General features: G+C 32.8%; 2 protein-coding genes, 1 long non-coding RNA gene and 1 pseudogene across 4 annotated transcripts; 3 read left to right on the top strand and 1 right to left on the bottom strand.

Annotated features, from left to right (window-relative positions):
- The first annotated feature begins 19,225 nt into the window (after positions 1 to 19,225).
- On the top strand, positions 19,226 to 19,543 carry LOC146915514 (uncharacterized). The gene has a single exon (XM_085721365.1). The coding sequence runs from the start codon at positions 19,226 to 19,228 to the stop codon at positions 19,541 to 19,543; it is 318 nt and encodes a 105-aa protein (XP_085577491.1).
- A 3,268-nt stretch (positions 19,544 to 22,811) lies between these two features.
- LOC146915513 (uncharacterized) lies at positions 22,812 to 24,491 on the top strand. Its single transcript, XM_085721364.1, is given in 6 exon segments — positions 22,812 to 23,062; positions 23,168 to 23,441; positions 23,548 to 23,672; positions 23,762 to 23,895; positions 23,938 to 24,053; positions 24,144 to 24,491. Coding segments are annotated over 6 exon segments (1,245 nt in total). The 3' UTR covers positions 24,489 to 24,491.
- A 4,869-nt stretch (positions 24,492 to 29,360) lies between these two features.
- Positions 29,361 to 55,873, top strand: LOC146915511 (vacuolar protein sorting-associated protein 54, chloroplastic-like; annotated as a pseudogene). The gene is made up of 16 exons (XR_015016609.1): positions 29,361 to 30,091; positions 42,495 to 42,557; positions 43,272 to 43,388; positions 43,944 to 44,007; positions 44,598 to 44,729; positions 44,952 to 45,157; positions 47,883 to 48,039; positions 48,324 to 48,412; positions 51,810 to 52,066; positions 52,746 to 52,893; positions 52,981 to 53,064; positions 53,158 to 53,526; positions 54,127 to 54,280; positions 55,375 to 55,456; positions 55,568 to 55,647; positions 55,788 to 55,873. The product of XR_015016609.1 is annotated as a vacuolar protein sorting-associated protein 54, chloroplastic-like (transcript).
- On the bottom strand, positions 40,513 to 41,994 carry LOC146915512 (uncharacterized). The gene is made up of 3 exons (XR_015014634.1): positions 41,549 to 41,994; positions 41,433 to 41,456; positions 40,513 to 41,196 (listed from the first exon to the last, which is right to left on the bottom strand). It is a non-coding gene; the product is annotated as an uncharacterized LOC146915512 (long non-coding RNA).
- Positions 55,874 to 72,089: the final 16,216 nt, after the last annotated feature.

Raw genomic sequence — 72,089 nt, 5'->3', positions numbered from 1 at the left:
AATTTATTAACTTTATTTTGCAGTTTGCAGGCAATTTATCCACACAAACAAAACATGTTACACTCTCTCATATATTTAATTTTTTTAAGTTAAAATAAGTAGTTTTTATTATACCCCGTCTCACTATATGTTAAAATGTCTCACATCGGTTGAGAGATGATATGGATAAGTATTTAAAAGTGTGGGCGATATTCACATCACATCCGTTTTTGTGAGAATTTATTTCTAAACCCACCTATGATCATCTCTTTCTCTATTTCTCAATGAGAAAAATGAAAACTCTTCCTCCTTGTTTCATGGAACCGTAAAATCAACCACACCAACTTTTCCTCCCAACAAATTTCATGTAATGGTGCCCCCACTATTCAAAAGTTATGGCTCCGATACTGTTTCAAACATTAATTTTAAATGAAACATGAATTAAATTTGTATGAATAAAAGCTCTCGCCAATTTGAAATTTTGAATGAGTCGCTTATACACATTAATCATTTATCTTTTAATAATAATACTCAATAAGAACGTAATTTCTTCAACAAATGAGTTCCACAAATAACTATATTTTTATATTCCAACAACACTTATTTATTTTAAAATAATTTATTTATTTAGATATGTATAAAAGTGAAGAGAGTCGTTTCATAAACATTATTCTCTATTAGGCCAACCACTGTTTATTATGGTGTTAACCCTATGGCTTTGAAGGTAAAGGGGTCCTAGTAATCTTAAGTTATGTCGGGAGGTTAATAAAGTTTGACCATTAACTGTTCCACCTAGAATCAAACTCATGTTCTCCATAATAATTCGTCGTTGATGGAGCTAATTAACCACATGAACAAAATTTATTGTTTTATTTATTTAATTTTTTAATTTAACTTCGTGGTGATTTTGTTTGAATCTACAACAATTACTAATCAACATTTATTTTTCCTCTAAAAAAATTAACATTTATTTATTCAATATTGGTATTAGCATTTTCTTTCTATTTTCATAAACTCCTAAAACATACAACACTCATGACATTCATATTTAAAAATGGTTTTTATAATATATTGTTTCCATTTTTTTTGGAGAGAATATCCTTTCCATTTATATAAATTAGAGCAATTAGAAAAATATACGCATGAGCTATTTTGTACTTTTTCTCTCAAGTACTCTAGCGGTTAAATTCACACAATGAGGGGTATAAGTTTGAACATTGACACATGCATATCAATATCAATGGAGCTTCCAACCGAGTTGCAATTATAGGATTGTAAAATTTATTTGAGCATTAATATGAATTATGAAATTAGAATTATTAGAAATATTTTTACTAAAAAAGCATTGATTGTAATGTGATCGAACTCAAGTGGTTAGTGAGTTCCAAATTAATCAGGAAACCTGAGTTTGATTTTTCAGTAGAACAATCTTTCGATCAAACTCCGGCATACAAAGAGTCTTTTACAACGAAAATATTTTTTCACAAAGAAAAAAATTTCTATTTTGAGAGGTAAAAAATTAATTACTTCACAATTGTTTATAATTTAAATTTAATTTCAATTGAATACCGGTATTAATCTTATTTATGTGGTTAAAGGTCTGCATGAAATATATTAACAATATAATTATAAATTCCATATTAATAAAAAATGGGAATACAATCTTGGTTTAATTTAAAAGTAACTTTTTAAAAATTAGCAACAAATTTGCTTAATTTTTTTTTGTACCAATTCTCATGGTCCAAGACAAAAAATTGTAAATTATAATTAGTAATGATGGTGCTATGAATAAGAAATTTCCATAATAAGTTGAAAAAATTTAATGTATATAATATAATATTTAAGGCTTTAGTAAAAAAAATTAAGGCATTTTTTTTACAAAAGTTTAAGGCATTGTTGTATACTTAGAAATATTTTATCACAAATTAATTTTAGCATATGCGGTCATATCAATGAACAAAGTTCATTTGATTAAATGTCTTAATATTTTTAAATGAAATTCAAGATGATAAAAACAACAATTGGGACAAAGACTATCACTGAAATGAATAGAAAAGACAGTGCTGGCTCTTTTTTTGGATTCGATTTATGTCCCTAATTTTTTATCGGGTTAGATTTACGTCCCCTACTTATTTTTTCTCCATAAATTTTATTTTTATCTTAAAAAAACTTGTTAGTGTAGATCCTTAAAATGTCAATTATTTTCTATTTTTAATTTCCAAAATGTCTTTTTTTGAGAGAATTAGCAAAATGTCTTGAATACTATTTAAAATGAAAGACGTAAGATTTTATTGATTATCATAGTTTAAAAGTTATATATTTAATTAAGAAAAAAGATATCCTATAAAACAAATGTTTTTTTGATGTTAATTGTTAGTAATTAGTTGTTAGATTTTTTTCTTTCCCGAAACAAAATTAATTGTTTTCTTCTTCATCCAATTTTGTACCAAAAACCTATAACATCATGGAAAAACACATTCAAACGAAACCAATAAATACATTGAATTAGACAATTGATATAACATGAGTTTAATTAGAATACTCTGACAGTGTAAAACCACTTTACACTATCAACCAATTAAAATTACTCAATGAGACACATCGACATTTGTGTTAGAATCAGAAAAAATAAAATAAAATCTTCTCTATTAACTGCCTCCCATATTTCCTATTATAAGTATATGTTTTTTCGATGCATTATACTTGTGATTGTAAGATGGAACTTTTCCTGATTTAATGATTTTTCTCTGTAATCAAGAGTTACTTGTGAAGAAAATAAAAAAAAAATTGTGACGAAAACAACACCTGAAAGATTATAAGGGCATTAGACTGCATGTTTTTTTTTAGCATAATTTTGGTCATAGTTATAAGTGACCACATATTTTTTTATGACTATGAACACCTGAGAATTATTTGTCAGTAGATTATGCAATGGCTCCAATTTTTTATGTGAATTTTTCCTTTTTTTGTGTTACTTTTTATATGGCTCCAATTCATGCAATGGCGGCTATGAACATCATGAGAATTGTTTTCTTTATTAAAAAAAAAGAGAATTGTTTGTCAAATAATGTGCCTTAATTTTGTATGTGCTTGAAACATTTCTAAATAAATAACAATTGTGGCCTGGATTTTAACAAACAATGGTATAAGGTAAATGAAATCAATTTGGACAAGTAAGTATTACATCTCAAATAATGTGCCTTAATTTTGTATGTGCTTGAAACATTTCTAAATAAATAACAATTGTGGCATGGATTTTAACAAACAATGGTATAAGGTAAATGAAATCAATTTGGACAAGTATTACATCTTTTTGACTTTATTTGTGCAATATTCTTTGTTTCTTTCTCTACCAGTGCAACCCCAGTTTTACTATGCATGCTAAATAGTGTTAGTATTTAATCAAGAAAAGAGCAACAAATTGAAAAGAAGAGTTGTATATATATCTGGGTTCATAGCTAGTGAAAAGAGGAAGGGGTGAAGAAGCATGAGGACAAGAGTTAAAACAAAAGAGGAAGTAGGAGAGAAGAAAAAAGCATTAAGTAAATAGATAACAAATCAGAAACATGGAAATAAGGCATTTATTAAAAAAGATTTGATTTGATTTTCTCTATTTTTGACACATATGCTGATGTGTCTAATTGAATGATTTTAATTGGTTGAAGGTGTAAAATTATTTTACACCGTCAGAGTATTCCAATCAAAACACCTATTAATACATTTAAAAGTTTCACACTGTAGAAACAAAATCAAGTACCATGGAATAAAGTTGATTATAATAATTGGAAAAGTTTTTAGTAGGGAGTGGCCCACTTAATCATCCTAATAGAGTCTATCTAAAGTGTATTATGATGTTGATTTTTTAATGGTTTAATAAGTAGGCTATACTGCTATAGTGGTAGCATAGTATCTATTGTCAAGAGAAGAAATGATGAACACTATTTTGTGAACATTGTTCATATTTGACTTTTAGCTATAAATTGATAAAAGTTGCTTGTTGAAAGATTAAATATAGACAAAGAAACACAAGAAATAGACTGAAAATATTGTGAATGAAAAGATGTGCAAAAGGAATACGAAAATTATGTAATTGGGGTTAATTTTGACAAGTGTTTGAATTGAAAACGTGAATTTTGGGTTTCAATTGGTGTTTAGGCAGATTTGTGGATTCAAACAAGAAATGGAATGGAGAGTTTAGGGACGCCACACTTTCTAATCCTAGAAAATGATAAGTCTATGGAAATGATAATCACCACAAGAAAGGATTCTTGATATGATCAATACAAGGTCCAATCCAGAACCTAAAGAGCAATTACTCACTTTTTTTAACAAAATTCAACTTGCTTTTTATTCAATTTTCGTGTCCTATATATAGGTAGGAGGGACACTTGCTGAATTACAAAGAAAAAGGCAAATAACTCTTAAGATTCCTTCAGCCAAATTAATCTATCATTATTTCCTATGGCTGAAGTAAATTAACATGAATACAAGAAATGGTTACAAAACAAATCAATGAATGAGGGTGGCTGGACGTGATTTTGATGATGATGATGGTTTCCTATGCTGAAATGAAGTGCCTTCATTGTCTCATTGATATCTTGTCTGGTTCCTTTTCAATTCTTGCACCATTCCTCCTTCAGATTAAATGATCTTTAATGCCTTGTCTTTCTTTTGTCTTCAGCACTTCTTTGCATAAAATAAACACACAAAACGTTCCATTTAAAGCTTTGGAAGCTTTAAAATGGATTAAACACACAAAATAAGCAACTTAGTGTTTTTGGGTCAAAATTGATCCCTTACACCTTTTTATTACAACATAATAAAAACAACTAAATAAAATGGGCAGCAAGAGATGCGCCCCACCCCTCCTCCAATGGTTTGATGCACATGACCATTCTACCCTCCATGCTTCCTAGTGTAGGTTTGAACTCCAAGACTTTTGCCACCAATTGATTTAGCGCCTCCTTAGCTTTCTTGGCCCTTGCCCTTGTCATTGGTCCTCCTAGCCCTTGAATTGAAGCACTTGTGTCATGGACAATTATGCCCTCATCATCCCCTCCCTCTTGAAAAGAATTCGTCCACGAATTGAAATCACCATCACCTACATCAAAAGGAGCTAAGTCAGCAACATTAAAAGTAGCACTTATATCATACTCACTGGGTAACTCAAGCTTGTAAGCATTGTCATTGATCCTTTCTAGCACTTGAAATGGTCCATCACCCCTTGGCTGAAGTTTTGACTTCCTTTGGTTAGGAAACCTTTCTTTCCTCATATGCACCCAAACCCAATCACCGGGTTCAAAAATCACCTTCTTCCTTCCTTTGTTTGCATGTTTAGCATACCCTTCATTTTTCTTTTCAATTTGCAACTTCACCTGCTCATGCATTTTCTTCACAAACTCAGCTTTGTCTTTTCCATCCTTATGTTTCAAAAGAGAATTGTTAGGCATAGGTAACAAATCAAGTGGAGTTAGTGGATTAAAACCATAAACAACTTCAAAAGGTGACATTTTTGTAGTACTATGCACCACACGATTGTAAGCAAATTCCACGTGGGGTAAACATTCTTCCCACATTCTCAAATTTCTTGTAAGAACACTTCTAAGAAGAGTAGAGAGAGTTCTATTTACTACCTCAGTTTGACCATCTGTTTGAGGGTGACAAGTTGTTGAGAAAAGTAACTTTGTTCCAATCTTACCCCACAAGGTCCTCCAAAAGTGACTTAAAAATTTTGTGTCACGATCTGAAACTATGCTTCTTGGAACTCCATGAATGCGCACAATCTCCTTGAAAAACAAATCAGCTACATGGCTTGCATCATCCACCTTTTTGCATGCAATGAAATGGGCCATCTTGGAAAACCTGTCAACAACAACAAAAATAGAATCTTTCCCATTCTTTGTTCTAGGTAAACCTAAAACAAAATCCATGGAAATGTCAACCCAAGGAAATTCAGGAGCTGGTAATGGTGTATAAAGACCATGAGGCAAAACTTTTGATTTGGCCTTTTTACACACTATGCATCTTTCACACAACTTTTGGACATCAATTTTCATATGGGGCCAATAAAAATGTTCTTGCAGCAACTCTAAAGTTTTAACAACCCCAAAGTGTCCCATTAATCCCCCCTCATGCGCCTCTTTTAAAAGCAAAGTTCTTATGGAACATTTTGGCACACACAATCTTTTTTCTTTAAACAAATAGCCATTGTGCCTAAAATATCCATTAATGGCAGCATGTTCACAAGCAAAAAACTTTGATGAAAAATCAGTGTCACTCTCATATAAACTCTTAATATGCTCAAGTCCAAAAACTTTAGTTTCAAGAGTGGAGAGTAAGGCATACCTTCTTGAAAGTGCATCTGCAACCACATTAGCTTTACCTTTTTTATGTTTAATCACATATGGAAATTGTTCAAGAAATTCAACCCATTTGGCATGTCTCTTGTTCAACTTACCTTGCCCTTTTAAATGTTTCAAAGATTCATGGTCACTATGAATGACAAATTCTTTGGGCAGTAGGTAATGTTGCCAAGTTTGCAATGCTCTAAACAAAGCATACAATTCCTTATCATAAGTGGAGTAATTAAGAGAAGCACCCTTTAACTTCTCACTAAAATAAGCAATTGGATGTCCTTCTTGCATCAAAACAGCCCCAATTCCAACATTAGAAGCATCACATTCAATTTCAAAAGATTTGGAAAAATTTGGCAATGCTAAAATTGGTGCTTTGGTGAGTTTTTCTTTAAGTGCAGCAAAAGCTTGCTCTTGTTTCTCACCCCATTTAAAAACAACATTTTTCTTAACAATCTCATTAAGAGGTGCAGCAATGGTGCTAAAATCTTTCACAAACCTCCTATAGAAACTTGCTAAACCATGGAAACTTCTTACCTCACTTACATTTTTGGGTTGTGGCCAATCCTTGATTGCTCTTACCTTCTCTTCATCCATATGGATTCCCTTGGAGCTTACAACAAAACCTAAGAAAATTACATGATCTGTGCAAAAAACACATTTTTCCAGATTTGCAAACAAATGTTCTTTCTTCAAAACTTCTAAAACAGCCCTTAAATGACCACAATGTTCCTCTAAATTTTTGCTATATATCAAGATATCATCAAAATACACAACAACAAATTTTCCCAAAAATTCCCTCAAAACATGGTTCATGAGTCTCATAAAAGTACTTGGTGCATTAGTTAAACCAAACGGCATAACCATCCACTCATACAAACCATATTTTGTTTTAAAAGCAGTTTTCCATTCATCCCCCTCCCTAATTCTTATTTGGTGATAGCCACTTTTCAAATCAATTTTAGAAAATAAACATGCACCAAACAATTCATCAAGTAAATCATCTAACCTAGGAATTGGATGTCTATACTTAATGGTGATATTGTTAACAGCCCTACAATCAGTGCACATTCTCCAACTACCATCTTTTTTTGGAACTAGAATAACAGGGACAGCACAAGGACTTAAACTTTCTCTTACCCATCCTTTACTTACCAATTCAGCAACTTGATTTTGAATTTCTTGAGTTTGTTGGGGATTGCTTCGGTAGGCTGGACGGTTTGGTAAAGATGCCCCTGGAATGAGGTCAATGTGATGTTCAATACCTCTTATAGGTGGTAGCCCATTTGGTATCTCTTTAGGGAACAAAGCATCAAACTCCTGCAAAAGAAATTCAACACAACTTGGAAATTTTTGAGTGTTAGGAGTGTTAGAAAACAAAGCCACCTCTTTGCAAAATAGCAAATATAGGGGCTGTTTGGTAACAATGGCATTCTTTATTTCTTCTTTTTTTGCCATGAAACTTTCTTTCTTTTCTTTTTCTTTCTCTTTTCTTTCTTTTTCTTTTTCTTTTCTTTCTTTTTCTTTTTCTTTTTCTTTTCTTTCTTTTTCTTGCGCATATTTTTCTTTTTCTTGCGCATATTTTTCTTTCATTTTCTTTTGATCTTCTCTTACATCATTAGGACTCAATGGTGCAAGAGTAATTTTTTTACCAAAGTGCAAAAAGGAATACTTATTACTTCGGCCATCATGTTGCGCTCCTCTATCAAATTGCCATGGCCTTCCTAACAACAAATGACAAGCCTCCATTGGTACTACATCACACACAACAACATCTTCATACTTCCCAATTTTAAAACAAACCTCTACTTGTTTGTCAACAAGCATTTCTACACTTTCACTAAGCCATTGAAGTTTGTAAGGCCTAGGGTGAGGTCTTGTTTCTAATTCTAATTTACCCACCATGTGTGCACTAGCAACATTAGTACAACTACCTCCATCAATAATTAGAGAACATACCTTTCCTTGCACTAAGCATCTTGTATGGAAAAGGTTTTCCCTTTGATTTGATTCTTCCTCCTTGGCTTGGTTTCCCAACATCCTCCTAATCATGAGAAATTCACCATTTTCACCATCCTCCTCTTCTTCTCCTCCTTCATCATTCACGACACCCTCCTCCTCCTCAAGGTCATCATTTTCTTCAATTAACATAGTTCTCTTTGTTGGACATTGAGAGGCTATGTGTCCTTGACCTTGGCACTTGAAACACTTAACAACTTTGTTAGTAGAAACATTTTGGGATGAAGTAATGTTTTTACCTTTAGGATCACTCATGGCCTCCTTAGGTGAAGAGGTACCATCCTTCTTTTGCTTGTCCTTCAAACTTGAAGAATTGAAAGAAGAAGTTGAGCTTCTTCTCAATTGACCCTTCCTTTTGAGTTGTTGTTCAACCTTGATGGCTTGATGGACTAATTCCTCCAAAGACATGTAATGATGCAGCTCCACAATGTCACTAATGTCACGGTTAAGTCCATGAATGAACCTAGCCATGGTTGCTTCGTGATCTTCCACCACATTGGCTCTAATCTTTGCCACCTCCATCTCCTTGGAATATTCTTCAACACTTTTAGAACCTTGAGTGAGTCTTTGTAATTTGTTGTGCAAATCCCTATGGTAATAGGATGGCACAAATCTCCTCCTCATGATTCTCTTCATCTCCTCCCAAGTTGCAATGGGTGGTTCATTATACCTCACCTTCTCTTTGATCATTTGATCCCACCATATTAGAGCATACTCCTTAAATTCAATGGCTGCCACCTGCACTTTTTCAACATCAGAATAATCATGACAATTAAAAATTTGTTCTATTTTGGTCTCCCACTCTAGATATGCCTCCGGATCATTCGCTCCCACAAAGGATGGAACTTTGATCTTAATACTCCTCAACCTATCCTCCCTTGGCCTCTCATCCCTCCTTCTAGGCCTACTTCCATCATCCTCCCCACCACTTCCATCAGTAGTTAAACTAGCTTTTAACTCATCAATTTGTTCTTGAAATTGTTCAGCTTGCACCTGCAACATGGCTTGAAACCTTGTTGTGAGTGCATCTAATAATAACTTATTTGGACCTTCCTCAGTCATGATTCCCTAAAACTAATCCTCACAAGTGTTTACACTCACTCAAATTGGCTTTTTTTTTTTTAATGTATCACTCTTGCCTTTTTCCACTCAATTGCTCTTTTGAGTTCTTTAGAGAAACCAAGTAAATCAAGGTAAGAAAACTTTCAAAATGGTGAAAATCAAAACACAAACTTAACACAATTCAAGGAATGAAAAAAAAACAAAGGTTTGGAAATGATGTGAACAAGGAAACTAATTCAAATTCTGAAATGACAAGATAAATGGAAAACAAGGAAAGTGTGGCAATTAAAACACAAAAACGAAATTGATGAACACAAGCAACAATTCTGATTTTTTTTTTTAATATATATATTTTTTTTTCGAATTTTTTTTTTTGTAAGATGAAAATCAGAATGATGAACAAGAAGAATTTGATACCTTTGAACTTTTGGCCCTTTTAAAAGGAACCTTGCTCTGATTACCACTTGATGAACACTATTTTGTGAACATTGTTCATATTTGACTTTTAGCTATAAATTGATAAAAGTTGCTTGTTGAAAGATTAAATATAGACAAAGAAACACAAGAAATAGACTGAAAATATTGTGAATGAAAAGATGTGCAAAAGGAATACGAAAATTATGTAATTGGGGTTAATTTTGACAAGTGTTTGAATTGAAAACGTGAATTTTGGGTTTCAATTGGTGTTTAGGCAGATTTGTGGATTCAAACAAGAAATGGAATGGAGAGTTTAGGGACGCCACACTTTCTAATCCTAGAAAATGATAAGTCTATGGAAATGATAATCACCACAAGAAAGGATTCTTGATATGATCAATACAAGGTCCAATCCAGAACCTAAAGAGCAATTACTCACTTTTTTTAACAAAATTCAACTTGCTTTTTATTCAATTTTCGTGTCCTATATATAGGTAGGAGGGACACTTGCTGAATTACAAAGAAAAAGGCAAATAACTCTTAAGATTCCTTCAGCCAAATTAATCTATCATTATTTCCTATGGCTGAAGTAAATTAACATGAATACAAGAAATGGTTACAAAACAAATCAATGAATGAGGGTGGCTGGACGTGATTTTGATGATGATGATGGTTTCCTATGCTGAAATGAAGTGCCTTCATTGTCTCATTGATATCTTGTCTGGTTCCTTTTCAATTCTTGCACCATTCCTCCTTCAGATTAAATGATCTTTAATGCCTTGTCTTTCTTTTGTCTTCAGCACTTCTTTGCATAAAATAAACACACAAAACGTTCCATTTAAAGCTTTGGAAGCTTTAAAATGGATTAAACACACAAAATAAGCAACTTAGTGTTTTTGGGTCAAAATTGATCCCTTACACCTTTTTATTACAACATAATAAAAACAACTAAATAAAATGGGCAGCAAGAGATGCGCCCCACCCCTCCTCCAATGGTTTGATGCACATGACCATTCTACCCTCCATGCTTCCTAGTGTAGGTTTGAACTCCAAGACTTTTGCCACCAATTGATTTAGCGCCTCCTTAGCTTTCTTGGCCCTTGCCCTTGTCATTGGTCCTCCTAGCCCTTGAATTGAAGCACTTGTGTCATGGACAATTATGCCCTCATCAAGAAAGGTGGAGAGAGATGAGAAAAGAACTATGCAGAATGGATAAAAGAAGTCATCTTTTACAATGACAAAAATAATAAAATGTCATTCAAGAACATAGAGAATTGTTCAAAAAATTAGAATATAATAGAAGAAAAGGAAGGAAATGAGTATAAAAGAAAAGGGAATAGTTTAAATCTTAACATAGAAAATCAACAAAAAATATGTTGGTTAATTTTCCAACGCGGCTGGGTTGACCTCCGGCGTGGTGGTCCTCGATGAACATACTTTAATTAATATTTTTATTACAGAGTTTTGTTGAGAGCATCAAACTGTTATACTTCAGAACTTAGTTTTATCATGTAAGCTTGTGGTGGTCGAAAAATGAAGAAATTGACAGTCTTAAAAATGAACTTTGTAGAACTGAGAAATAAAGCTAACAATTTTATAGATGACAAAAGGTAGATCAAGATGATGGTTTTATTTTAGCATGAGGCGGTCGGAGTTGATGGAAAAAGAAGAGAGAATGTAGAGATAACAGTGGTAGAGAGGGTGCAGAAATCACATGTGTCCACGAAGCAAAAAATAATATGCCTTCTCTTTTCTTTTTATTTTTAATCTTGAAATATCCCTTTTATTTTCATTTCTTATTTGTTATGTTTATTTATTTATTTTTTAGGAATTTTTGTTATATTTATTTTGAGATATATTTTTTTTTACGATTGAGATATATTTTTTTAATAGATTTTGAGATATAATATTATACTTACTAAATCATTTTTTTATCATGATAATGATACAAAGTTTTCACCGTCAATTAACAATGATTAATCTTTGTCGAAGAAACTCTGGAGCACACAAACTAGGTTGTCATCTCTTATTCAGATTTTTTTTCATATGCATAAGACAAAAATTAAACTTCTAACCACATACTTTAAGTGGTTCAAGTGATTTACCAATTGAACTAATCTATTGTTGGTTATTTACTAAATTATTAACGAAATTAAAGTATTGTTGGTTATTTACTAAATTATTAACGAAATTAAAGTAATAGTAAAAGGATCTCCATAAACTTAAGTCAAATGGTATAAATATTATAATATGGAGAGTGGTTTGATCATCTTAAAACAGGGTTGGCTGGCCCTGTGCAAGTGCATCAAGGCCCTTGGCACAGAGCCTCAAACTTGAAGGGGCCTCAAAATTTGAAAAAAAGGAAAAGAATTGTGAACCTACGAACAAAATCCGTCATTAAATGTCATTTTTACGTAGGTAAAAGTCCAGAATCCAACTATTTTACTGTCAATTATACATTGTCCGCGAGTAAATATCTATTTGTCTGTGGGTAAAAGTTATGTTTAAATCATTGCTCATATATTTAAACAGAACGTAGATGTTTTTCACTTTAAGGGGTGTTAAAATTATCAAGATTACAACGGGGCCTCTGTATTGTCGGAGACGACCCTATCTTAAAAGATAAAATTTTGTCCACTAGACCAAAAGAAACAAAATAGTAAATGGTTAAATATATGAATTAAACTGAGTCAATTGTTAAAATATAAATTTTGGATACTTTTTTGAAATATTCATATTTTTATATTTTATTTAAAAATGCACTATAAAGTGATAAACTAATTTTATGATTTAATTTAACTTTTTTATATTCTTTTATGAATTACCTGTCATAACTCAATCATTATCCAATATGAACTAAATTTATGATCAGGTTGATTGGTTCTAATTGAAATAAGAAATTGAGTATTTTTTTGTAAAAAAAAAAAAAAATTTGAGTATTTTAATAAAGGCAAATTAATAAATTTTGATTGAATTAGGTAACGAGCTTTGTCAAAACTTACCCAACTAAGCACTAAAAATTAGTTTGAAATCAAAGAAACAATTGTATCCTCAATATTAAACCGACCTTATATTATTGATTTTATATACCACACCAAAAATTGTGATGACGTGCTGAGATCCTTACATATTATTGCTTAAGGAGTAGCCAATATCAAGTGTCATTTTTTGGAAGTGATTGGATGGAGTTGTATTGTGAGATTGACTTTCAAGATCCTAATGTGTAGAGTTTCAATTCAATTTTTTTTTTTTGACGTTCAATTCAAAAGTTCATTTGTTGTGAACATTGACATTGTTATTATTGTCACTAAACATTGAAAAAATAGTAACAAAAATTAATTGTAGGTATGTGTGGAGATACTAAATTTATTTTTGTATTGTTGGTTGTTTGTTAAATTTCTATATGTTGTTGCATTATATATAGTTTCCATACTCAATCAATTGTTCAGTTTACACAAATGATTGAAATACTTTTTAACAAATTCATCAAACAAACCAAAAAAAAAAAAAATACTCATTTGCTCATCCAAAAAACTTTTTGACAAAACAATAGATTGATGTACAATTTGGTATAGCAGAGTTGAAAAGTATCGATTACTATAAGGTTCAAGTACTTATTAGATTGCATATTTTATTTAATGTATATATCAATTTTTAATTTTATTTATGTTATTATGTAAGAATTATATAAAAAACCTAACATAATTTTTTAATTGTAGTAATCGGTTCAAATGTGGTTCAACCACAGTTAAACTCTTGAACCTTATAATGGTGCCTTTACCAGTTCAATGATTGGTTGGGTTTTCTAAATATTGGTTAATCATGTTACATGTTCATCACTTAATTTATTACTTTTTCTATGCAAGAGTAAAATTATATTAAATAAAAAGTAAATGATACAATGATTGGGGGTATTATACTTGACACATGTATAACTTGAACGGGAAAGCATCATGATAAAACATACTAAGTGGACCAACTTTAATCTATCATAACAAAAATTCACTCATCACAGGTGCAACCCAGCAAACCTGCGTACGGCCGCGAAACGAGATTGTAAGAAATATGAAGAGTGAACATTTGGAAAGAACAATTAGAGTTAAAAAAATGGTGAATGGATCGACCGCCAACACAAGCAAATTTCAAGTGCCAACAACTTCCTGAACAAAGCAACAAGCATAAAAGCTCTTTCAAACATTAACAATCAATGAATAGTCACATGGACTTCACAGATAACCAGTCGATACCAGAGTGAAGGCGAACATGATGCCTTGAAACCTGAAGATTTAAACAAATTTGGAACAACCAATAATCGAAGAGGTCAGACCACCAAACACAACATGTTTTAGTCGACGCATAAAAACATAGATCGAGCAAAGAGTCCAATATGTTAGTAATTAGACTCTTTCGAATTATTAGAACCAGAACTTTCTGGGTTTTTTAAACTAAACCACATCAAAAAGAGGCCATAAATCTTCTATCACTCAATCTCTGGTCCAAAATAGAAGCATAAAAACACATACCAAATAGTAGTAGACCCACGAAAACAAAAAAACACACCAACCACACACGAACACCACCAATGACCCATCTAGAACGAAACAAAACGCACCAAACCAACATTGGTGACAATACTGCCACCAACCTCGCTTAAGCAACGACTCTATCCACTAACAACCATCAACCTTCCGACACGTAGACCAACCTCAATCGAAACTAACCTTGTGAATGACGGATAATATCAAACTAAGGCACGGTGGATGCCAGTATGAAGTAGGAGACAAACTCCAAAACACACGTCGCAAAACCATAGGAACCAAATAAACTCATATCGTAGCACCAAAGGACTAGAAAAGGGTGGTGCAGAGAAGGAAATCTCTCATCGCACCACCGTTAGAAACTATTAAATCTTGGTGGGTGAGATTTAGATCCAAAGGGTAAGGCGGTGGAGGGGTTAGCTTAGAGAGAAGGAAGAGAAAGAAATGTCAAAGAGAAAGAGGAAGAAAAATGAAAAAATCATCACTTAATTTATTACTATTAGTATATCAATAAAAAAAATTATTATTGTTATTAACTACTTTTTACGTCCCTATAAAAAAAGATCTCACACCTACAAAAAAATTCAAGTAGTTAATATTCAATTAATATTAAGTAAAGAAAATCTAAATTTTTATGGAGGAAATTATTATAATGTTCTAAACATATATGTGAAAAAAACAATTCAAAATTTGAAACATAATTAAACATGTTTTGTTCCAATTGAGATTAAACCTACATGCAAGATGATTTTCTTAAGGTTTAAAAAATATGATTTTTTTTAAGATAAAACATGAACTTGATAATTTTACAGAGACAAATGATAAAGTAGGTTTGTTATCATTACTACTACTTTTTTGAGAAAAAAAATATTAATATAGATATTCCTATGGCTTCCTTTTAATATATACAACTTTTTTTATTGAGACAATTATAAGATTGTGTCATGCATTTTAATTTTTTTTCAAGAGCAATTCAACCAGTGATTCGATCAACGACTCAACACTTTACCGAGTCAACGATCGAGATGATTTATAAAACATTAGACAAATATTTGTCACAGATAAATTAATAAAAAAACTCAAGTTAGGTATTTATCATTGATAAATATAATAAAAAAGGGGAAAATGTTTGCATTGATAAATATAAAGAAACATGGGATAAGTTTATGTGAATAGTAAATCCAAAAAAAAAATACGGGGCAAACATTTGTTATTAATAAACTATTTGTGAGTGTCTTGAATTTCTATTAAATATGAAAATTATGTCCATGATATTACATATATTAGTAGATTAATCTAACATTGTTGAATGTATTATAAATTTTTTTCTTATTGATTTTGGCATTACCAGGTCATTTTGTTGCGGGAACACTTTGTTCAACATCCAATACTTTGCACTGATAATATGAGCAAATTTTTTTTTTTAATTCTATATAAGAAAAGTATGACATTTGAAATAGGTCTTTCGTAGGAAGATTTTTGTGCTTCAAATGATTTAAAAGCTCAGAACATTATTCGTTTTAAATTCACAATAAAAAATCCTCATTTGAGATGTAATGTTTTTAAAATCCCCAATTGCTTTGTATTTTCATCGACATCGTGTTTTTTTTTTCCAAATTGATTTTAGTCCCTGCACGACTGGTGTTCAATTTCCTTGAACTTTTTATAAACCTGATGATAATTTTGCTCTTTATGAAAAACAAGAAAGACGAAAAGAAACAGAAACGTGACTCACGTGCCTTTCTTACGGGAAATTTATGAACCGTTGGATCAATTTCATTTAATGGTTAAGCTTTGGTATAAGTCTTTTTTCCTTACACCTTGTGTGGATCCTGACTCTTTAATTATAGCTATTTATATTATCATATTTTTATTATATGCTCTAATACGCCAAAAGTTATGTTGAATTGAGATGTGGCTTGATACTTAACCTCTCAACTATTATTTAACGTGGTCTTTTTTTGTGTGTTAACCATTTGGTTTTTAGGAGAATGGATCGTGGTAATTAGGCATGGCACCAAAACTCATATCTGTGGGTACCCGCCTAAACGCACCCCGATTGGACGGGGTTTCCCGCTTTGATTGGATTTAGATATGCGTTAGGCTTTTCCTCGATTTCAAAACATAGATACGAGACATGTTACATGGATATATATATATACCCACTCGGAACCCATACCCAGACTCGTCATTCGGATGTTACAAATTACTATATTACTCTTTTATATAAATAAAATTTCAAATCCTAAACCATTTCACTCAATCAGTAAGAATGTCAGTGTGTCTGGACTCACTCGAGTTCTCTCTCTTCTTTTTCCACATCTCACACCCTCAGTCTCTCATTTCTACAATACAACATTGCTCTAGGGCTAGAGAAAGCTTCTTTTTATATTAAAAGAAATGATTTGCTTTGGGTGCAGGGATGAGATACCCGATCCCGTCGTAGACAAGGATGATATTCAATTTCTCTTCCATGTTGGACCTAAACGACATTATTTTTTACACTAAAAAAGTGATTTTTTATTTTTAGTTGTGTTAAAACATGTAATGTTTTTAGTTAAATGTTTATTCTATGTTGAACGTAGGTTTTGGATGTCATTTTTTTTTAGTATGATGTTTGTAATTTGTATTTCTATTCCAAAATTTCCGTTATTTCATTTGTTTTTGTTTTTATGTCTAACATATAATTTATCTTTCTTTTTATATATGAACTATTTTCTCTTTTTACATTTTTTTTGTGCAAATCAATATTCTATTTTTACATCTGTTTGGGCAAATCAATATTTATCACGGTATGCAGGTTGAAGGAAACCAAATGAGATCCGATTGAAGACAAATGAACAAATAAAATTTAACCGTGCGACGCACGGGTTAGATCACTAGTTAAACTCATAACATTAAATGCTTACATGATTTTGCATCTTTTGTAGAAAAATAAAAGAAAAAAAATGTCAACATGCTATGTTATGGTTGAAAGTTGAGTGGAAAAACATACATTTTGCTTGTTATAAGAATTATATTTGTTGGAAAAAATATTATATTTAGCTTATTGTTAAAAAATACGTGTATGATTGAAACCTTTCATGATTTTGTTAAATCTAAATGGTCAAAAATTAAGACAAAGGGTGCATGAATCCATTTGATTGGTTGAAAAATCAAACAATGATAATAATTTGATGGTTGTCATTGAAACAAATTTTTTTTTTGAGGGGGCATAATGCCATTGAAAAATATTAATAGAAATAAAAAATTCATTTAGTTTTGTTATTATAAGACTTTTACAACTTTCCACTTATAAATAAGGTAATTAATAAAAATATTAATGCAGTTTTAAAGCATATGTGATTATTAATTTTAATAATAGAATGAATGATGGATACAAAAATATGACGTTGAATAAAACATTAATTTTTTTCACTTAAAAAACATAATAATTTAATAATCTTTAATTAGGATATTAATTTTAAAAATAGTATAAACTCATTTAAATATTTAATTAGGATGAAGGAAATAAAATATAAATGACTGTAAGGTTTACTATTTTTTTTTGAAAATTCACTTAAAATTTTCTAAACTCATTTAAATATTTAATTAGGATGAAGGAAATAAAATATAAATGATTGTAAGGTTTACTATTTTTTTGAAAATGCACTTAAAATTTTAGGGTAGCACCTTGCTCCCTTTTAGTTAAAGAAAAAGGAAAGTTTTGACTCAAAAAACAAAAATCAAAGGTGCCATAAAATCGATTTTCTATTATGTATTTCTTATCTTTTTCACTCCAAAGTTATCGATTCAATCCATTTTTTGAAAATAGGATGCATTTCTTCTTGTCTATCGACTGGTTTCCATCTCAAGCATAAAGTAGCAAAAAAAAAACACCAAAATAACATATAAAAGAGCAAGATATTAAAAGTAAAATAACAACATAAAAAACATAAGAAAAATTAAACAAAAAAGAATAGATAGATAGAAAAAGTTGTGAGTATTGAGGGATTAAAATAAAACAAAAGGGGGATGAAAGTGATTATATTTGAATGTGGTAATAGAAATCCTTCGTATATATTCTAATTTATATGTGATACATTTCTTCTTTTCTCTTGATTGACTTCGATGTCCAAAATAAAGATCCAAACAAAAACAAAGAACATATAAACACCAAAACAAAATTGAAAAGAGAATATGAATAAGAAACATCAACCTAAGAAATCACATAAAAAGGAACATAACAATAAGAAATGTTAAAACAAAATAAAGTACAATTGCGGTAATTTGCGATTTGCGGTAATTTGCGATCATCGGTACACAAACAAAATCACAAGAGTGCGATTGCGATTAAACTAATGGTGTGATTGCGATTGCGGTAATTTGCAAAAGATCAATTATTCTCATAGATCAATTAAGGGTGGCTTCTTGATTGGTGAAGCATCTGGTGGACATAGGACATAACACAGTACAAGGTAATCTCTATTCTACCAAATTAATTACTCCTATAGTAGCACGTTAACATGGTTATCAAAATATGCAATTGCGATTATTGATTATTAGTAATTAGCGGTGGGAACTACTACAATTGTTAGCAACTTGCGATTGTGAATCTGAACTTGCGGCGACTGCGATACTGAAGATTTACGATACGATAATTTGCAAAAGCGATACGGTGACTTGTGATTGCTAGTGATTGATTACAAAATTGTGATTCCTATATGTGATTCCATCTATTTGCGTTTCCGGGTTTCTAAATTGCTCGGCTAGGGTTTTCGATTGCTGAAGGTTTTCTCTCCATATCGTTGTGAGAGCTTTTGTGTTTCTCTTCTTGTAAGAGTTTGTGGTGCTTGTATTATTTCATGTGTGGGCATGATGACAGAGGTGAATTTCGAGGACTTATCACTAAGTGACGATGAGGGACTGAGTTTCGACATTGAGGAAGAAGAGAGTTCTGAGCATGATCCTCGCCTATGTTTGGTCGGACGTTTTCTTGTCAACCGTCCTGTTCGGTTAAAGGAGATGAAGATACGGATGTCTGAGGTGTGGCGACCAGTGAAGGGGGTGGCGGTGAAGGAAGCACAATCAGGGTTATTCTTATTTCAATTCTTTCACAAATTGGATATGGAGGAAGTACTGAAGGGCGGTCCGTGGACATATGACAATCATTCTTTGGTTTTGGAAAAGCTGTGAATTGGGGTACCGTTGAAGGATATCCAGTTGAACTATATGAATCTCTGGATTAGAGTTTACAATTTGCCAACTGGTATGATGAAGGAGAAAGTCGGAATGGGGTTAGGGAACTATATTGGAGAATTTTTGGAGTATGATGGAAATAACAATTCTAGTTTCTGGCATGAATATATGAGGTTGAAGGTGAGGTTCGATATCAGGAAACCATTGAAGTTAGGGAAGAAGATCAAGGCGAATGGGGGAGAATGGTGTGTGGTGAATTTTAAGTATGAGAAGTTAGGAACCTTTTGTTTTGTGTGTGGGGTCCTAGGGCATAGCGAGAACAAGTGTGAGGTTAGGTTCTCTCAGCCAGATGTTGCGATTCCAAAACGGTGGTCAAACACTATTAGGGCAGATCTGTGGAAGTCAGGGAGAAGGACGTCATCACAGTGGTTGCGGGAGGATTGGGGATCTAAGGCTAGTGTGGAGAAGGAGGGAGGGAGGGGAGCCGAAACAGATGGACATTCTGAGTATAGTAGACATCATACATCTCTGACTCCTGTGGAGAGGGTGACCACGTGTCAGGTACTTGAGGGCAAGCAAATTGGTTCTACGCTTGTGTCAAGTGGGATCATCACTGGTGTGAATGATTTAAGGCATGCAAATGCTCCTTTACTGACTTTTACTAAAGATATAAGGTCGGGTACATCATGTTCAGCCATTCCCTCGACTATTGATAACCAAAACCAGGTGCACAGTACTAGTGAGAAGGATAATAAAGCAGAGATGGAATATCAATTTCAGAGAAAGCGTATGCGAGAGGACAAACAATCTGTAGAGGAATCCACAAATCAGACTAACCAGCATTTTTTATCGGCAAGTCCTGGCAGCCAGGACTGCCGGGACCAATTATTATCTTGAGTTGGAACTGCCGGGGATTGGGCAGACCGAGTGCAGTTCCAAATCTTCAAAACCTGGCCCGGGGACACAAACCAGACATTCTTTTGCTATCTGAAACGTTGGCTAATAAACGAAGCATGGAAAATATTCGTGTCATGTTGGGATATGATTCATGTCTAGCAGTTGATGTGGATGGCAGGAGCGGTGGGCTGGCAGTGTTTTGGAAAGATGTTTCTAATTGTCGTGTGTTAAATTACTCTCGAAATTTCATGAATATGATTGTGGAGGATAGAGAAGCTGGTGATTGGAGATTAACTTGTTATTATGGCTATCCTGAACGTGCTCGTCGTCGTGATGCTTGGGATTTACTTCGAGAATTGCGGGATATGTCATCCCTTCCGTGGTGTATCATTTGGGACTTTAATGATTTGTTGTCTCAACAAGACAAAGTTGGTATTCACCCTCATCCTAATTGGTTGTGTATGGGCTTTCGTGAAGCGGTTGATGATTGTGCCTTATCCGATATTAAATTGCATGGTCACCCATTTACGTGGATCAAGAGCCCGGGTACCAATCGAGTGCTGGAAGAAAGATTGGATATGGCTATGGGAAGCTCTGAATGGCTGCAACGTTTTCCAGAAGTCAAACTTACAAACTTGCTTACTTCACACTCAGATCACACTCCAATACTGCTTGATATTATACCTACGATTCGTCAAAGGTATAATTATTCTTTTAATTTTGAAAATAGTTGGCTTTTAGAGGATGATATTGAGGAGGTGGTGGTGGATGGTTGGCGTGGTGCAATGGGGTTGGAGCTTGGTGATAGGGTTGTGAATTGTTCTACGAAGTTGCAAAGTTGGGGTGGGAGGAAGAGAGTTCGGTTTAAGGAAGATATTGACCAATGTGTCCGTATTTTAGAGGAATTACGTGCCCAACCAAATGGAATGATGCGTCCGCAATATGTCGCATCCCGAGAGAAGCATGCTCGACTTCTTGTACAAGAGGAGGCCTTTTGGAAGCAGAGAGCGAAAATGCACTGGTTGAAGGAAGGGTTTATGAATACAAAGTTCTTTCATACATCTGCGGTAGCCCGCGACAAAGTGAAGAAGGTTAGTAAGCTCCGCACGGATGATGGGAGGACTGCTACATCGCAAGAGGATTTGTGTGCGGTGGCACAAGGTTATTTTGAGCAACTATTTGCTGCGAATGCGGGTGTTCATGAACCGGTATTGGATTTGATGAGCCAATGTGTTTCGATGGATGACAATATAATGCTTACGACACCTATTACAAAAGAAGAATTGCGTCAAGCCCTTTTTCAAATGCAACCGGACAAGTCCCCAGGTCCAGATGGTTTTAATCCGGCATTTTATTAGAGATTCTGGCATGTGTGTGGTGATGATATTTTTCAGGCAGTTGCTTCTTGGTTGGATCGCGGTTATTTCCCTTCAAACCTTACAGAAACAAATATTTGTTTGATCCCGAAGTGCGAGGAACCAGATAATATGAAGGATCTTAGGCCTATATCTCTTTGTAATGTGTTGTATAAGATGGTGTCGAAGTTGCTCGCTAATCGACTGAAACGGTGTTTGGATAAATACGTGTCAGAGGAGCAGTCAGCGTTTGTCGAGGGTCGCTCTATACTGGACAACACGTTAATAGCTACCGAGATAATCCACTCGATGAAGAGGAAGACGAAGGGATGGAGAGGGGAATTGGCTCTCAAGATTGATATTCGCAAGGCTTATGACAGAGTGGATTGGGGGTTTCTTCGTGGTGTGCTTATGCGAATGGGATTCAATGAAAAATGGATCCAATGAATGATGATGTGTGTTAGTTCTGTTACTTATTCGGTGCTTATGAACTTTGACAGGGTGGGGCCTATTGTACCCGGCCGAGGGTTGCGCCAGGGTGACCCGTTATCACCGTATTTATTCATATTGGTGGCTGAAGGCCTCTCGACTCTAATACATAAGGCAATGAATAGAGGTGATATTCATGGGATACAAGTATGTCGTGGCGCACTAGTGGTTTCCCATTTGTTGTTTGCAGACGATTGTTTCTTGTTCTGCAGGGCCAATGTGGTGGAAGCACAACGTCTACTCACTATTCTTAAAACTTATGAGGCAGCATCTGGATAAGAAATTAACTTATCAAAGTCTGAGGTGTTTTTCAGTCGCAATATGAGTGGGGCAGCGCAGGAGGGGACGAATAATTGGTAGAGATAAGAGATAAGAGATAAGAGATAAGAGATAAGAGATCGGTTTTTTCGTTTATCAAGGATCGTATCTGGAAACGAATAAATGCGTGGAGGGGACGAGCATTATCGAAGGCGGGTAAGGAAGTTATGATCAAGTCTGTGTTACAATCTATTCCTTTATACATAATGAGTATTTATCTTCTGCCGAATTTAGTTATAGATGATATTGAGAAGATGATCAATGAGTTTTGGTGGGGAGGTAGGAGTAACAATCGTGGGATTAAATGGATGGCATGGGAACGTGTGGCATGCCCCAAAGAATTTGGTGGTATGGGGTTTAGGAATTTCAAAGCTTTTAATCTCGCCATGGTAGCTAAACAAGGATGGAGTTTTCTGTCTAAACCTGAATCTCTGGTTGCTAGAGTTTTTAAATCGAGGTATTTTCCCCGTTCATCATTTTTAGGTGCTAAACTCGGTTATAATCCGAGCTTTGCTTGGCGGAGTATTTGGAATTCGCGTCAGTTACTTTTATATGGATGTAGATGGACAATAGGAAATGGGCAGCAGGTTAGCGTGATGAATGATCCATGGGTTCGAGGTGCCCACGGAAGCTGGATTCAATCCCCACAAAGCCAAAGTGTTCATAGTTTGAGTGTGTCTGATTTGATAGCTACCGAGGAACGGGTTTCGGATATTAATAAGATTGAATCTTTGTTTCCAGATGATATGGTGCAGGCTATTCTCGACACACCACTATTTGAGGAAGTTCAAAATGATAGAATAGCGTGGATGATGGAACGACACGGGAGGTATACTGTTAAGACTGGTTATAAACTAGCTATGATGGAGTTGTTACATACTGATCGATTCCATGTTAAAGGAGAATGGCATAGAATCTGGAAAGTGAATTCCCTTCATAAAGCTCGTAATTTGTTATGGAGGATTTGTCGAGAGTGTGTTCCAACGCGCCTTCGATTACAATCACGACATGTAAAATGTGAGATGATATGTCCCTGGTGTGAAACGGCTGTTGAGGATGATTGGCATGCTTTTGTAGGTTGTACGGTGGTGCGTGAGAGTTGGTATTGGGCAGGGCTTGCGACTGTAATGCAACCGCGAGTTGGAACTGTGAGCAGTTTGGCAGACTTTATTTTTGATATATGTTGTTCAGAAAGTCGAGACATTGCTGGTCGGGTGGCTTTACTTCTTTGGCAAATTTGGGCTGCACGTAATGATGTCATTTGGAATGACGCTCATCATACATCAACGAGCATTGGGAGGACAGCACTAGATGCATGGCAGCAATGGCAAGATGTTCATAAACAGCCTTCACCACTGGTTGTACAACACGAGCAGAGTAGAGTGCAAGGTAACAATTCAGTTTGGGAGAAACCGAGCGAGACATGGTTGAAGTTCAATGTAGATGCCGCGTTCCATGATCGTAGCCATATTACATCTTTTGCGTGTTGTGTTAGAGACTCCCGCGGGCAATTTATTCGGGCTAAAACAAAATGGAAGCGGGCAAATATGACAGTTTTGGAGGGGGAGGCATTAGCCTTACTCGAGGCCCTTCACTTTGCTGATGCGAACAGATGGGACCGGGTTGTGTTCGAGTCTGACTCATCTACTCTAGTGCAAGCTTTATCTTCTCCGGGCCATGGTGATTCGGAATTCTATGATATTGTTTCTAGTATTATTTATCAGTTATCTTTACATTCCAACTTCGAGGTGAAGTTTGTTAGGAGACAAGCGAACATGGTTGCTCATAGCTTAGCTAGGGCGGCCTGTTCTTGGGCTAGTCACCGTATTTTTTATTCTTATCCTTCTTGTATTGAACATTGGTTGATTAATGATAATAGTTAACTTTGTTTCTGTCAAAAAAAAAACAATAAGAAATGTTAAATAAACAATAAAACAATAAAAAATAAAAAAATAAAACAAAAAGATAATGAGGTTGAAAGCAATGATTTTTTATGGGAGGAAAGGTAGATGAAAATAATAAAAAATCAAATTGTCTATATATAGGGAAAAAAAATCATATCATGATCAATTTTGATTAGTTGGTGAAAAATAAGTGAGTCATGATTCAATTTTGATTGGCTAATAGAAAATGAATGAGTCAAATCCATTTTGATTGGTTGATGAAAAAACATTAAATGAAATGGGGAGTATGAAGATGCCATGTGTACTATTGTTTTTAGATGTAAGCTTTTGTATTATATAAAGATAAAGATAAAGATAAAAATGTATCATATTTTCGTGACTAAAAATATGATTGTGATTGAAAATATGTATGGAAAAGAAGAAGGATAAAAAATATGTTCCGTTTTTCAAGTTTAACCATGAAACAAATTAAAAAAAAACAATGAAAGTTAATAGCATTTACACGGCATTAAACTATTCATTTTTTAGTCACCATTTACGTTTCAATCACTAAAACAAAAGGAATATGCTTTGATGAGAGAAAAATGTTGTCATAAAATAATTAAATAAGTAATTGCATTTTTAAGTGGCATGTCTACTTTTGCTTCTATGCAAGCCACATCTATCTATATTATAAAGATAAATATTTAAGGTTGACCATTAAATGAGAGAAGCAATGAGAGGCCAAAGATTTGACCTTTACTAAATATTTGAAATAGATACAATGTGTAAGTGTGAAATAGGAGAGGAGCGGAAAAATAATCATGAGAAAAAGAAGTAATATATATTTTTTCTTAAACAATACTTTTCGATACACAAATTTCATTTCAATTGAAAAGTGAACACTAAACTTAGTCAAATATAAATAACATACATATTCATGTAAGAAAAAATTGTGGGTCGTCATATAGGTGTTCGTGGTGTTGTTTTGATAAGTTGAGGTAAGAACTAATCAAATAATCAAATAATCAAATGATCTGATCCGAGAAGGTTCCACAAAAGGACATTCAAACATATCCAATAATATTATATTGTGTGATTTTCAATTTTTTGTATCAATTAATGGTTTTGTTTTGAATCTTTTTAGACTTGAACACTCATATCTCGTTATTAAATTTGTTTCCATGATAAAAGTTAAGGGAAATGTTAACTTGTGCCCTCAAGGCACAAGTTAATGATTCAAATATAGAAAAAATTTATTGGAATGTGTGCATTGCATTTAATATTTAACTTTTTTATCATTTAAATGCACAAAATTTTAGAGAAAATTTCTTCTTTTAGGCTTCTTAACATGTGCCCTAAGAGCACAAGTTAACACTACCCAAAAGTTAAACATAATTTCACTAACAGTATGCAACTAATGCAAAAATCATATATTGTTCTGGACCGGCCAAAAGGATTCTTTGCCCATCCACTTAGGCCCAATATCACTCAAAGCCCAAACTCCACGTTTAGCATTATTGCTCGCAACTTACCCCCTCCCTGAGGGGGGTGCACAAAGCAAACGAGACTGGTTCAAACAAACCCCAACGTCTCTCTTGCACATTCTGCACGTTCCCGCAATAAACTCTCTGGCGGTTACACTTCCCACAATTTCGTAACCGCCAGAGCCAGGTGTGCCTCCTCAACGGCTCTGCAGCTCTCCACCTCTATAAATAGGGGACTCACTGCAGTCCCCAAGGTAGAACTTTTTTCTTCCTCTCAAACCCTCACTCTCTGATCTCTACGGACTTGAGCGTCGGAGTGCCTGCAGGTACACACCACCCATCCGCTCCAAGAAGCAGTATGACGTATTCCACCACCGTCACAACCACCGCATTCAAAGCACCGGCAGTCACCTTCTGATCAGGTACGATCATATACTAATATAACTTTTTTTTTTTACAGAAAATGTAAATAATAGTTTTTTAAAGGATATCCTTAAATCATGCAATTGTCTCTAGCAATACGAGAAGCATTTCATAGTCTTCGTGAACTAAACTCAGTTGGTAGGGACAATACATAATATATGCAAGGTTCGAGGTTTGAATCTCGGCCACCACCAAAAAAAGAAGCATTTCACAAAAAATGTATAATAATAGTTGAAAAAAATATTAGTTACGTAAATTTGAAAATTTGAATTTTCTATTATGTATTTTTTTCGTAAATTAAATTCAAAACATATTATAATTTATTTTCAGTTAAATGATTTTTAATATGAATATTTTAAATACCCGTGCAAATATTAGCTATATGATTTTTTTCAAATACCTGTGATATGTTTGAATTTTAGCTATGTTTATTTTGTAATGAATAAGGTAAAATTAAAAACAACAATTAAGGAAGCAAATCAATAGAGATTTTCTTGCAACATATGGACATGATTACATTTTGGTGTGTATGTGAAAGAAAACATTAAATACACATTTCAATATAAGGTTGCCAAGTTTGCCACACGTACTATCAAAATAAAATAGGGGGTCCTCGTGAGCTTAGCTCAGTTGGTATGGACAATGCATAAAATATGTAAGGTCCGAGTTTCAAACCCCGGCCACCACCAAAAATAAAATGAAATAGGGGAAATGTTTATAATAAAGATGAGACAAAACAATTAAAGATTTTTAATTAATTTTGGTTGAGTTGAGATTTTAGGATGTGCTACAACTATTTGATTATCCTTCTATGCTAATTTCGATAGACTAGTTTGCCTTCTTACAAAGATATATTAATTAATTGTTTTTTAGGTATAAAGAATATTAATTAATTAATTAACTGGATATTAGAGAATTGTTTTTTTTTTGAGTGAGGGATTTGTTGTTTTTATAGGCAATTAATTGGGATATTTTATTCATAAAAAAGAATGGGTCTTGCTAACAAGTGCTCTAAGGACATTGTTTAAGGAACCCACAAAAAGAAACTATGTCTTGAAAATACAAGTCCAACACATATTAAAGTCATAATTGTACAATTTCCAATGCAAAAGTTGCTACTTTTAGATGCTTAAACAATGCCCTTAGGGCACTTGTTAGCATTTTCCAAAAAGAATTAATGCAAGAGATTTGAAGCCACACTGGCACACACTACGGTTAAACCATACCGGTTTAAACTCCCAATCCCAAACCCGGTTCAACCACCGGTTTTTTTCCATACAAAGATCTTCTTCCTCCACTTCCACTACTCCATTTTCATTTCATTCCTCACTGCAAAACCAACCTCAACTCTCTCCTCTCTTCTTCCTCCAGATCCCAACCTTTTTCATTCACATTTCCCTTTCCTCTTACACCCCCCATCTCCCCTTAGGGTCCGTTTGGTTCGAGAGTTTTGGAGGGGAGGGGAGGGGAGGGAAGGGGATATTTTTAATTTGAAGTGTTTGGTTCAATTTTTAGAAGGGGAGGGGAGGGGAGGGGAGCAAATTTTATTGCACTGCCAAAATTATCCTTATATTAATTTAAAATCTCAATATTATCCGTATAACATTTATTATTATTAGGTTATATTATCCATGAAACAACTTTTATTATTATTAGGTTAGGTTATATTATCTTGTAACAACTTTTATTCCATATTATTAACAATTTTTTCTTGTAACAACTTTTATTCTATATTATTAACAACTTTTCCTTGTAACAACTTTTATTACTACTTGTAACAACCCTATTACTAATCCATTATTCCATCGTCTACATCGTGTTGTTATCGATTACATTGTTATTGTTTCGTTACTTTATTATCGTTATTTAATTAAGTTTATGGGTAAAACAGTAAAATAATTTTAAAATCCCTCCCCTTCCCTTGCGAACCAAACACACTTTTAATTAAAATATCTCCCCTCCCCACCCCTCCGTTAAAATTCTTCCCCTCCCCTCCCCTCCCCTCCTAATTCTCGAACCAAACGGACCCTTACACCCCCTCACACTAACTAAAATCCTCACTATAAAACCAATGTCCTCTAACTAACTCCCCCTCTATAATCCAAATGGATTCCCCACCTTCTCAACAACCGTCGTGGGGAAGATCACCGACCTTCTCCACCACCAGCGGCGAAGCTAGCAAAAAGTTTACGCAGGGGCCAGCTATAAAGAAAAAAATTTAAAACCAACATATTAAATTTAAAGATAAAATATGTTTTTAGTCTCATAGATTATAATTTTTAAGGTTTAGTCCTTACAGACATTTTATGCAATTTTTTTCTCGATTTTTTTAAATTTCACAAAAAAAATGTTTTTAGTCTTGTATTTAATTTCTATAACAAAAAATTAAGGACTAAAATTAAACAAAATTTTATGAACTTAACTTAAAAATTCAAGTATTGTAGAGACCAAAAAGAAATTTAATCTGTAAATTAACCAATACAAGACAAAAATCACAATAATTTTTACTTATACGAAATGTAAATTAAAGCAACAACAAAGGATAAAAATTGACGATAGCTATTAGAAAATTTGGACAAAATGCATTTCAAGAAACCAATTTTATCCATAATTGAGTGTTTACTAAATAGATTAATAATGTATTTTTCAATGTAAACTAATAGGTTATTTGCAAGAAACTTATTGTCTATTTAATTTGTTTATGACTATTGTCTTGATAATTTTTATTGTTGAAAAAGTTTTCTCTATAATTGTTAGAGACTGAAAGTATCAAACCAATATAAATAAATATTTCAATCATGTAGTAATATTTTTACTTTCTTAATTATCCTAATTTTCGACAACTGAACTTGATTGGGGTAGCTCAATGTTTATTATTTGAGGTAGCCGGATAAAATTACATACCCACCAATTGAAGAATATTTTTTCTTTTGGGGTAGCCAAGGCTACCCCTCCAACATGAAAGGAACCGCCCCTGTCCACCACCCATCTCACCCGCACAACCTCCACATCTTCCTCAACCTCTTCCCCATCTTTCTCCAAAGACTCTTCAACAATCCAATCTCTCTCCTCAATCCTCAACAACCCTCTCTCTTCCACCACAATCTCCTCTCCCGAATTCACCCCTATCTCCTCCACCAAATCCACCTCCACTCTCACCCGATCCGATTTCCTTCCTTATCTCTCTTCCCTCTCCGATCCCTTCCATCGCTTCGACGAAATCCGCAAACACGCTAACAGCGAGATCTCAACTATCTCCGACGACGGCGGTGCCGGAGAAGCACTCGTCGCGTGTCTCCGTGAAGTTCCGTCTCTTTACTTCAAACAAGACTTTCATCTCGAAGAAGGCGCTACGTTCCGCGCGGCGTGTCCGTTCTCGACTTTTGCTGAGAACGCGGTTTTGCAGGAGAAGCTTTCGCAGTATCTTGATGTGGTTGAGCTTCATCTTGTGAAGGAGATCTCGTTGAGATCGTCGTCGTTCTTTGAAGCGCAGGTGAGTTGCAGGATCTTAATGGGAAGATCGTGGAAGGATGTGCAAGGATTCGTGAATTGAAGGATACGGTTAGGCTTATTGATTCCGATTTGGTTGAGTCTGCGAGGCAGCTTAATGGTACAAGGACGAATTTGTTGGCGCTTCAGCAGAAACTTAGGCTCATACTATATGTTAATCAAGCACTCTCTGCTCTCAAATTGGTTCGTTTTTTGAATTTTTGTGGCAAGATTCTATGTTAGTGTGTGTTAGATTTCGCTTTACAATCCTCATTTTTAGATTTTGAGTTTTTTGATTCAATTCATTGATTTTAGAGTGAAGTGTTTAGGATTTAGTGTTGTGAATGTTAGAAATTTTACTGAATAATGTTATTGAGAACTAGTGCTGTACCCGTGCATACGCACGGGTTGCGCCGTTGGCGCATTTTTTTTTGCCAATGTTTATAATTTAATTTAGGACAATAATATTAAAAGTAGTTTTATTTGTAGATGGGCAAAAAAATTTCAAAAAATCACCATTTCAGGAGAATTATAAATATATACTTGTATAATTCGCACGCTTAAGTGGTTATTAAGTTTTATATAATTAATTATGATATAACTGACCCCACTTATTAAGTTTTCTGGATCCGTCACTGCATAGATCTGCTTTACTACAGACCAAACCACATGCAAGCTCAGTTTATCTGTCATATCTTAGTGAATGTATATAAAATATTTTGACAGGGAGTTAATAAACATATTAATCATTACACACACATAATCAATATTATATTATATCATAACTTAAAGCATTTCATACAAAGTTTTAAACTAAATTTATACATAAAGTCATTTGTATGCTTCAATGAGAAACGACTTAGTATCTAAACACTGAAATATTGTAAATATCATGGCTGGATATAAAGTCCAGCCATGATATATGTAATTGATTAAATAGAGTAAGAAAAAAAAAATTCAATTCAAGACGACTAATAATAGACAAAGGGACAAAAAAAAATTGAAGGTGGACATTGCATTAACATAACAATCAAAAGACATCTCCAATAAAATAGTTAAGCAGGACATATAATTATTGGAGTTGTGACAACGATTGATGGGAACAACGTTAATTGTTTGAAGATGATACTGATATTTGGTAAACATGACACGAAGTGAGACTGCAGTCCTTTGTGAATTTGAATCTAATGATTCCTGGGTAAAAAGCATTTGCTTTGCATAAGCTGTTCCAATCCATTCCTAATTGCACTGTGGAATGTTCATTTTTTAGAAGGAGGACATTAAGAATATAGCAATGTCCATTACCAGTGCAACATTTTAATTCATCATATGAAAACTGTACGACGAAGCGTCCAAACTTGGTAGGGAGAACCTATTAAAAATGTAACGATGAGTTATTTGTCGATAGACTTAAATAGAAGGCAGATAAATTAATATTCAAGAACAGATTGAATGAACAGAGAATAAAACTATGATTAAAGCAAATAGGAAATGTTATAATAACCATTATAGGTTGGTGTAAGTTGGAGTGATGGATATCAACATCAAAGTAGAATGTTTCAGCTGGATCCATACTTCTACTATGATATTTTGGGTAAGTTTTAGGATCTAGAAGTAGTTTGTAGATTGATACTACAAATATGCTTTTCCCATAATATGAGAAAATAATCTCAGCATTTGCAGGTAAATGGTTTCTTTCAATGGATTCTTTCCAACCTTTTGTAAATGTTGGGAAAATTAAAGAATTGTTGAACTTGAGTTCATTTACTTCAGCACCCTTGTTTATGACATGCCATGTTGTGGTTAATTGGTCATAGTATTTGCCAATGTTTATAATATAATTGTTGAGTGTATAAGCAATGCAAAATTGTTAAAATAATTTTATTTGACAGTAAATTTTATTTTTTTGGAAAAAGCAAGATTAGGACAAACTAAACTTATCAAAATTGAATTTCATTGGTAGCTTGGCAAATAAGTAATTGGCAGATTTGTACCCATAATAAGTAAATAATTGGATTGGAAATGATGGAAAGTATTATAAATATTTTTTTCGGTCAACATGAGGGTTAATATTAAGCAAAATTGTTTATATAATTAGGTGAATTTCTGGGAACACAGAGGAAAAGGCAACTTTATTAATCAACATATGTAAATGTGGAGTACACCACTTGATTCGATAGAAATAAAGCTGAGTGAAAACTTGTTTAGAGTATTTGCTCGTAAAAAAAAAATTCTAATCTTATGAAATTTTATTTTATTAGTGCCAACTTGTCACTTTTTCATGCATTTTATTTAAAGATAGTCTAATATCGTTGTATTATAAAAGTTTATCAGAGTTAATTTCATTTGTGACAACTTATCCCGTAGATTTGAGTTATTTCTAAGATTTTATAAGTGACAACTTGAGTACAAATATCAACGTTAATTTCATTTGTGACAACTTATCCCGCAAATTTAAGTTATTTCTAAGATTATATAAGTGACAACTCGTTAAACGTATTTGCTCCTAAAAAAACACTTATGTCATATGAAGTTTAACTTTATTAGTGACAACTTATCATTTTTTTCATGCATTTTAATTAAAGAGAGTTTAATATCGTTATATAATAAAAGTTTATCAGAGTTAATTTTATTTGTGATAACTTATCCAGTACATTTGAGCTATTTTTAGGAACTTGTCTTTTTATCAGAGTTAATTCCTTTTGTGACAACTGATCCCGTACATTTGAGCTATTTATAAGATTTTATAAGTGACTTCTCGTTTAGCGTGTTTGCTCATTAAAAAAACTTGTCTGCTATATGTAATTTAACTTTATCAGTGACAACTTATCACTTTTTCAAGCATTTTAGTTAAAGAGAGCTTAATATCGTTGTATAATAAAAGTTTATCCCGTACATTTGAGTTATTTCTAAGATTTTATAAGTGACAACTTGTCTTTTTTATCTGAGTTAATTCTATTTGTGACAACTGATCCCGTACGTTATAGTTATTCCTAAGATTTTATAAGCGACAACTGGTTTAGCATATTAACTCCTAAAAAAAACGTGTATGTCGTATGAAGTTTAACTTTATTAGTGACAACTTATCACTTTTTTCATGCATTTTAGGTAAAGAGAGCCTAATATCGTTGTATAATAAAAGTTTATCAGAGTTAATTTCATTTGTGAAAACTTATCCCGTACAGTTGAGTTATTTTAAAGATTTTATAAGTGACAACTTGTCTTTTTATCAGAGTTAATTCCTTTTGTTACAACTAATCCCGTACATTTGAGCTATTTCTAAGATTTTATAAGTGACAACTCGTTTAGCGTGTTTCCTCCTAAAAAAAACATGTCTGGTGTATGAAATTTAACTTTATTAGTGACAACTTATCACTTTTTTCATGTATTTTAGTTAAAGAGAGCTTAATATCGTTGTATAATAATAGTTTATTAGTGTTAATATGATTTGTGAAAACTCATCCCGTACATTTGAGTTATTTCTAAGACTTTATAAGTGATAACTTGTCTTTTTTATCTGAGTTAATTCCTTTTGTGACAACTGATCCCGTACATTTAAGCTATTTCTAAGATTTTATAAGTGACAACTTGTTTAGCGTGTTTGCACCTAAAAAAAACTTGTTTGTTGTATGAAATTTAATTTTATTAGTGACTACTTATCATTTTTTTCATGCATTATAGTTAAAGAGAGCTTAATATCGTTGTACAATTTATAGTTAAAGAGAGCTTAATATCGTTGTATAATAAAAGTTTATCAAAGTTAATTTCATTTGTGAAAACTTATCCCATACATTTGAGTAATTTCTAAGATTTTATAAGTGACAACTTGTCTTTTAATCTGATTTAATTCCATTTGTGACAAGTGATCCCGTACATTATAGTTATTTCTAAGATTTTATAAGTGACAAATGGTTTAGCGTACTAACTCCTAAAAAAATCGTCTATGTCGTATGAAGTTTAACTTTATTAATGACAACTTATCACTTTTTTCATGCATTTTATTTAAAGAGACCTTAATATCGTTGTATAATAAAAGTTTATCAGAATTAATTTCATTTGTGAAAACTTATCCCGTACATTTAAGTTATTTTAAAGATTTTATAAGTGACAACTTGTTTTTTTATCAGAGTTAACTCCTTTTGTGACAACTGATCCCGTACATTTGAGCTATTTCTAAGATTTTATAAGTGACTTCTCGTTTAGCGTGTTTGCTCATTAAAAAAACTTGTCTGCTATATGTAATTTAACTTTATCAGTGACAACTTATCACTTTTTTCATGCATTTTAGTTAAAGAGAGCTTAATATCGTTGTATAATAAAAGTTTATCAGAGTTAATTTTATTTGTGAAAACTTATCCCGTACATTTGAGTTATTTCTAAGATTTTATAAGTGGCAACTTGTCTTTTTTATCTGAGTTAATTCCATTTGTGACAACTGATCTCGTACATTATAGTTATTTCTAAGATTTTATAAGTGACAACTGGTTTAGCATATGAAGTCCAAAAAAAAAAAACGTGTATGTCGTATGAAGTTGAACTTTATTAGTGACAACTTATCACTTTTTTCATGCATTTTAGTTAAAGAGAGCTTAATATCGTTGTATAATAAAAGTTTATCAGAGTTAATTTCATTTGTGAAAACTTATCCCGTACATTTGAGTTATTTTAAATATTTTATAAGTGACAACTTCTCTTTTTATCAGAGTTAATTCCTTTTGTGACAACTGATCCCGTACATTTGAGATATTTCTAAGATTTTATAAGTGACAGCTCGTTTAGCGTGTTTGCTCCTAAAAAAATTTGTATGTTGTATGAAATTTAACTTTATTAGTGACAACTTATCACTTTTTTCATGCATTGTAGTTAAAGAGAGCTTAATATCGTTGTATAATAAAAGTTTATCAAAGTTAATTTCATTTGTGAAAACTTATCCCATACATTTGAGTAATTTCTAAGATTTTATAAGCGACAACTTGTTTTTTTATCTGATTTAATTCCATTTGTGACAACTGATCCCGTACATTATAGTTATTTCTAAGATTTTATAAGTGCATGAAAAAAGCGATAAGTTGCCACTAATATCTTAAGCGCATTAACTCCTAAAAAAAACGTCTATGTCGTATGAAGTTTAACTTTATCAGTGACAACTTATCACTTTTTTCATGCATTTTATTTAAAGAGAGTTTAATATCGTTGTATAATAAAAGTTTATCAGAGTTAATTTCATTTGTGAAAACTTATCCCGTACATTTAAGTTATTTTAAAGATTTTATAAGTGACAACTTGTTTTTTTATCAGAGTTAACTCCTTTTGTGACAACTGATCCCGTACATTTGAGCTATTTCTAAGATTTTATAAGTGACTTCTCGTTTAGCGTGTTTGCTCATTAAAAAAACTTGTCTGCTATATGTAATTTAACTTTATCAGTGACAACTTATCACTTTTTCATGCATTTTAGTTAAGGAGAGCTTAATATCGTTGTATAATAAAAGTTTATCAGAGTTAATTTTATTTGTGAAAACTTATCCCGTACATTTGAGTTATTTCTAAGATTTTATAGGTGGCAACTTGTCTTTTTTATCTGAGTTAATTCAATTTGTGACAACTGATCCCGTACATTATAGTTATTTCTAAGATTTTATAAATGACAACTGGGTTAGCATATTAACTCCTAAAAAAACGTGTATGTCGTATGAAGTTTTACTTTATTAGTGACAACTTATCACTTTTTTCATGCATTTTAGTTAAAGAGAGCTTAATATCGTTGTATAATAAAAGTTTATCAGAGTTAATTTCATTTGTGAAAACTTATCCCGTACATTTGAGTTATTTTAAAGATTTTATAAGTGACAACTTGTCTTTTTATCAGAGTTAATTCCTTTTGTGACAACTGATCGCGTACATTTGACATATTTCTAAGATTTTATAATGGACAGCTCGTTTAGCATGTTTGCTCCTAAAAAACTTGTCTGCTGTATGAAATTTAACTTTATTAGTGACAACTTATCACTTTTTTCATCCATTGTAGTTAAAGAGAGCTTAATATCGTTGTATAATAAAAGTTTATCAGAGTTAATTTCATTTGTGTAAACTTATCCCGTACATTTGAGTTATTTTAAAGATTTTATAAGTGACAACTTGTCTTTTTATCAGAGTTAATTCCTTTTGTGACAACTGATCCCGTACATTATAGTTATTTCTAAGATTTTTTAAGTGACAGCTGGTTTAGCATATTAACTCCTAAAAAAAGCGTGTATGTCGTATGAAGTTTAATTTTGTTAGTGATAACTTATCACTTTTTTCATGCATTTTAGTTAAAGATAGCTTAATATCGTTGTATAATAAAAGTTTATCAGAGTTAATTTCATTTGTGAAAACTTATCCCGTACATTTGAGTTATTTCTAAGATTTTATAAGTGACAACTTGTCTTTTTTATCTAAGTTAATTCCATTTGCGAGAACTGATCCCGTACATTATAGTTATTTCTTAGATTTTTTAAGTGACAACTGGTTTAGCCTATTAATTTCTAAAAAAGACGTCTATGTCGTATGAAGTTTAACTTTATTAGTGACAACTTATCACTTTTTTCATGCATTTTAGTTAAAGATAGCTTAATATCGTTGTATAATAAAAGTTTATCGGAGTTAATTTCATTTGTGAAAACTTATCCCGTACATTTGAGTTATTTTAAAGATTTTATAAGTGACAACTTGTCTTTTTATCAGAGTTAATTCCTTTTGTGACAACTGATCCCGTACATTTGAGATATTTCTAAGATTTTATAAGTGACAGCTCGTTTAGCGTGTTCGCTCCTAAAAAAATTTTGTCTGCTGTATGAAATTTAACTTTATTAGTGACAACTTATCACTTTTTCATGCATTTAAGTTAAAGAGAGCTTAATATCTTTGTATGATAGAAATTACGGTGCAAATAATAGGAATATCGTTATAGTGATATCATGTTGATTTTTTTATATGTCATTGAAAGAAGATATTCTGCGTTGAATGTTATTTAATATGTCGATAAAAAAAATTATTTCATCAATGACCACTTAACAAAAATTATTTTATCGATGGTAGTTTGTATCATTCTTATAATTTGTATCTCTAATCAGAGTTAATTTCATTTGTGAACTTATCCCGTGCATTTGAGTTATTTCTAAGATTTTATAAGAGACAACTTGTCTAGCGTATTTTCTCCTCAATAAAATTTGTATTCTGTATGAAATTTAACTTTATTAGTGACAACTTATCCGTTTTTTCATGCATTCTTCTTAAACAGGGTTTAATATCGTTGTATAATAAAAGTTATGGTCTAGATAATAGGAACATTATTATAGTTATATCATTGTTTTTTTATATATCAGTGAAAAAGATACTCTACATTGAATATTATTTAATATATCTATGAAAAATATCATTTTATCAGTGCCCCCTCAACAAAGTTTATTTTATCAATGACAGCTTGTCTCTTTTAAGTGAGTTAATTTCATTTGTGACAATTTATCCCGTACATTTGAGTTATTTCTAAGATTTTATAAGTGACAACTGGTTTAACATATTAACTCCTAAAAAAACGTGTATGTCTTATGAAGTTTAACTTTATTAGTGACAACTTATCACTTTTTTCATGCATTTTAATTAAAGATAGCTTAATATCGTTGTATAATAAAAGTTTATCAGAGTTACTTTAATTTGTGAAAACTTATCCCGTACATTTGAGTTATTTTAAAGATTTTATAAGTGACAACTTGTCTTTTTATCAGAGTTAATTCCTTTTGTGACAACTGATCCCGTACATTTGAGATATTTCTAAGATTTTATAAGTGACAGCTCGTTTAGCGTGTTCGCTCCTAAAAAAAACTTGTCTGCTGTATGAAATTTAACTTTATTAGTGACAACTTATCACTTTTTCATGCATTTTAGTTGAAGAGAGCTTAATATCTTTGTATGATAGAAATTACGGTGCAAATAATAGGAATATCGTTATAGTGATATCATGTTGATTTTTTTATATGTCATTGAAAGAAGATATTATACGTTGAATGTTATTTAATATGTCGATAAAAAAAATTATTTCATCAATGATCACTTAACAAAAATTATTTTATTGATGGTAGTTTGTATCTCTTATCAGAGTTAATTTTATTTGTGAAACTTATCATGTGCATTTGAGTTATTTCTAAGATTTTATAAGAGACAACGTATTTTCTCCTCATTAAAATTTGTCTTCTGTATGAAATTTAACTTTATTAGTGACAACTTATCCGTTTTTTCATGCATTCTTGTTAAAGAGGGTTTAATATCGTTGTATAATAAAAGTTATGGTCTAAATAATAGGAACATTATTATAGTTATATCATTGTGTTGTTTTATATATCTGTGAAAAAGATACTCTACATTGAATATTATTTAATATATCTATGAAAAATATCATTTTATCAGTGGCCGCTTAACAAAGTTTATTTTATCAATGACAACTTGTCTCTTTTAAGTGAGTTAATTTCATTTGTGACAACTTAACTCGTGCATTTTGCGTTATTTCTATAATTTTATAAATGAAAACTTATCTAGCGTATCCGCTCCTAAAAAAAACTTGCATTATGTTTGAAATAATATTATTTTATCAATCACTTAACAATTTTTTTTTATCCATGACTGTTTGTCTCTTTTATCAGAGTTAATTTAATTTGTGAACTTATTTTGTGCATTTGAGTTATTTCTAAGATTTTATAAGGGACAACTTCTCTAGCGTATTTTCTCCTCAATAAAACTTGTCTTCCGTATGAAATTTAACTTTATTAGTGGCAACTTCTCGCTTTTTTCATGCATTTTTGTTAAAGAGAGTTTAATATCGTTGTATAATAAAAGTTATGGTATAAATAATAGAAACATTGTTATAGTTACATCATGTTTTTTTTTAATATATCACTGAAAGAAGATACTCTACATTGAATATTATTTAATATATCTATGAAATTCCACGTTAAAAACAACCTTTGGGTAATTAGTTACTTTAATCCTTGAATAGGAAATGAGTCGTCTCTTTAGCCTCTGAATGCAGATAAATTACAAAATAGTCCTTAAACGTAGATTCTGTTAGTCAATTTAGTCCCTGAATGTAAACTTCGTTAGTCAATTTGGTCCTTGAATGTAAACTTCGTTAGTCACTTTAGTCCCTGAAATTGACTAACAAAGTCAACATTCAGAGACTGTTTTGCAATTTATCTGCATTCAGAAATTAAAGTGATTACTTCGTTCTTGTTCAGAGACTAAAGTGACTAATTTGTCACAATCTTTTGATAACCCCCATTAAAAAATCTTTTTTGTCCATTTTTATCACCTCTCTCACCTCGACTTTTTACCAAACAAACTATTTTTTTTTGTCTTTACTACTGTCTCTCCCACGTGAAAACTGCCCAAAGCATCACTACTCACTCCTTCCAATATTCAATTTCACATCACATTTACTTTGTAATTATTTCTTATTTTTTATTGTGAAAAGTCTCATTCATCTTTGGTAATTGGTACTACTCTCTCACGTGAAGTACATCAGCCTCCCATCACTCTTTTTTAATTTTTATCTATTAGTCTCTCTCTTGTAAGTGAAGAGAGCAAGAGTTCTACCACTCACAATAGTTTTTGGGCCGGGTATAACAATAGATCAAGCCCAATTAATAATAAACCCTAGTCTGTTTTGTATATTGTGTTGACAGTTTCAACTCTCAATTTTTCTCAAACGGCTGCCGCATCCTGTCTCCAACACAAACCCTCATTTGTTAATTTTTTTCTCTCTCTCTTCAGGAATCAACATGAGAAGCTCTCCTTGTGTAAAATAACCCTAGCCGCCGAATCACTGCTCACAACCTCCTTAATCCATTTCCGACTGCCTCTGGCTAATCTTCATCTATTTCTTCTCCTCTATTATTTTATTAAGTTTATTTTCAGATCATATAAATTTGTAAACATCTCAACCAACACTTTCACAGCTAGATCTCGGACAACATAGACAATATTTTGAAAAATCATCATCTAAAAAAACTTTCCTCCATCTCCTCTACAAAACCCACAAAAAAGATCTGAACTCGGAATTCCTTTTTTCCGGCCACCACCGTGTGTTATCGTCTGAAAAATCAGTGTCTTCATCAAGGTCAAGTTCTGGCCATCTTTGCATTACATGCAACATCAACAAACAACAGCAGCAACAACAACAATCAAAAGATGGAATTTGATATGGTTGTAAGACTTGTTTGTAGATCAATGAATCTATTTTAACTTCTTTAGATCTGATACTAATGGTATTTTTTTTGGTAATATTCTTCTATTGAATTCTTCCTTTTTCTTTTTTTGAAAATTCAATGAAGAATTCTTTTCACGTTTTTTTTTATACGATAGAAGACTTTTTTTTTTTAACTTCAAAAAAAGGACTTTTCTTATCAAGTTTTTTATTTTTATTTTAAGTATAAATAGATGACACTTTTCTTGAACCCAAATCATAAAGATTTGATTTTTAATACAATAAAAAGATATTATAAGATCTGGTGTATTGATTTTCTATTAACCCATGTCTGTATTTATTTTCTTATCTCGTTTTTTTTTTCCTACACTCTTTGTAAAAAAAAATATTTTTGTTTCTATTATTTGTTTTATGCTTTGACAAAAAAACATAAATCAAAAATATGTTGTTGATAAAAAAAACTCATCAAATCAAATTAAGTGGGCTTAATTTGGGTCTTCATATTTTTCAAAATTGTAGAGATTTACAATACCATGAGTCTTACCAGTGTGATATTCTTTCCCATTTTACACAATAATAATAATATTAAAATTAAAAAAAGGTAAATCTATAATTTGTTACCCATTGCTTTTAATAAAAATTTCTTTCATGGTGGTATTCAATTTAGAAAACTCTTTATTATGACCTTTCCCATCCAGATTCGCACACTTGATACGTTTACAAATCTCTTTTTTTTTTTTCCCTTTTATCTTGCTACTTCAATGATTCATTCATATAATCACAACAAATAAGATTGCTATTTCTTTTGATATTTGTACTCATCTTCCTTCTCTTGTTGTTTTTACTCTTGCAAAAATATAAAGACATAACTTTATTATAATTTGGATATGAATGTTATTTGGTATACTTTAAAGTAGAGTTTGTTATGTTTGTGAAGTTGAAAAAAAACTAAATTATCTTTATTTAGTTTAAGATGATGATATGAAGGGCATAAAGAAGGAAGAAGTCAAGTTTGCAAAGTGAAAAAAAAAAAAAAAATTGTTCTTGTTACCCTCCATTTTCTTTACATTTCCTGCAAAATAAGAAAATGATTAAAAATACAGAGTAGATGATGAAACATACATGATATACATATAAATTGTATCTACTTTTTTTCCTATTGCAATTTATTGGCTTTGTATTTTCTTTTTCTTTCTTCATTTCAAAACAAAAAATGAAGGGAAACGTTCTATGTATTTTTTTTCTTCCAATAAAAATGAGGAAAAAGTAATAGTGGAGAAATACACATTATAAATGTTGTTTGTATACCTTGATGATGTCATAGTCATTTAGCTGAAGAAAAAAATGAAGAAAAAAAGAAGCTGTAGTCAGTTTACATGTTGATATGAAGAAAAAAAAATATTAAGAAGAAGAGTTATTGTTACCTTCCTGTGTTCTCCTTTACACTTAAACCTTCGTCCATCAAAAGAGGAATCTCTGCATAATAAGAGAAGAAAATGAAGATTAGAAACAGGGAGAAGATTGAAATAAAAATAAGAACAGGTGAGAGAGAAAGATCAATGTTTGAAATGGGCTGTTGAATATTGTATATAAAAGTGTTTTGAGAATAAATAAAATGAGTTTGAATTTGAATTTCAAATTTAAGAGCCAAAAGTTTGTACTAAAGCAATAAGTTTTGAAATTCAAATTTGGAAGAGGAAAGAAAGTGTGGGAACGTTTGTGTTTTGAAAAGCTTTTGGGAAGAAAAAGTTTTGCCACTTGTCAAACACAAAACGAACCCACTTGTCAAGCAAAGCTGCAGCCAAATGGCACACACACAGGCAGCCAGATGTCAAGCTCACATGCAGCGTGCACTCCTTTCTTATATTATAAGAGATTGCGGAACAATGACACGCCAACACTGATAACAATTACTGAAAATTGCATGATTGAACGTAATCACACATTTGTGTCGGACTCTGGACACGCCTTCGATTAGAAGTACTATCGGTACTGCAGATATTCCAGTTAATCTTATGCAGTTTTATTTCTGTTAGCTAGTGAATAATTCGGAGTTTTGAATTTCGAATGTTTTTATTATGAATCGTTGTAATGGAGAGGTGTTAGTGCTGTAAATGTGGAAGCTATACTGAATAGGATTAATGAATTATTGAGATTTGTGGGGAAACTATTTGCAGTTTTCTTTGGGTTGTTGTAGTAGCAGTTCTGTGAGCTTGTAATTAATCAATTTATGCAACAGGTTTCTTCGAAAATTAGTATGGCGATAATTTTGTTTGATTTTCCTATGTTTCCTTTATTATTTTAGTCGTTTTTATGAATGTTTGACAACTGGAAATCCATTTTAAGTTGATATATTTTGCTGTGATACAGCTTGTTGCATCTGCAGATTGTGCTGGAGCACTGGATGTAACTGATGATTTGCAACATTTGCTGGTATACTTTAATTATTATATGATATTTTCTGAATATTATTCTTAACTACTACTTGTTTTCATGATCGTAGACTTAGTTTTGTTTATCTTTTCATCAGCACTATATGCGTTTGACCTATCATGACTAGGGATGTATCTTAAGTCTTGACTTATTATGATTTTTAGTTTAGTCAACTTAATAGAATATGATGGATAACTCAACATAAGTAATTCCTAAATTTTATTCAGTTCAAAAAATCCAAGGTACAATGTAGTTGGTATCCTCTACTTAGAATATATTTTCCCCTACAATTATAATTGCTTTGAAGCATTGAAATTAGAAAGAAGGTTTATGTTGATTCCATTATCCATATTGATCACGATATATTTACTTTGTGATATGCGGAGGTACTGCATTATGTTCCTTTTCTTTGCATAATCACTGAACATGTTTAGATGTTACCAGATCTTATCGTGGATGGGTAATGTCTTAGTAAATGTGTGTGTAGCTGATATCAATCAGTGTTTGGGTAGCAGATACCAATCATAATATTGAATTGTGCCAGTTTCCTTTTAAGTTACAGCTGACATCAATTACTTACAGTGTCGAACTTACCTAGTTTCCTTTTTAGTCTGTTAATGGCACAGTCTATGTTTTAACATCAATGGGATTCCTGAAGGACGAGAAGAAAATTTATGCTAATTTTAGTCTTATTGTTTCCTGTAACTTTGGTAGGATGGAGACGAGCTCACTGGCTTGCATTGCTTTCGCCATCTTAGAGATCATGTGACAGGCTTTATAGAATCCATAAACAGGTACACCTTTTTTGATGTCCAGATCTATCAAGATTGTGTATTCCGTTAACCTGCATCTGCAAATTCATTTGACAGTGTTTTCTACTGCTTTTTGTGATTTTTGTTCCCCTGTAATAATGGGAAGAGAATAGGGTTGAATTATAAGGTTTCTTTGGATAGCTCTGTTTTTGCTTTTGATCTTTAGATGGTGATAGGGAAGTCTACACTCTGCTAATGGCTTTGATGGGTTGAAAAAATGTTTCGGGCTTGCATTGCACTTGGCCTATCTGTGAAATCTTTTGTTCTTATGGTAGAAAAATAAATTGTTTTGATAAAGAAGTAGGGGGATGCAACCATTGAAAATCAATATGCCATCCTAAAAGAAATAGAAGTGAAAAATAAGACAGTGGAGAAAGATGAATCCACATTTATCAAGTTTACCAATCTGACTTAAGCACCATCTAGAAGCCAAAAGCACCCATTTAAGAGTCAATATTTTTTTTTGTTTGAAAGAACAGTCAATATTTAAAAGTAGTGAATTTTAACTTAGGTTTATAAGAATTTGTATATAAATTCTTGCCTAGATTTTGAATATATAAATTTATAAGAATAGGTGCCTGTGGATACAAAACATTTGTACCACATGAATCTGGTTCAGTCAGCTGCTGATTATTCGGGTTGGTTTATCCAAGTAAAACACATCATTTTGATTGATAAGAAAGAAAAGAGAGATACAGAATAAGAGTAAATGCAGCTAATACTCACTGTTCTAAGCAAGCCAATTACAGTAGGGAGAAGACTATCTTTGAAATTGGTTGTTTCTTCTTCTAACTTTGCCTGGTTATGATTAGGTAGAGATTAGATCAAAATTTGCATCCTCAAAACTTCAAAACATCACAATTGAGAAATAATATTTATCAAAACACGGATGCACACCCAAGAAAATATAATAACAGAAAGAACATAATCCACGCAACATAACATTTTGAGATTTCAGCTTCTCAAACATTGGATTAAATGCTAGAGTACTCGATGAAAATATTTATCATTGTGCATTTGTGCTTAAGGTAGCAAGAATCAACAATACCTTCATTTATCCTGCTACTTATACTTATTTCAACTACTTAACTACTTCCAACAAAGAAGAGTTTAGACTTTGGATTCTTCAAGTGAATCACAAGTCAATCCCTAACAAACCTATTTGGAAGTCAAACACTCCTTTAAACTCATGTTTTTCAAACTTAATTTAAAACCTGATACTGCACAGGGCAAAGAGCTGAGTCTGAAAAGATCACTAATATGAAAATCCCTTTCACTATGGAGGACGGTTCTACCATGGTGGTTCCCCCTTTGCGATTCCGACCACCACGGAACCGCACCCATTCACTTACGGAGGCCGGTTCTACCATCGGATAATGGAGCCTCCATGGTTTCACCCTGTCCATGCCAATTTCAAGTCCTCTATCGCAGATTCGATTCTCAACCCAGTCCTCACGAGTTCAAAGTTTCAAACCATTTGTGAGTCAACTCACCTTCTCTCTCCTTTGATCTCTGCACTTTGACTATCCATCTCTGTTTTTATCTCTGATGTCTTCCCTCTTTCCTTTCTCATTTCAATCAGAGTCACTTTCTGTTTCTGGTGTTTGTCCTTTTGTTCCTCTTGAACTTGAGAAAGAAAATCAAAAGGAAACATCATCAGATGAGCAACCTATTAGGTTTGTGGTTTATGTTTGGTTTGAAAGCAGAGCTGTGTTGGGAAGGGACCAAATGAGAGAGATTCAAAATGGGTTGATGAAAAGTGGACATAAATTTTTGTGGGTAGTTAAGGTAAGATTGTTGACAAAGAAGATGTATAACTGAGGTTAGATGAGGTATTGGGTGTTCAGTTGGTAGAGAGAATGAAGGAAAAGGGGTTGGTGGTGGTTGAGGAATGGGTGGATCAAAGTGAGATTTTGAGTCACAAAAGTGTGGGTGGGTTTATGAGTCATTTGGAAAAAAAAAGTTGTGGATGAGCTGGTGAACGTGTAGTGAAAGGGGATGAAATTGGAGAGTTGTGGCTTATGGTTGCTGCTATATTGATGGAGGTTAGGGAGAGGGTTGAGAGAGAGGAAAGGAGATGGTGAAGGAGAAAACACGTGCTCTCCCCTTTTTTCCTTTTCCATTTATTTTATTTCATCATTAATTATTATTTTTAATTCTATAAATACACACATGGCTTTTCCTTTTTTTAATTCAAAAAATACACAGATGGTGTGACACATAGTATTGACCAAGTCAAAATTAGTGTTTTGCAAAAGAGGCTAAATGAAGGGAGGGAGGGAGGGAGGAGGGGGGGCTTTGGCTATTTCTTTTAAAAGGGAGCCAATATCGCTACATTTTAAAAGTTAGGGGGTGAAATGTGCGTGTAACCCTTATTATGAATTTGTAATGTTGGATTATTGGCGTGTTAATGTGATTATATTGATTACACAAATTTTCAAAAAAAATTACCATTTAAAGGTCTTAAAGAGTGCCACGGGGGAACTCGTTAACATTTCCCTTATATATATGTCGTGTAAAGGTTTTTAATATTATTTGTATATTAGGTATACTTTTTTTTTAACATCTTTTATATTAGGTATACTCTACGAATCAACGGAAGCTCTGAGATTTTACCTACACTCTCGACTAGAGTTTGACAACCTGACAGTACAGTTCACTTTAAAATATGCCAACTACATTTTACATGAAGAAATCCCTGTGACAGTACCCTCTATATAACATAATAATGGTAAACAATTGACAGATCTCCAGCACAAGATTCATATAAAATAAAAGAGACAAAACAAAAAGAGGTGTTAAGGATAAAAGTAATTTAAGATACGATCTTACTTCATCATCTTTTCCGTTCATCAGCAGGGAAGCTCTTGATTTAGCTTTAGATAAAATTATCACATCTGATTCTGCAGCATCCGTTAAAGAAGATCGAATAAACTCTGCTGAAAGAATGCTACAAAAATAAAACAATACATTACTAAACATCCAATACATAACACAACTTGCGGTTTTTCTTCAAAAATATACAATTGTTTTTTACCACTATATCATTACCAAAACTCAAGATTTCAAAGTTACAAGCATTGATGGACAAAGAAAACATGTTTTAAATAAGCGTAAGTTTAAAACATTTTAAAATAAAGCAACGTGGATGAATTTAGTTCGAATCATATACGAAACCGAAATAAAAAGATAAGAATGTAGTTTGTTAAGACCAACCCTTAAACAAATTTAAAAGCGACAAGCAAAAAAATACACTCCTGAACTTTCCAGTTGATAATTAGGATTACTTGTTTCCAAGCCACAAAAAAACACAATAACAACCATCTTTTATCCAAATCAAGATAAAAAATTAATCCATTTGTTGATGATTTTTTGTTTACAGGCCACAATAAATCACAATATCTACCTCAATTGCTGCTTCGTTTCTATTAAAAATATTTGTTGTTTATGCTAGTTCAATTTCTATATCATGTCATGGGAGTTTGAATAATACCTTTGGTTGATGAAAAATCTTCACTAAGATCCATGCAACTAGTTATTCTTTTGTATTTTTGAGGATATGCTGTTCCTTTTATCCTTCATAGTGATTTGTAAACGCTTGGCAGTTGGTAACAGATATATGAGGATAAGATAAGAGACAGAAAAAATCGTCTGAGATCTGGTACCATAAAAATAATTGATGAACTATGTTGCACACAAAGAAACATCACCTTGAAAGTTTCATCTTTATGCTTCCAATGTAATTCTCCTGAAACTCCTCGCGATTCATTCTAATTGTGCTATGTGAGGCATGGAATCTGAAAACCTTGGAGTGGCAGAGCCGCAGAGGTAGTCTTGGCAACAAGTTATTTTATGTGGAGTTGGGAATACTAACACCGCACAATTACAGTCCATTAATTAGGTGGTGGCTGTTTGTTGTTTCCCCATGCCATCTATACTTTCATCTTATTAACTGAAATTTTCCTCGAAGCCCTTTTTGTAGTACAGACCACAGAGCAGTAAACTATGTATATGATACAATAACAACCAAGTTTTATCCATCTAGGTGGTGTAAGGGATATAAATGAATTGGACAACTGTCCCTAACATGCACATGCACTATTTCAAAAATAATAATTGTACATTTGACTGCCATTCATTGATGCGTCTCTTTCTTGGAGGGAATTTGTTGACCTGGAATCAAAATAAATTTGCCCATGAAGATTTAAGTTTAACTTGTCTACAAAGTATTCCAAATTCCCCGGTCTCCCTAACATTCGTAATTTAGGATATTAAGATTTCACATGTTTTGTGGGGAGAGACCTATAAGATATGTTTACGATTCCTAAAGCTTTTCAGTTTATTTTTTGAAATTTATTCCTTGTTCTTTTAGCTTCTAGAAATGCACACTATGCTCCTTTCTTGAATGAGTCTTGGGATTGTTAGATGATATTATACTATTTTCCCCAGGTAGTCGAAAACTTGGTTTTCTGGAATTTAGCTTGTTTTGGTTTTATGGTTTTCTTATTCTCAGGCTAAACTTCCCTCTGTTCTGAGGATCTATCGAGACACACTGACTGCTGATATGAAGAGTGCTATTAAAACTGCCGTTGCTGAGTTGCTTCCAGTTATTGCTGCTCGAGCTTCAGAATCGGAGTTCTTTTCTGGAGACAGAGCTGTAGAGGCAGATGGTGAGAATTTCTATAGCATAACTATTGATATTTGGCTATCAGAAATTAAATCTTATATATGGGTTGGGGGTTAAATTATTATTTTCACTGTTACATTAATAACTCAAACATAATTTTTGTGTGGATCGAACCATTGAACAGTAACAATTTGTTGCATTGTTTATTTATGTCACATCTCATAAAATGTAAATAGGTTTGTAATCAGACTGTTATATATATATATATACCTTTCTTTTATAAGCACTTTTCTACTTTCAACTTTCTAATGTTTAATAGTGACTCAGGTGGTGGTGCTTCACTTGCTAGCAAGTTAAAGAGTCTGTCATCTGATTGCTTTGTCCATCTTTTGAGTGCTGTTTTCATGATTGTACAGGTAATTTGTACTTGACTTTTGTTGTGTCCATCTAGACTATAATTCTTGTATATTTTGAAATGTATTTAGTCTTAATAATATAGACAACACACATTAATGATATCTTGCCGGCATTGCTGAGATGCACAGACACTAATACACAATACACAGACTCTGCAATTAAGGAAAATTTGAAAATGTCACCTTTGCTTTATAAACCATCTGTTTTTTCTTCTTGCTTGGCTGTATTATTGTTAATTCGCTTACTGGACTCATTGTTTTCTACCAATTTAAATAGGGTGCTTTATTGATAGTAATGAAAATGGTGAAATAGTAGTAGAGAGAGTTTCTCTAACTACTCCCTGAGCAAAGCTCCGACACAACTCAGAGAGGAATCCTACTCTGGCCCTAACAGAAAACTTATTCTGTCATCTCTTAAACTCCTAAGAATTCCCCTGTACATACAGATAAAGAGAACATTCTATTATTTAACCCTAATGGGCCTCTTATTATTTAATCCTAATGGACCACTTACTAATAATCAACTTAAACCTAATTAATCACCTACTAATTTCTTAAAACATCCTCTCATATGTCCTAACAACATGCATAGTCAGAAACATTTTCTTTTCCCATAATTTTCCTGATAATGCCGAGTAAAGTTGCATAAAAAATCAATTTCGCTACTATTTAGAAGTATGTTGTAAGTTTTAGCAGATATGAGTGATAGTTTGCAATTCCACTCCATTTCATTCTTTGTTTTTTAAGTTACGGAACAATCGTAAACTCCAAGAAAATTTGATCTTGGACACTAGAAATTGTGGATATGAGTGTTGTAGTGTAAGGAAGAAAAAGGTCAGACATGGTAAAGCATTAAAAGAGAAGTCTTGTACCTAATGGTCCTCCCATATTATTCATAATTAGGGAACATTACTTAGGAAACACCTATATGGAAAGTAAGTACCTAAAGGTAGCATTTCCACGTTGAAGAAACTTCCATTGGAGATTAGAAGCATTGATTGTTCCCAAGTGTTGAGATATTGTAAAATAGTCTTGGTACCAGTTTAGATATTATCCTATTGTATTCCTGGGATTCTTTGCTATTTTCTACCAGTTTAGATATTATCCTATTGTATTCCTGGGATTCTTTGCTATTTTCTCCTTTTAGTTGATTATCTTCCCTAATCTTTCGCGATTAATTAGGTTAGCCTCATCTATATGTGTGTGTGTGTTTGCGTTTTTTTGTTTAATGGCAAATATTAGTCGCTAGTTGTTAGATTAGTTTTTCTCCTTCGTCCGGGTTTGAACCCAAGTCCTCCAACTCCTTATCTCTTAGTTCAAACCAGTTGAGCTATCCAACACCTTTTGTGTGTGTATTACAAAAGTCACTAATGGATTGAAAGTTTATATGATATAAATCATTTTTATAAGTGTTTATCTAAATCTAAAGTCATTTGATTTGACATTCCGAATCACATATCAAATTATATTAGATTTACAAAAACGCAATTGCAGAAAAAATCTATACGATATAAGCTTTGAATCCAACAATAAATTTTGTTTTATAAGTATTTGATAAAAATTTATTGAGAACTGTAACACTATCCAATTGTTACACTGGTGTAATGTGATTCCTCCTCATCTCTCAACATATATATATATATATATATATATGTCCATTATTATATGGTCCTTTTGCAATTTTCACATATATTAAAAAAATAAAAAAAGTGGGTAGTTCCCTCGAAACAAAACAAAAGTGGGTAGTGTTGTACCAAAATAAAAAAAAAGTGGGTATTGTATTCAATGTATCTATTTTGTGTATAGATGTTCCTAAAATACCATTTTGTTTATGGATGTGTTCAACTCTGACACCTCATCTCCCAAAACATTTAGTAGTATTAATTGTGTGTATTTGAAAAAAATAAATAAATGTATCTAGTAATTTGAAATGGGGATTATATTTACGGACACTTTTTTTTTTTGTCTGGAAAAAAAGGAGCTTATATGGAGGAACAAAGGTAGTAATGTATATAGAACATTCTCTTTCCATTGATACATGAAAATACAGTTTATTTTCAATTACTATTGGTATTCATAGCAAGGTTCTTAAGCCCTATTCTTTGTGTCCTCAAGGGTAACCTAGTTTTTAGTTCGGTGATGCCCAAAGAGAAACCTTGCTATAGATATCATTTTGAATATAAATATTTCTCATTAATTGTGAAAAGGGCTGAACAAATATTTTTATACACGTGAGATGGAATCTAAATAGGAATATTATCCTATCATTAATCCTACTACTAGCAAATCTTGATATAATCAATCTTAATATCTCAACACATATGATGTATATGCTTCACCTTAAGGGGCATGTCGGGATATTGTAACATTATGTTCAGATAATATCCTGATTGTGTTTCTGGTATTATTTCCCAAGTGTCCTTTTTAGTTATTTTTTATTCCTTAACCGGTAGGGATTGATCAGGTTAACTTCTTGTATACATGTTGTACATTCTCCTTTCCTTGATACAAGAAAATACAATATATTTTCAATCTGAAGTCCGATCATTATGCTCTATGCTATCTTTGAAGTGATCGTGATCTTCATGTAACTCCTTGAGTGTTTAGTTTTGTTTCTTTATATATGTGAGAATCTGAAATCTGAGTTATATCAAATCTTGAATAAGAGAGAAAAGAGAGACATATGATGAAAACTGTGCGTCTGAATAGCACTACGGAAGATTTATTATATAGGAGTTAAGTAACTTAGACTAAGCTAGGATATATTTACAGAAGGAATATTCTAAATAATATTCTATGCTAAGTAACTTAGAGAGTAAGGTAAAATATATTTACAATGTAAATATAATTATCTACTATTTATTTAAATATCAACATCAACAAATATCACATGTACATGAATCAAAATGCTCCCTGGTTTAGAAATTCTTTGCCTTGACAATCTTGTGGTGTTTCCTTAACTTTTATAATACTTAGAACAGTGAAACCTAAAGACATTTTATTCATGGCAGACAAGGTTTGCATCCACGAATTCTGCAATCACAGGACTTGAACTTTTCCATATGTTAGATTGGTTTTAATAGCATTAGAATATATTGTATGCTGTATAGTTTTTACTGCATAATTTTGTCTCTTGGTACATTAAACCTTCATTATCAATGGCTATTGCCCAAGAAAGGGATTATTGACTATTATGCCAACTTGTAATGTTAAAAACTTACATGTTTTATCTTCCTAGGGAGACTCTATGTATTGGCTATATTTCATGTACAAGAATAGGTATTATGTGTCTAGGGTTACAGCCATGTTACTGAAATTTACCTTTCCAATGGTTTGCACTTTATCAGCTTTTGTAAGAGTGATGTAATAAGATTTTTTTTCTTTTTAGTGATTGCAGGCACATTTAGTGCGGGCGGCTGAAGTGAAAAAAGCCATTGAATGGATTTTGAGCAACTGTGATGGTCATTATGCTTCTGATTCAGTTGCTGCAGCAATTGCGCATGGTGCTGCAGCTGCAGAAATATCCCAAGAAAGTGAGGTTCATGGTACCACATTTTTGCCATATTCACCTCAAAAGAATGTTGCCAAGGGTCCATCTTTTCACGGAAAAGCAATAGATGCTGTGAGCTTCTCAAATATGTCAAAAAATTTCAGGTTAAATATAGGCTCGTTGTTCTAATACACTTGTAATGGAAAGTTTTTCTGGATTCTTTTGTGTTTAGATTGGAAGAAGCATGTAATTTATGATGTAGGAGCTAATTTTCCTCTCACAGAAACACCTAAACTATCTAATGGAGTATAGAAATGAAATACTAGTTTTAAGTTAATAGAAATGATAAATAATTGTATTGAAATGAAATACTTGTTGTTTTGTGCAAAATATTTTTCATTTCTCTTATAAGTTTGAACTGTTGATACTTTATTGAATGGTGACAAATGTAATATATTGAACGAGGACTATTCCTTTATAGAATCCTTATTCGTAGGAACTCTTTTTAAACACCAGAACACTATTTATATGTCAAAAGCCAGTTAACTCGAAAGTTCAATCTGATAGGTGAAGAAGGTACACAAAGTTTTACACTAAAAGCATTATGGATCTGTCCCATCATTTTAAAAACCAGGCTACAAAAAACGAAATTGGACAGAATTGTGAGAGGAAAATTAAAAGAAAAATGAGCTAGAATATTGTTAAGTGCCACTACTTTCTGTTCCCTTAAGACTTGAGTGGTTTGCCACATGACTTCAGCTGTAGTAGCTTTCTGCCATTACTTTTGTGTTTTAATTGCTGCCCAATTTATTTCATGTTCTCAAAAAATCTGGTCCTAAACAGAGCTGATGTATTGCGAGAAAACGCAGAAGCTCATGTAAGATGGGCAAAGCTTCTGGGGGTCCGTGCTACTCTCCATCCTAGGTTGAAACTGCAGGAGTTTCTAACTGTTTACAACATCACCCATGAGTTCATTACAGCTACAGAAAAAGTACATATTTTCATTTTGGTTTAAAGTTTAAATTTCAAATTATGTGGTTTTAGTTCCCTGATTGAACTCCCAAATTAAAACTAACAGATTGGTGGAAGATTGGGATACAACATCCGTGGGATACTGCATTCACAGGCCAAGGCTTTTATTGATTGTCAGCATGATTCTCGGGTCAGTTTAAATTTGGTGCTTTCCGTTGTGTTTTATATATTATTTCCTCAAAAAACTGTTCATCTCTATTAATATCCCTTGCTTTGCATTTAGGTGTCAAAAATTATGGCAGTGCTTGACCAGGAAACATGGGTGGAGATAGATGTTCCTGATGAATTTCAATCCATTATCAATACGCTTTTTCCATTGGATGCATTGTCTTCTGGGGACCCTAATGGTGTTGAAGAAGATAATTCAAACAGTTACCATGATTTGGCGACTAACAATGATGCTCGGCCGATGGCAGACACTGGACAGTCAAATGCTGAACAGAATGTTGAGCAGACTGATTCCACCGATGAATCTAAGAAACCAAATAGAGGTCATAGTAAATCGTTAGAGTATCAGCACTGAGAAAGATCAGAAAAAATCTGCATCTCAACCTCTTTTCTACAAAGGTGTTGGTTATCACATGGTAAACTGGTTGGTCATCTGGACTGAACTTTGTTTTCTTTTTGCCCCCTATTGTATGCAACTTCTATTCATTGTGTCTTCTTTTCCTCTCTCTCTCTCTCTCTCTCTCTCTCTCTCTCTCTCTCTCTCTCTCTCTCTCTCTCTCTCTCTCTCTCTCTTAATATGCTTGTGTAGGCATACTCAAGTATTTTTTATTATTATTATTATTATTATTATTATTATTATTATTATTATTATTATTATAATTATAATTATTATTATTATTATTATTATTATTATTATTATTATTATTATTATTATTATTAGTCCTTCTGTTCCATAATAATTGTTACATTTGCGAAAATGAATTTGCCCCCAAAATTGTTATTTTTCAGTTTTCAATGTAACATTAATTACTTTTTTCCAATTATGCCCTCTAATTAGTATCGTGTGTATCGCTCCCAAGTTATTATTTTCAACTTTGGGTTTACGATAATGAGAATCAACCAATAGTTAATACGGTTAATTTGATAAAATTGTTCTCTTTTCATCATTTATAATTTCTCCCATTTTAGCCCTCAGCTGTGAGAATGCATTTAAAGTACTTCAATATCTTCTGTTTGCTTCCAGTGGCTTGATATTGCTCAAGATGTTGTCAGAATACATTGATATGAACAACCTTTTGCCAGCACTATCTTCAGAAGTTGTTCTCCGTGTGGTAGAAATCTTGAAGTGTTTCAACACAAGAACATGTCAACTTGTGCTTGGGGCTAAAGCAATGCAGGTAGTACTTGTATTGTTCTCTGAATTTTTGGATCCTTTTAGATATAAAAACTATTTTTATAAATAAGATGCATATATCTAGAGCAACGTCCAAGTGATTTCTGCAAAAGAATTTAGGTATTCCTCTATCTCTTTTAGTTTGACCATTATCCATCTCATCACTCATTATCATTTCCAATACAATAAATTTTTCTCTTGTTTCCCTTCACTGCCCAACATTCAACACCATAGGGAAAAATGGTCTTATAAGCTCATAAATACAATTGTTTGACTCAATAAGTTAGAATCAATTTTCAGGGGCTGCTCCTTACTTTCATCCTGTTCCAATCTTCTCATCCATGCTTCCATTTCGTTTTTTTTTTTTTTAAATAAATATTAGAAGCTCCAAGGATCTGAGCTCTTTGATGCCAATTTGATAAAAACCTAATATATTCATATCTGAAATAGAAAATAATGGAGCTCTGCAATTTACAATCTGAGGCGTATCCCTCTGTAACTGTACAACAGAAAGCAAAATATAGAAATGTAGAAACGAAGAAGACAGTTGGATTAGTATCCTTCCTCAAGCCAAAATATTTCCAATAAAACCATTCTATTACCAAGAAAAAAGATGATAGGTTGCCATAACCGTTACCCAAAATATTTTCATACCCCCTCATACTGTTACCCCCCCTCCAAAACTCATTCTATTATAACAGAATTCTCACATTCTCTCTCTTTAATCCCCTTACCCCACGTGCCCCATTCTGTTATTTCTCCCCCCACATTAATAATGGACCTTTCATTAATAGTGACCCTATCAGATTTCAACTAATGTGTTAATGAAACCCAGCTTGGGGAGCATATATTGAGTCATTTCATATCAGCTTATATATTGTCCTGCACTGGAAAAAAACCGCAGGACAATGCTGAGTTAAAAAATTCACGGCTTTCAAACAGTGTGCATCATTTCGTTAAACTATATCCTAAGTAAATGCTGCAGCTGTTGATTTTTTCGGCTTTCGAACAGTTTTGCTTAACGAACTTGATCCCATTTCAATTAACTTAGAGTTTTGTCATTCTTTTGGTTTCTAATTTTTTCTAAATTGTGTTCAGGTGTCTGGTTTGAAGTCCATCACCTCTAAACACCTGGCGCTGGCAAGTCAAGTCATTAGTTTCATACATGCTATTATTCCTGGTACAAATTCGCACACAAGTTTTTTGAATGTGTTTGTATCACAAGAGTTTATGAAATTGTTGTTACACGGTCGAATTAAATTATAACTTTGTTCTTCATTTCTGGTGTAAGAAATTCGGCAGATTCTTTTTCTGAAAGTTCCAGAGAATAGAAAATTGCTATTGCTTTCAGACATTGATCGAGTCGCGCAGGTACATACCTAATCCCTTTTTCGCCTTCCTCCATCTGATAGAGTAGACTTATGCAGATGCTGTTTGATTTTAGTTGCATTTTTCAATGAATATCTTTGCTGGAAGTATTATCTTTTCTTTCTTTCTTTTCCTTCTTATAGGGGATGAATATTTATGATTTACAATTCCTCATATAAGGTGAAAATTTACATAGCAGTGTATTAATTGGAAATAGATTTTCCATGTAGTCTCCCTTGCAATGATTCTCCAATCCCTCTACTTTTCCTTTGAGTGGAAAAAGAAATATTGTAATAGAGGAAGGGGCAAATTAATAGATATTATGTTAGGAACCCGAATTAAAGAGAAACAAAAGAAATAGTATTATTGATTGAAAAGAAAATATTACAGAAGATCAACCCTCTGTAATCCTAGAGCAAAAGCTCCTCAGAGAAGAGACATCTCTCTCTGCCCAAAAACCAATAAGGTTCCTAACTGAATAATTCTCAATCTCCCTACTGTTGTTGCCAAATGGTCTTATTTATATAAACTAAGGGCATAAACTGCCTGTAACCACTCCTAATCAATACAAATTACTGCATAAACTGCCTAACTGCTCCTAATGAATACAAATATTGCATATTATACAAAATGCTAACTGCTCCTAAATAACTATATATTGAAATAACTGACTGCATCAGCAGTTACCCTATCAATACCACCCGATACCTAACAGATTATTTGAGTTTGTAAAGTCTAAAGTGCTGAGTAACTGAAGGAAATGACAAAATGTGATAGAAAATGGAAGTGAACATAAATATATAAAATAGACAGAAGTCTGTGAAGCTTACAATTAAATGCGATGACATGTATTCTACAGAGTGCAAGTGTTGCACAAGAAATTATATCTTTTAACAACATGGGTGCATTTAAGCTGAAGGTCAATAGTTCGGATTTTGTAGCCTTTGTTCAATTTTTGGGTTTAAACAAAATGTTTGGGAACCGGAACAAGGACAGGCAAGGAACTTGTATATCCACTAGATAATTTTTTTTAGAAACTTCTTTTCTATACTGATTTCATCATGTTCAAACTCATTAATGTCATCATCTATGAAATTCAACACCCTTTATGATGGCTTTTACTTGTTTCTGCATGTTCGTACCAGTTGAGTAGAGTTTAGAATGATCAACTTGTATTACACAAAGGGGATGAACAAATATATACACAAGAGAGAATCTCTCAAAACAAGGAAAAATAATAATCTATGGACACAGTATAAAAAAATATTAATATTATAGTCATGACTATAATCAACTGTATCAAATGTCATTTTTCCCCTCAAATATTTTTTCTTCCTTTACTCCCATTTTAATAGCGAAAATGAAATGTTAGCCTATGTGGTTAGAAGTTTGATAAACAGTGAACTTGTCCCTCGATGTCCCTTGATGCGAAACATGATATGTGAACCTATTTGGTTTTATATTCGGAAAAATGAAAGTATTGGAATGACTTTGTCGCGAAAATGAGATTTTTGTCTATATGGTTAGAAGTTTGATAAAGGTTGAACTTGTCCCTCGATCTCCCTTGATACGAAACATGATATGTGAACCTATTTGGTTTTATATTCGGCAAAATGAAATTATTTGAATGACCATTGTCCCAAAAATGAGATTTTAGCCTATATGGTTAAAAGTTTGATAAATATTAATGTTGAATTTGTCCCTCGATGTCCTTTATTGCGTAACATAATATTTGAACCAATTTCGTTTTAAAATTGGTAAATAGAAGATAATGAGATGACCCTTATCGCGAAAACGAGATTTTAGCTTATATTGTTACATTTCTGTTAAATATGAAGGTTGAACATGTCACTCGATGTCCCTTGATGCGAAACATGATATGTGAACATATTTGGTTTGAATTTCGGTAAAATGAAAGTATTGAAATGACCCTTGTTGCGAAAATGAAATGTTAGCCTATGTGGTTAGAAGTTTGATAAACAGTGAGCTTGTCCCTCGATGTCCCTTGATGCGAAACATGATATGTGAACCTATTTGGTTTCATATTCGGAAAAATGAAAGTATTGGAATGACTTTGTCGCGAAAATGAGATTTTAGCCTATATGGTTAGAAGTTTGATAAAGGTTGAACTTGTCCCTCGATCTCCCTTGATACGAAACATGATATGTGAACCTATTTGGTTTTGTATTCGGCAAAATGAAATTATTTGAATGACCATTTTCCCGAAAATGAGATTTTAGCCTATATGGTTAAAAGTTTGATAAATATTAATGTTGAATTTGTCCCTCGATGTCCTTTATTGCGTACCATAATATTTGAACCACTTTCGTTTTAAATTTGGTAAATAGAAAGTAATGAGATGACCTTTATCGCGAAAACGAGATTTTAGCTTATATTGTTACATTTCTGTTAAATATGAAGGTTGAACATGTCCCTCGATGTCCCTTGATGCGAAACATGATATGTGAACCTATTTGGTTTGATATTCGGTAAAATGAAAGTATTGAAATGACTTTTGATGCGAAAATGAAATGTTAGCCTATGTGGTTAGAAGTTTGATAAACAGTGAACTTGTCCCTCGATGTCCCTTGATGCGAAACATGATATGTGAACCTATTTGGTTTCATATTCGGAAAAATGAAAGTATTGGAATGACTTTGTCGCGAAAATGAGACCGCGAAAACGAGATTTTAGCTTATATTATTACATGTTTGTTAAATATGAAGGTTGAACATGTCCCTCGATGTCCCTTGATGCGAAACACATGTCCCTCGATGTCCCTTGATGCGAAACATGATATGTGAACCTATTTGGTTTGAATTTCGGTAAAATGAAAGTATTGAAATGACCCTTGTCGCGAAAATGAAATGTTAGCCTATGTGGTTAGAAGTTTGATAAACAGCGAGCTTGTCCCTCGATGTCCCTTGATGCGAAACATGATATGTGAACCTATTTGGTTTCATATTCGGAAAAATGAAAGTATTGGAATGATTTGTCGCGAAAATGAGATTTTAGCCTATATGGTTAGAAGTTTGATAAAGGTTGAACTTGTCCCACGATCTCCCTTGATACGAAACATGATATGTGAACCTATTTGGTTTTGTATTCGGCAAAATGAAATTATTTGAATAACCATTGTCCCAAAAATGAGATTTTAGCCTATATGGTTAAAAGTTTGATAAATATTAATGTTGAATTTGTCCCTCGATGTCCCTTATTGCGTAACATAATATTTGAACCAATTTCGTTTTAAATTTGGTAAATAGAAACTAATGAGATGACCCTTATCGCGAAAACGAGATTTTAGCTTATATTGTTACATGTTTGTTAAATATGAAGGTTGAACATGTCCCTCGATGTCCCTTGGTGCGAAACATGATATGTGAAACTATTTGGTTTGAAATTCGGTAAAATGAAAGTATTGAAATGACCCTTGTCGCGAAAATGAAATGTTAGCCTATGTGGTTAGAAGTTTGATAAACAGTGAACTTGTCCCTCGATGTCCCTTGATGCGAAACATGATATGTGAACCTATTTGGTTTTATATTCGGAAAAATGAAAGTGTTGGAATGACTTTGTCTCGAAAATGAGATTTTAGCCTATATGGTTAGAAGTTTGATAAAGGTTGAACTTGTACCTCGATCACCCTTGATACGAAACATGATATGTGAACCTCTTTGGTTTTGTATTCGGCAAAATGAAATTATTTGAATGACCATTTTCCCAAAAATGAGATTTTAGCATATATGGTTAAAAGTTTGATAAATATTAATGTTGAATTTGTCCCTCGATGTCCTTTATTGCGTACCATAATATTTGAACCAATTTCGTTTTAAATTTGGTAAATAGAAAGTAATGAGATGACCCTTATCGCGAAAATGAGATTTTAGCTTATATTGTTACATGTCTGTTAAATATGAAGGTTGAACATGTCCCCCGATGTCCCTTGATGCGAAACATGATATGTGAACCTATTTGGTTTGATATTCGGTAAAATGAAAGTATTGAAATGACTTTTGTCGCGAAAATGAAATGTTAGCCTATGTGGTTAGAAGTTTGATAAACAGTGAACTTGTCCCTCGATGTCCCTTGATGCGAAACATGATATGTGAACCTCTATTTGGTTTTGTATTCGACAAAATGAAATTATTTGAATGACCATTGACCCAAAAATGAGATTTTAGCCTATATGGTTAAAATTTTGATAAATATTAATGTTGAATTTGTCTCGCGATGTCCTTTATTGCGAAACATAATATTTGAACCAATTTCGTTTTAAATTTGGTAAATAGAAAGTAATGAGATGACCCTTATCACGAAAACGAGATTTTAGCTTATATTGTTACATGTTTGTTAAATATGAAGGTTGAACATGTCCCTCGATGTCCCTTGATGCGAAACATGATATGTGAACATATTTGGTTTGAATTTCGGTAAAATGAAAGTATTGAAATGACCCTTGTCGCGAAAATGAAATGTTAGCCTATGTGGTTAGAAGTTTGATAAACAGTGAGCTTTTCCCTCGATGTCCTTGATGCGAAACATGATATGTGAACCTATTTGGTTTCATATTCGGAAAAATGAAAGTATTGGAATGACTTTGTCGTGAAAATGAGATTTTAGCCTATATGGTTAGAAGTTTGATAAAGGTTGAACTTGTCCCTCGATCTCCCTTGATACGAAACATGATATGTGAACCTATTTGGTTTTGTATTCGGCAAAATGAAATTATTTGAATGACCATTGTCCCAAAAATTAGATTTTAGCCTATATGGTTAAAAGTTTGATAAATATTAATGTTGAATTTGTCCCTCGATATCCCTTGATGCGGAACATGATATGTGAACATATTTGGTTTGAATTTCGGTAAAATGAAAGTATTGAAATGACCCTTGTCGCGAAAATGAAATGTTAGCCTATGTGGTTAGAAGTTTGATAAACAGTGAGCTTGTCCGTCGATGTCCCTTGATGCGAAACATGATATGTGAACCTATTTGGTTTCATATTCGGAAAAATGAAAGTATTGGAATGACTTTGTCGCGAAAATGAGATTTTAGCCTATATGGTTAGAAGTTTGATAAAGGTTGAACTTGTCCCTCGATCTCCTTTGATACGAAACATGATATGTGAACCTATTTGATTTTGTATTCGGCAAAATGAAATTATTTGAATGACCATTGTCCCAAAAATTAGATTTTAGCCTATATGGTTAAAAGTTTGATAAATATTAATGTTGAATTCGTCCCTCGATGTCCTTTATTGCGAAACATAATATTTGAACCAATTTCGTTTTAAATTTGGTAAATAGAAAGTAATGAGATGGCCCTTATAACGAAAACGAGATTTTAGCTTATATTGTTACATGTTTGTTAAATATGAAGGTTGAACATGTCCCTCGATGTCCCTTGATGCGAAACATGATATGTGAACATATTTGGTTTGAATTTCGGTAAAATGAAAGTATTGAAATGACCCTTGTCGCGAAAATGAAATGTTAGCCTATGTGGTTAGAAGTTTGATAAATAGTCAGCTTGTCCCTCGATGTCCCTTGATGCGAAACATGATATGTGACCCTATTTGGTTTCATATTCGGAAAAATGAAAGTATTGGAATGACTTTGTCGCGAAAATGAGATTTTAGCCTATATGGTTAGAAGTTTGATAAAGGTTGAACTTGTCCCTCGATCTCCCTTGATACGAAACATGATATGTGAACCTATTTGGTTTTGTATTCGGCAAAATGAAATTATTTGAATGACCATTATCCCAAAAATGAGATTTTAGCCTATATGGTTAAAAGTTTGATAAATATTAATGTTGAATTTGTCCCTCGATGTCCTTTATTGCGTAACATAATATTTGAACCAATTTCGTTTTAAATTTGGTAAATAGAAAGTCATGAGATGACCCTTATCGCGAAAACGAGATTTTAGCTTATATTGTTACATGTTTGTTAAATATGAAGGTTGAACATGTCCCTCGATGTCCCTTGATGCGAAACATGATATGTGAACCTATTTGGTTTGAAATTCAGTAAAATGAAAGTATTGAAATGACCCTTGTCGCGAAAATGAAATGTTAGCCTATGTGGTTAGAAGTTTGATAAACATTGAACTTGTCCCTCGATGTCCCTTGATGTGAAACATGATATGTGAACCTATTTGGTTTTATATTCGGAAAAATGAAAGTATTGGAATGACTTTGAGTTTATTGCCTATATGGTTAGAAGTTTGATAAAGGTTGAACTTGTCCCTCGATCTCCCTTGATACGAAACATGATATGTGAACCTATTTGGTTTTGTATTCGGCAAAATGAAATTATTTGAATGACCATTGTCCCAAAAATTAGATTTTAGCCTATATGGTTAAAAGTTTGATAAATATTAATGTTGAATTTGTCCCTCGATGTCCCTTGATGCGGAACATGATATGTGAACATATTTGGTTTGAATTTCGGTAAAATGAAAGTATTGAAATGACCCTTGTCGCGAAAATGAAATGTTAGCCTATGTGGTTAGAAGTTTGATAAACAGTGAGCTTGTCCGTCGATGTCCCTTGATGAGAAACATGATATGTGAACCTATTTGGTTTCATATTCGGAAAAATGAAAGTATTGGAATGACTTTGTCGCGAAAATGAGATTTTAGCCTATATGGTTAGAAGTTTGATAAAGGTTGAACTTGTCCCTCGATCTCCCTTGATACGAAACATGATATGTGAACCTATTTGATTTTGTATTCGGCAAAATGAAATTATTTGAATGACCATTGTCCCAAAAATTAGATTTTAGCCTATATGGTTAAAAGTTTGATAAATATTAATGTTGAATTCGTCCCTCGATGTCCTTTATTGCGAAACATAATATTTGAACCAATTTCGTTTTAAATTTGGTAAATAGAAAGTAATGAGATGACCCTTATAACGAAAACGAGATTTTAGCTTATATTGTTACATGTTTGTTAAATATGTAGGTTGAACATGTCCCTCGATGTCCCTTGATGCGAAACATGATATGTGAACATATTTGGTTTGAATTTCGGTAAAATGAAAGTATTGAAATGACCCTTGTCGCGAAAATGAAATGTTAGCCTATGTGGTTAGAAGTTTGATAAATAGTGAGCTTGTCCCTCGATGTCCCTTGATGCGAAACATGATATGTGACCCTATTTGGTTTCATATTCGGAAAAATGAAAGTATTGGAATGACTTTGTCGCGAAAATGAGATTTTAGCCTATATGGTTAGAAGTTTGATAAAGGTTGAACTTGTCCCTCGATCTCCCTTGATACGAAACATGATATGTGAACCTATTTGGTTTTGTATTCGGCAAAATGAAATTATTTGAATGACCATTGTCCCAAAAATGAGATTTTAGCCTATATGGTTAAAAGTTTGATAAATATTAATGTTGAATTTGTCCCTCGATGTCCTTTATTGCGTAACATAATATTTGAACCAATTTCGTTTTAAATTTGGTAAATAGAAAGTCATGAGATGACCCTTATCGCGAAAACGAGATTTTAGCTTATATTGTTACATGTTTGTTAAATATGAAGGTTGAACATGTCCCTCGATGTCCCTTGATGCGAAACATGATATGTGAACCTATTTGGTTTGAAATTCTGTAAAATGAAAGTATTGAAATGACCCTTGTCGCGAAAATGAAATGTTAGCCTATGTGGTTAGAAGTTTGATAAACATTGAACTTGTCCCTCGATGTCCCTTGATGTGAAACATGATATGTGAACCTATTTGGTTTTATATTCGGAAAAATGAAAGTATTGGAATGACTTTGAGTTTATTGCCTATATGGTTAGAAGTTTGATAAAGGTTGAACTTGTCCCTCGATCTCCCTTGATACGAAACATGATATGTGAACCTATTTGGTTTTGTATTCGGCAAAATGAAATTATTTGAATGACCATTGTCCCAAAAATTAGATTTTAGCCTATATGGTTAAAAGTTTGATAAATATTAATGTTGAATTTGTCCCTCGATATCCCTTGATGCGGAACATGATATGTGAACATATTTGGTTTGAATTTCGGTAAAATGAAAGTATTGAAATGACCCTTGTCGCGAAAATGAAATGTTAGCCTATGTGGTTAGAAGTTTGATAAACAGTGAGCTTGTCCGTCGATGTCCCTTGATGCGAAACATGATATGTGAACCTATTTGGTTTCATATTCGGAAAAATGAAAGTATTGGAATGACTTTGTCGCGAAAATGAGATTTTAGCCTATATGGTTAGAAGTTTGATAAAGGTTGAACTTGTCCCTCGATCTCCTTTGATACGAAACATGATATGTGAACCTATTTGATTTTGTATTCGGCAAAATGAAATTATTTGAATGACCATTGTCCCAAAAATTAGATTTTAGCCTATATGGTTAAAAGTTTGATAAATATTAATGTTGAATTCGTCCCTCGATGTCCTTTATTGCGAAACATAATATTTGAACCAATTTCGTTTTAAATTTGGTAAATAGAAAGTAATGAGATGGCCCTTATAACGAAAACGAGATTTTAGCTTATATTGTTACATGTTTGTTAAATATGAAGGTTGAACATGTCCCTCGATGTCCCTTGATGCGAAACATGATATGTGAACATATTTGGTTTGAATTTCGGTAAAATGAAAGTATTGAAATGACCCTTGTCGCGAAAATGAAATGTTAGCCTATGTGGTTAGAAGTTTGATAAATAGTCAGCTTGTCCCTCGATGTCCCTTGATGCGAAACATGATATGTGACCCTATTTGGTTTCATATTCGGAAAAATGAAAGTATTGGAATGACTTTGTCGCGAAAATGAGATTTTAGCCTATATGGTTAGAAGTTTGATAAAGGTTGAACTTGTCCCTCGATCTCCCTTGATACGAAACATGATATGTGAACCTATTTGGTTTTGTATTCGGCAAAATGAAATTATTTGAATGACCATTATCCCAAAAATGAGATTTTAGCCTATATGGTTAAAAGTTTGATAAATATTAATGTTGAATTTGTCCCTCGATGTCCTTTATTGCGTAACATAATATTTGAACCAATTTCGTTTTAAATTTGGTAAATAGAAAGTCATGAGATGACCCTTATCGCGAAAACGAGATTTTAGCTTATATTGTTACATGTTTGTTAAATATGAAGGTTGAACATGTCCCTCGATGTCCCTTGATGCGAAACATGATATGTGAACCTATTTGGTTTGAAATTCGGTAAAATGAAAGTATTGAAATGACCCTTGTCGCGAAAATGAAATGTTAGCCTATGTGGTTAGAAGTTTGATAAACATTGAACTTGTCCCTCGATGTCCCTTGATGTGAAACATGATATGTGAACCTATTTGGTTTTATATTCGGAAAAATGAAAGTATTGGAATGACTTTGAGTTTATTGCCTATATGGTTAGAAGTTTGATAAAGGTTGAACTTGTCCCTCGATCTCCCTTGATACGAAACATGATATGTGAACCTATTTGGTTTTGTATTCGGCAAAATGAAATTATTTGAATGACCATTGTCCCAAAAATTAGATTTTAGCCTATATGGTTAAAAGTTTGATAAATATTAATGTTGAATTTGTCCCTCGATGTCCCTTGATGCGGAACATGATATGTGAACATATTTGGTTTGAATTTCGGTAAAATGAAAGTATTGAAATGACCCTTGTCGCGAAAATGAAATGTTAGCCTATGTGGTTAGAAGTTTGATAAACAGTGAGCTTGTCCGTCGATGTCCCTTGATGCGAAACATGATATGTGAACCTATTTGGTTTCATATTCGGAAAAATGAAAGTATTGGAATGACTTTGTCGCGAAAATGAGATTTTAGCCTATATGGTTAGAAGTTTGATAAAGGTTGAACTTGTCCCTCGATCTCCCTTGATACGAAACATGATATGTGAACCTATTTGATTTTGTATTCGGCAAAATGAAATTATTTGAATGACCATTGTCCCAAAAATTAGATTTTAGCCTATATGGTTAAAAGTTTGATAAATATTAATGTTGAATTCGTCCCTCGATGTCCTTTATTGCGAAACATAATATTTGAACCAATTTCGTTTTAAATTTGGTAAATAGAAAGTAATGAGATGACCCTTATAACGAAAACGAGATTTTAGCTTATATTGTTACATGTTTGTTAAATATGAAGGTTGAACATGTCCCTCGATGTCCCTTGATGCGAAACATGATATGTGAACATATTTGGTTTGAATTTCGGTAAAATGAAAGTATTGAAATGACCCTTGTCGCGAAAATGAAATGTTAGCCTATGTGGTTAGAAGTTTGATAAATAGTGAGCTTGTCCCTCGATGTCCCTTGATGCGAAACATGATATGTGACCCTATTTGGTTTCATATTCGGAAAAATGAAAGTATTGGAATGACTTTGTCGCGAAAATGAGATTTTAGCCTATATGGTTAGAAGTTTGATAAAGGTTGAACTTGTCCCTCGATCTCCCTTGATACGAAACATGATATGTGAACCTATTTGGTTTTGTATTCGGCAAAATGAAATTATTTGAATGACCATTGTCCCAAAAATGAGATTTTAGCCTATATGGTTAAAAGTTTGATAAATATTAATGTTGAATTTGTCCCTCGATGTCCTTTATTGCGTAACATAATATTTGAACCAATTTCGTTTTAAATTTGGTAAATAGAAAGTCATGAGATGACCCTTATCGCGAAAACGAGATTTTAGCTTATATTGTTACATGTTTGTTAAATATGAAGGTTGAACATGTCCCTCGATGTCCCTTGATGCGAAACATGATATGTGAACCTATTTGGTTTGAAATTCTGTAAAATGAAAGTATTGAAATGACCCTTGTCGCGAAAATGAAATGTTAGCCTATGTGGTTAGAAGTTTGATAAACATTGAACTTGTCCCTCGATGTCCCTTGATGTGAAACATGATATGTGAACCTATTTGGTTTTATATTCGGAAAAATGAAAGTATTGGAATGACTTTGAGTTTATTGCCTATATGGTTAGAAGTTTGATAAAGGTTGAACTTGTCCCTCGATCTCCCTTGATACGAAACATGATATGTGAACCTATTTGGTTTTGTATTCGGCAAAATGAAATTATTTGAATGACCATTGTCCCAAAAATTAGATTTTAGCCTATATGGTTAAAAGTTTGATAAATATTAATGTTGAATTTGTCCCTCGATATCCCTTGATGCGGAACATGATATGTGAACATATTTGGTTTGAATTTCGGTAAAATGAAAGTATTGAAATGACCCTTGTCGCGAAAATGAAATGTTAGCCTATGTGGTTAGAAGTTTGATAAATAGTGAGCTTGTCCCTCGATGTCCCTTGATGCGAAACATGATATGTGACCCTATTTGGTTTCATATTCGGAAAAATGAAAGTATTGGAATGACTTTGTCGCGAAAATGAGATTTTAGCCTATATGGTTAGAAGTTTGATAAAGGTTGAACTTGTCCCTCGATCTCCCTTGATACGAAACATGATATGTGAACCTATTTGGTTTTGTATTCGGCAAAATGAAATTATTTGAATGACCATTGTCCCAAAAATGAGATTTTAGCCTATATGGTTAAAAGTTTGATAAATATTAATGTTGAATTTGTCCCTCGATGTCCTTTATTGCGTAACATAATATTTGAACCAATTTCGTTTTAAATTTGGTAAATAGAAAGTCATGAGATGACCCTTATCGCGAAAACGAGATTTTAGCTTATATTGTTACATGTTTGTTAAATATGAAGGTTGAACATGTCCCTCGATGTCCCTTGATGCGAAACATGATATGTGAACCTATTTGGTTTGAAATTCTGTAAAATGAAAGTATTGAAATGACCCTTGTCGCGAAAATGAAATGTTAGCCTATGTGGTTAGAAGTTTGATAAACATTGAACTTGTCCCTCGATGTCCCTTGATGTGAAACATGATATGTGAACCTATTTGGTTTTATATTCGGAAAAATGAAAGTATTGGAATGACTTTGAGTTTATTGCCTATATGGTTAGAAGTTTGATAAAGGTTGAACTTGTCCCTCGATCTCCCTTGATACGAAACATGATATGTGAACCTATTTGGTTTTGTATTCGGCAAAATGAAATTATTTGAATGACCATTGTCCCAAAAATTAGATTTTAGCCTATATGGTTAAAAGTTTGATAAATATTAATGTTGAATTTGTCCCTCGATATCCCTTGATGCGGAACATGATATGTGAACATATTTGGTTTGAATTTCGGTAAAATGAAAGTATTGAAATGACCCTTGTCGCGAAAATGAAATGTTAGCCTATGTGGTTAGAAGTTTGATAAACAGTGAGCTTGTCCGTCGATGTCCCTTGATGCGAAACATGATATGTGAACCTATTTGGTTTCATATTCGGAAAAATGAAAGTATTGGAATGACTTTGTCGCGAAAATGAGATTTTAGCCTATATGGTTAGAAGTTTGATAAAGGTTGAACTTGTCCCTCGATCTCCTTTGATACGAAACATGATATGTGAACCTATTTGATTTTGTATTCGGCAAAATGAAATTATTTGAATGACCATTGTCCCAAAAATTAGATTTTAGCCTATATGGTTAAAAGTTTGATAAATATTAATGTTGAATTCGTCCCTCGATGTCCTTTATTGCGAAACATAATATTTGAACCAATTTCGTTTTAAATTTGGTAAATAGAAAGTAATGAGATGGCCCTTATAACGAAAACGAGATTTTAGCTTATATTGTTACATGTTTGTTAAATATGAAGGTTGAACATGTCCCTCGATGTCCCTTGATGCGAAACATGATATGTGAACATATTTGGTTTGAATTTCGGTAAAATGAAAGTATTGAAATGACCCTTGTCGCGAAAATGAAATGTTAGCCTATGTGGTTAGAAGTTTGATAAATAGTCAGCTTGTCCCTCGATGTCCCTTGATGCGAAACATGATATGTGACCCTATTTGGTTTCATATTCGGAAAAATGAAAGTATTGGAATGACTTTGTCGCGAAAATGAGATTTTAGCCTATATGGTTAGAAGTTTGATAAAGGTTGAACTTGTCCCTCGATCTCCCTTGATACGAAACATGATATGTGAACCTATTTGGTTTTGTATTCGGCAAAATGAAATTATTTGAATGACCATTATCCCAAAAATGAGATTTTAGCCTATATGGTTAAAAGTTTGATAAATATTAATGTTGAATTTGTCCCTCGATGTCCTTTATTGCGTAACATAATATTTGAACCAATTTCGTTTTAAATTTGGTAAATAGAAAGTCATGAGATGACCCTTATCGCGAAAACGAGATTTTAGCTTATATTGTTACATGTTTGTTAAATATGAAGGTTGAACATGTCCCTCGATGTCCCTTGATGCGAAACATGATATGTGAACCTATTTGGTTTGAAATTCGGTAAAATGAAAGTATTGAAATGACCCTTGTCGCGAAAATGAAATGTTAGCCTATGTGGTTAGAAGTTTGATAAACATTGAACTTGTCCCTCGATGTCCCTTGATGTGAAACATGATATGTGAACCTATTTGGTTTTATATTCGGAAAAATGAAAGTATTGGAATGACTTTGAGTTTATTGCCTATATGGTTAGAAGTTTGATAAAGGTTGAACTTGTCCCTCGATCTCCCTTGATACGAAACATGATATGTGAACCTATTTGGTTTTGTATTCGGCAAAATGAAATTATTTGAATGACCATTGTCCCAAAAATTAGATTTTAGCCTATATGGTTAAAAGTTTGATAAATATTAATGTTGAATTTGTCCCTCGATGTCCCTTGATGCGGAACATGATATGTGAACATATTTGGTTTGAATTTCGGTAAAATGAAAGTATTGAAATGACCCTTGTCGCGAAAATGAAATGTTAGCCTATGTGGTTAGAAGTTTGATAAACAGTGAGCTTGTCCGTCGATGTCCCTTGATGCGAAACATGATATGTGAACCTATTTGGTTTCATATTCGGAAAAATGAAAGTATTGGAATGACTTTGTCGCGAAAATGAGATTTTAGCCTATATGGTTAGAATTTTGATAAAGGTTGAACTTGTCCCTCGATCTCCCTTGATACGAAACATGATATGTGAACCTATTTGATTTTGTATTCGGCAAAATGAAATTATTTGAATGACCATTGTCCCAAAAATTAGATTTTAGCCTATATGGTTAAAAGTTTGATAAATATTAATGTTGAATTCGTCCCTCGATGTCCTTTATTGCGAAACATAATATTTGAACCAATTTCGTTTTAAATTTGGTAAATAGAAAGTAATGAGATGACCCTTATAACGAAAACGAGATTTTAGCTTATATTGTTACATGTTTGTTAAATATGAAGGTTGAACATGTCCCTCGATGTCCCTTGATGCGAAACATGATATGTGAACATATTTGGTTTGAATTTCGGTAAAATGAAAGTATTGAAATGACCCTTGTCGCGAAAATGAAATGTTAGCCTATGTGGTTAGAAGTTTGATAAATAGTGAGCTTGTCCCTCGATGTCCCTTGATGCGAAACATGATATGTGACCCTATTTGGTTTCATATTCGGAAAAATGAAAGTATTGGAATGACTTTGTCGCGAAAATGAGATTTTAGCCTATATGGTTAGAAGTTTGATAAAGGTTGAACTTGTCCCTCGATCTCCCTTGATACGAAACATGATATGTGAACCTATTTGGTTTTGTATTCGGCAAAATGAAATTATTTGAATGACCATTGTCCCAAAAATGAGATTTTAGCCTATATGGTTAAAAGTTTGATAAATATTAATGTTGAATTTGTCCCTCGATGTCCTTTATTGCGTAACATAATATTTGAACCAATTTCGTTTTAAATTTGGTAAATAGAAAGTCATGAGATGACCCTTATCGCGAAAACGAGATTTTAGCTTATATTGTTACATGTTTGTTAAATATGAAGGTTGAACATGTCCCTCGATGTCCCTTGATGCGAAACATGATATGTGAACCTATTTGGTTTGAAATTCTGTAAAATGAAAGTATTGAAATGACCCTTGTCGCGAAAATGAAATGTTAGCCTATGTGGTTAGAAGTTTGATAAACATTGAACTTGTCCCTCGATGTCCCTTGATGTGAAACATGATATGTGAACCTATTTGGTTTTATATTCGGAAAAATGAAAGTATTGGAATGACTTTGAGTTTATTGCCTATATGGTTAGAAGTTTGATAAAGGTTGAACTTGTCCCTCGATCTCCCTTGATACGAAACATGATATGTGAACCTATTTGGTTTTGTATTCGGCAAAATGAAATTATTTGAATGACCATTGTCCCAAAAATTAGATTTTAGCCTATATGGTTAAAAGTTTGATAAATATTAATGTTGAATTTGTCCCTCGATATCCCTTGATGCGGAACATGATATGTGAACATATTTGGTTTGAATTTCGGTAAAATGAAAGTATTGAAATGACCCTTGTCGCGAAAATGAAATGTTAGCCTATGTGGTTAGAAGTTTGATAAACAGTGAGCTTGTCCGTCGATGTCCCTTGATGCGAAACATGATATGTGAACCTATTTGGTTTCATATTCGGAAAAATGAAAGTATTGGAATGACTTTGTCGCGAAAATGAGATTTTAGCCTATATGGTTAGAAGTTTGATAAAGGTTGAACTTGTCCCTCGATCTCCTTTGATACGAAACATGATATGTGAACCTATTTGATTTTGTATTCGGCAAAATGAAATTATTTGAATGACCATTGTCCCAAAAATTAGATTTTAGCCTATATGGTTAAAAGTTTGATAAATATTAATGTTGAATTCGTCCCTCGATGTCCTTTATTGCGAAACATAATATTTGAACCAATTTCGTTTTAAATTTGGTAAATAGAAAGTAATGAGATGGCCCTTATAACGAAAACGAGATTTTAGCTTATATTGTTACATGTTTGTTAAATATGAAGGTTGAACATGTCCCTCGATGTCCCTTGATGCGAAACATGATATGTGAACATATTTGGTTTGAATTTCGGTAAAATGAAAGTATTGAAATGACCCTTGTCGCGAAAATGAAATGTTAGCCTATGTGGTTAGAAGTTTGATAAATAGTCAGCTTGTCCCTCGATGTCCCTTGATGCGAAACATGATATGTGACCCTATTTGGTTTCATATTCGGAAAAATGAAAGTATTGGAATGACTTTGTCGCGAAAATGAGATTTTAGCCTATATGGTTAGAAGTTTGATAAAGGTTGAACTTGTCCCTCGATCTCCCTTGATACGAAACATGATATGTGAACCTATTTGGTTTTGTATTCGGCAAAATGAAATTATTTGAATGACCATTATCCCAAAAATGAGATTTTAGCCTATATGGTTAAAAGTTTGATAAATATTAATGTTGAATTTGTCCCTCGATGTCCTTTATTGCGTAACATAATATTTGAACCAATTTCGTTTTAAATTTGGTAAATAGAAAGTCATGAGATG

Source organism: Medicago sativa, chromosome 6 (genome assembly GCF_051527215.1).
Source record: "Medicago sativa cultivar Bolivia chromosome 6, Bolivia_mono, whole genome shotgun sequence".
In the NCBI taxonomy this organism is placed as follows: Eukaryota; Viridiplantae; Streptophyta; class Magnoliopsida; order Fabales; family Fabaceae; genus Medicago; species Medicago sativa.
Note: the sequence above shows the minus strand (reverse complement) of the source record. Positions and strands in the feature narration are given on the sequence as shown.

What these genes read in the sequence shown, in the direction of transcription:
- LOC146915514 (XM_085721365.1), top strand. Translation starts at nt 19,226, where the DNA reads ATGACAGAGGTGAATTTCGAGGACTTATCACTAAGTGACGATGAGGGA.